At 42.7% G+C, this 51,575-nt stretch overlaps 1 protein-coding gene across 2 annotated transcripts; it reads right to left on the bottom strand.

The window, feature by feature from the left end:
* Window positions 1-10,100: 10,100 nt before the first annotated feature.
* Window positions 10,101-35,018, bottom strand: PRDM4 (PR/SET domain 4; the record flags this gene model as incomplete). 2 transcript variants are annotated; one of them, XM_080705489.1, is made up of 10 exons in its annotated part: window positions 10,101-10,413; window positions 11,986-12,154; window positions 13,422-13,736; window positions 15,148-15,275; window positions 17,188-17,273; window positions 18,809-18,927; window positions 19,846-19,995; window positions 26,709-27,503; window positions 29,207-29,392; window positions 34,868-35,018. In XM_080705489.1, the coding sequence occupies 10 exons, from the start codon at window positions 34,998-35,000 to the stop codon at window positions 10,101-10,103; spliced, it is 2,394 nt and encodes a 797-aa protein (XP_080561615.1). The 2 variants fall into 2 exon arrangements, with proteins under 2 accessions (XP_080561615.1, XP_080561614.1); XM_080705488.1 differs by having other exon boundaries at window positions 18,809-18,948; window positions 34,868-35,000.
* Between the last annotated feature and the right edge of the window lie 16,557 nt (window positions 35,019-51,575).

Below are 51,575 nucleotides of genomic sequence, written 5' to 3'. Positions count from 1 at the left end.
GAAATAACAAAGGGGAAAAAAGTTGAGACGGGGTCCTGCTAAGTTTTCCAGGCTGTCTTCAAACATCTGAGCTGAAGCAGTCCTCCCACCTCAGCATCCTCAGTAGCTGGGATTCCAGGTGCATACCACTGTGCCAGGCTCTAGAAGGAAAATCCTGTGGTTATTTATTTTGTGGTACTGGGGGTGGAACCCAGGGGGCTTTCTACCTCCGGGCTATACTCCCAGACCTATTTTATACTTTATTTGGAAACAGGGTCTCACTAAGTTGCTGAGAGCCTCACTAAGTAGCCGAGGCTGGCTTCGAACCCGTGCGATCCTCCTGTCTCAGCCTCCCAAGCGCAGGGATTACAGGCATGCACCACCACGCCCGGCTAAATCCTGTGATTTTTTGTTAAACATGTATAAACCTAGGCATGGGATGTGCTGATCAGGCCAAGATCTCACGAGAGGTTACCTTGGCCAACAGGCAGATGCCCCAGAGACTCCACTGCTATTTTCATATTAATGCTTATAATTTTAAGATGCTTTTAAACCAAACCATAGTGCTCTTACGGTTTGGTAATTGTACAGTGACATGCTTTTTCTCCTAGCAGAGTCAAAGAGAAGGCAGACTGCTCCTTCCCAGCTGTTTGCCAATAATTCTGTAGCACGGCACACACACGGGAGGGTTCCATGCCAAGTCTTTGCTCTCCACCTGACGGGACAATTCTGATTACAGGCTATTAAGTGTGAATAGTTACAGACAGCAAAGTTAGTCTGATCCATGAGATCCAACCTGGACTTGGGAGAGAGAAGAGCTTTTAGTTAAAGAACCATTATCTTTTCCTGTATAATTCATGATGTGCCTCTACTCGTTTTCATGTGAATATTGTAGGATGTCACTCTAGGTTTAAGGTATTGCTACTTTCAATCACTGAAACCACCTCTGGATAGGACAGCAAATTAAAAAATGGAAAACTTCTTTGTTTTGATTTGGCTTTGAATCATATCAAAAGCCTTACTAAAAATTAATGATAAGTGGGCATGGTGGTGCAAACTTGTAATTTCAGTACTTGGGAGGCTGATACAGGAGGATCACAGGTTCACAACCAGCCTCAGCCACTTAGACCCTCTGCAACTTAGACCGTTTTCTTGTTTGAAAATAAAAGAATAAAAATAGGTTGGGGGTGTAGCTTGGAAGTAGAATGCCCCTGGGTTCAGTCTCCAGTATCAGGGGGAAAAAAATTGCCAGAGCTGGGCATCACGGCAGATACCTGTAATCCCAGTATTTGACAGGCTGAGACAGGAACGTTGCAGGTTCAAAGACAGACTCACCAACCTAGTGAGACCTTGTTTCAAAACAAAAATAAAACCGGGCATGGTGGTGTACGCATGTAACCCCAACATATGGGAGGCTGAGACAGGAGGATCGCAGTTCATGGACAGCCTCAGCTACTACTTAGTGAGGCCCTTTGCAACTAAGACCTTGTTTAAAAATAAAAAATAGGGCTAGGGTGTAGCTCAAAGATAGAATGCCCCTGGGTCCATCCCCAGTACCCCCCAAAAAAAAATTGGCAGGGGGTATAGCTTGGAGTTTGAATTCAATTCCCAGTATTACTTCCCCAAAATTAATGACAGCAGTAACAAGTAATGAGATTGAATCACTAATAAAGGTTCCCAACAAAGAAAAGCAAACCCAGGACTGGATGGCCATCTTCACTGGAATTTTACCAAACTTTAAAGTGCACTTCTGTAATCCCAGAACCTTGGATGCTGAGACAGGAAGATCTCAGATTTGAGTCCAGCCGTAGTACAACATAGACTGTTTCAAAATAAAAAAGGACAGAGTGTATCTCAGAGAATGCCCCTGGGTTCAATTCCCAGTATTGGAAAATAAATTAAAAATATGACTTAATATTAAAACGTCTCAAAACTACTTCATAGAATTGGAAGGGAGACAATCATCCCAAGTTCATTCTGAGCCAGCATTACCCTGTCAAACACGACACTGACACAACAAAAAAACTACAGACTGAACATAGATGGAAAAATCTTCAACACTTACCAATTCTACAGCTCAAGCCAGGTGTGGTGGCGCACACTTGGAATTCCAGTCTTGAGCGGCTGAGACAGGATGCAGATTCATGGCCAGCCCCAGCGGCTACTTAGGCCCTCCACAACTCAGTGAGACCCTGCTTCAAAGTAAGGGCTGGGGATGTAGCTTGGAGGCAGAATGCCCCTGGGTTCCCTCCCCAGTACCGCAAAAAAAAAAAAAAAAAAAAAAGTTCAGCACATCAAAAAATGATAAAATTGGTTAAATTCTAGGGATGCAAGGATGATTCAACATAGGCAAATCAATAAATAAAAATAGCATTATGAATGAAAATCATACCATCATTTTAGTAGATGTAGATGATACCTTAACACAGTATCAACACTCAGTACAAACTCAGCCATGAGCATACTGAACAGGGAACAAAGCATTTCCTCTAACAAGAGGAAGGTGTCTCCATTCACCACTCTTACCTCAATATATTAAAAAATGTTAGAGCAATTGGGGGAAAAAGGCATATATAAATAGGAAAGAATAAAGTCAAATTATTTCTCTGCAAATATTCTATAAACCTGATAAAACTAAAATAGGATATAAAAATCAACATAGAAATCAGCAGCTTTTCTATAAATCAATAATAAAAGCAATCCCAATCACAGAAATAGCCACAAACACATGCAAAATTCACTAAGGAAGTGAAAGACCTCTACAATGAAATGACAACACACTAGACCCAGGTGTATCGGTGCACACCTGCAATCCCAATACTTGGGGAACTGAGACGGGATTGTGGGTTTGAGGACAGCCTCAAAATGTAATGAGACTCATTAACCTAGTGAGACAGTTTCAAAAAAAAGATAAAATAGGGCTGGGGGTGTAGCTCGGAGGTAGAATGCCCCTGGGTTCCATACTCAGTACCGGGGAAAAAATTATTTTTTTCTTAATTTTTTTTTTTTTTTCAGTACTGAGTATTGAACCCAGGGCCTCCAAACCACACTCCCAGCCCAATTTTTTTATTCTTTATTTTGAAACAGTCTCACTAAATTGAGGAGGGCCTCAGTAGCTGAGGCCAGCAGAGAATTTGTGATCCTTTCGGCCTCAGAGGCCTCTCAAATACTGAGATTACAAGTATATGCTAACACCCGGCTCAAATGTAAAAAATGCCTGACAAGTAGCTTGGAGGTAGAAAACCCTTGGCAGAGCCGGGCGTGGTGGTGCACGCTTGTAATCCCAGCATTCGGGAGGCTGAGACTAGAGTATTGCAGTTTGTGGACAGCCTCAGCTACTTAATGAGGCCCTTCGCAACTCATTGAGACCCTGTTTCAAAATAAAGAATAAAAAAATAGGGCAGAGGATGTAGCTCAGAGGTCAAGTGCCCCTGGGTTCCATCCCCAGACCCGCAAAAAAAAAAAAAAAAAAAAAAAAAAAGAAAGTGTACACCACCACCCCCGGCTTCTGTAGAATTTCTTAAAAGTTAGTATCAGTTTTTCAATTTGACAGACAGGATTGACTCTATAGCATTTCCAAGTGCTACCTAATGAAAACAATCAAAACAATCAGTGCTAAAAATACCACCGCTCCATCTTGACATGCCCTTTTCACACCAGGAAGGCATTCTCTCGAAGCCACAAATTTTTGTGCTTAGGTCTATCCACACTAAATGCAATACGGTCCCATGGAGCAACAGGAATGCTTTCCTCAGTCCGTGCATTACAGTGGAGCCCCCTTTTAAGCCCCCAGGGCTTGGCTGCTCCTGTTACCTGAACCTCAGACGTCTCATCCGCGGCCCACGCTGGCCGTGAGCACAGCTACAAGCCCAGGCCGGGCTCTGGCCCAGGGCCCGATCTGCTCAAACCAGCACCTGCAGAGCCACATTCTTCTGGCTGTCAGCAGAGAACCTGACTTGGATTTGTCAGGCCTCGGAATTTCAAGTTGGAAAGAAAGTGTCAGTCCTATTTTCCATTTAAGTTTTTTGGTAAGTATTAAATATGAATTCTTATTTATTGTACTATAGTTAGGCCAATCCATATGTCTACATAAAACAATGAATATTCTCCTCATTTTTATTCTTTGGGTACTAGAGATGGAACCCAGGGGCATTCTACCTCCAAGCTACACCCCCAGCCCTATTTTTTATTCTTTATTTTGAAATAGGGTCTCACTGAGTTGCAAAGGGCCTAAGTAGCTGAGGCTGTCCACGATCCTGTCTCAGCCTCCTAGTTCTTCCTTTTTATATATTAACATCCTGAGAATTTGAAGTCAAGGATAGTTTTATTTATTTATTGGTACTGGGGGATTGTCAAGGGCTTTTCTTTTTTTCTTTTTCTTTTTTACTGGGGGTGGAACCCAGGGACTTTTCTACCCCCGGGCTATACTCCCAGATGGATTTTTTTATACTTTATTTGGAAACAGCATCTCACTAAGTTGCTGAGAGCCTCACTCAGTAGCTGAGGCTGGCTTTGAACCTGTGTGATCCTCCTGTCTCAGCCTCCCAAGCGCTGGGATTACAAGCGTGCGCCACCACGCCCGGCTCATCATTGTAATTTAAAAGGAGTCTTTCTTTTTGTTTTTTTGGACTTGGGGATCGAACCCAGGGCAGTGCACTTGCCAGGCAAGCGCTTTGCCCCTGAGCTACATCGGACCCCTTAGCACTGTAATTTAAAACAATTTTTTTTAAATGTTACTGGCTTGGTAAAGCCAGCATTCTAAGATGTTCAGTCCTGTAGCTCAACTTTATGACCTGGCTTTCCAGACACAATCTCGTCACTCTCCTCTAAGCTGGCCTTCTTTCATTTGTCACAGACACAGGCCAACTTGCCCACTTTTCCTGACTCATCTTCTGTTCTCAGGAATGCCTTTCCATCCTGCTCATGGCTTCTGTAAGCACTCTGTGCCAGTCGGGCATGGTGGCACACGCCTGTCACCCCAGTACTTGGGAAGCTGAGACAGGAAGATCACAGGTTTGAGGCTAGTGCACAGTAACTTGGTGAGACCCTGTTTCAAAAAGAAAAAATAAAGCTGGACTGGCGCACACCTGTAATCCATGCATTTGGGAGGATTAAATAGGAGAGTTACAGGTTCAAGCACAGCCTGATTTAAGTAGTGAGACTCATCAACCTAGCAAGGCCCTGTTTCCAAATAAGATAAAAAACTGGCCTGGGGGTATGGGTTGAGGTGGAATGCCTTTGAGTTCAACCCCCAGTTCCACAAAATAAACAAACTAATGAATTAATTAAACAAAATAAAATTTAGCTGGGGGGCATGTTGGTGCATGCTTATAATCTCAGTACTTGGGAGGCTAAGACAGGAGTTCATGGCCAGCCTCAGCAACTTAGTGAGGCCCTCCACAAATTAGACCATTTCAAAAAAAAAAAAAACATAAAATGGGGCTGGGGGTATAGCTGGGAGGTAGAATGCCCTTGGGTTCAACTCCCAGTATCAAAAGAAAAATAAAAAGGGCTGGGAGTGTAGCAGTGATAGAATGCACACACACACACACACACACACACACACACACACACACACACACACTATAGCACACAATAATAGCTACCACTGGCTTTACTTATTGTATTCATTTTTACTACAATATACTCTCCTTAGAAAAGTTTACTGTAAAACTGTATGCCAAACCTTACCAGCAGTAGCATCAGACATCAAGCGTTTATTTTGCCTTGAATGCGTCAAGAGGTCACATAGTGATTGACCTAAGCCATCTAGGTCTGTGTAAGTACCTTGCGATGTTCACACAGGAGTGGAATCTCCCAACCATGAATTTCTTGGAAAATTCCCACCACTAAGCAACATGTTCCTGAGTAAGCTGCCTCGGCCAATGTCCGAATATGTATCTTGCCCGACTCCCACGGAGGACTTCACTGGACTGCTCGAGTTACCTGGGGAGCCCACTGGGCTGACTGGACACCTGATGCTTTTTATTTATTTACATAATCCAGATGTGAAGTCAGATCTTAGACAAAGTGTAAGATTTTGAGCATCCACAGGCTGGAGAAGAATCCTACTCATTTCCATTTCCCCCTACAAGGCTTTAAACTGTGGCAGAATCTAAATGGCTTTTGAAAAGTAAGCTTCCTTATCTAAGCTCTAGAGACGTAAGGGCCTGATGACCTTCGAATGTGTATATGCAAGAAAAACTAAGAAAGAAAAGATGGTTCAGCTATTTCACCCTTTGATGGTAAAGCAATCTGCTGGTAGCAACAGAGACCCCTACAAATTGTTACTGCCTTTCATGGTGCTCATGATCATCTGTAACCATTATTCTGGAAGCTGCTTCAATTTACACAATTACTATAAAGAGTGTGTTTGGTTAGATAGGGTTTGGTTTGCCAGAGCTGCCAAAGCAAAATACTGCAAACTGCAGAGGCCTCAGCAACAGACATTGTCCCCCAGTTCGAGAGGCTGGAAGTCCAAGACAAGGCGTTGGCAGGATTGTTGTGAAGGCTGTGAAGGGGAGAGCTGCTCTAGGCCTCTCTCCTTGGCTTGCAGGTATCATACCATCTGGGTTTTCAGTCTTTTCTGTTAAGGATACACGTGCAAACTTCTTGCAAGGACACTAGTCATCCTGGAGTAGGGACCAACTTAAGGACTTCATTCTAACTTAATGACTTTTTTGATCATATGTCTAAATACAGTCACATTTTGAGTGCCTTGAGGTTATGATTTCAACGTATGCATGGGGCACAGTAAACATTTGCACACATGAAGTTTTCTTCTAGGTTGCTTCCAGATTGCAGCTTGGTGACCAGACAATGTAAATTCACAGACCTGATGAGGGGTGACGGGTTCTGGCATGTTTTACGCTTCTCAGGACACAGATAAAGGAGTATTTACTGAACAGGTCAACAGGCTGAAAAGGATGACAGAGACTCCAAGTTCCTGACACTCTGTTGCCTGATATAGCTGAGAACCCCAGCTCAATACATATGGCAAGGATTATGAGCAAGTAATTGTTGTAAGAAAGGAAGCACCTGTAATCCCAGCATTTTTGAGGATGAAACAGGAGGATTATGGTTTGCAGACAGCCTCAACTACTTCGTGAGGCCTTTGCAACTCGGCAAGACCCTGTTTCTAAATAAATACATACATACTTACATACATACATACATACATACATACATACATACATACATACATAACAAAATAGGGCTGAGGTGTAGCTTGAGGTAGAATGACCTTAGGTCCCATCCCCAATACAAAAAGAAGGAAACACCAAAGACAGACAGCTTGGTGGCATGTATCTGCAAGCCCAGTACTCAGGAGTCTAAGAAAGACTGCAGGTTTGGGGTCAGTCTCAGCAACTTAGCAAGACAGTGTTTCAAAATAAGGTTGGGGGTCTGGTTCAGAGGTTTAAATCCCCATTATGAAAAAAAAAAAAACAAAAAAAAAAACCAGCATACACTGATCTAGAAGAATACCAGCAACTAGTTTTTAGGCTTCAGCATTGAAATCAAATTATTCTAGTTTTACTTACATTTCTTTTTCTCCTTTTTTTGGGGGGTGGGGGCAGTACTGGGGTTGGAACCCAGGGGTATTGCACCTCCAAGCTATGCCCCAGCCCTGTTTTTTATTCTTTATTTTGAAACAGGTCTCACTGAGTTGCAAAGGGCCTAAGTAGCTGAGCTGTCTGCGAACCCAGATCCTCCTATCTCAGTCTCCCAAGTACTGGGATTACAAGCGTGCACCATCATGTCCAGCTAGTTTTACATTTCCAAAGTCAGAAATTCTTGGGTCATCTATAGTCCATTTTTCTTAGGAAGAAATCTATACGAATATAAAAAAATCTAGTCTAAAATATGAAATTGAGTAATATCTATGCTTATTGTATGTCAAATACCATAGCTGTTGACATGTATTAACATCTAAATAGTGTTATAAAATGGAAACCCCTTTAGTCCCTATTTACAGGCTAATAGGCACAAGTTTCCCATCCACCACCGCACTGTACAGTCGAGATCATTCAGCAAGACCCGAGCTCACACTCATCACGTCCTGCCCCTTAGTGACCACGTATCCAGCAGCAGTAGCAGATGAGGCCACCTGCAATGGGGAAGAGATGGCTCAGGGTAAATTCCTGTTGAAAGGGAGGTTTACCTTGAGAATGACTGGGAGTGTGCCATTTAAAACTAAGGGGTAGCATATGCTTGTAATCCCAGTTCTTGAGAGGCTGAGACAGGAGGATTGCAGGTCTGAGGTCAGCCGCCGTTAACACTTTTATCATCCTACTGAGATCCTATTTCCAAATAAAAAATAAAATATGGCTGGGGCTGTAGCTCAAAGGTAGAATGCTCCTGGGTTTAATCCTGAGTACCACAAAAGTAAATAAAACCAAGGGGTTAAAAAATGGACAAAATGGTTGTAAATAAGCAGTAACAGCTATATTCTCACCTGTTTTCTAAACTTCCTCTTGCTTTTGGGTTTTTTTACATTAGGCTTAATGATCTTGGGCAGCATTTCTGTGCTGGGAAGTAATGGAACTGAACCTGGCGCGTGCTACTGAAATAAAGGAGGCAGTTCCAGCAGTGTTCTCCTGGGAATAGGGAGACTTGCCACCAGGACACCTTGGCAGAAGGCTGACCCCAGAGCTGCCCTGCTGCAGGTTTCATGGCCCAGTGTCAGCAGCCAACGCTAATACCAGAGCAGTTCGTCCAAGCACTATTACAGAGAAACAACTAGACTATGCTCTCAAAGCTGCAATACCCTTCTAGTTTTAGAAAAACTCAATTTGTACCTCATTTTCCACTAAAAGACTTTCATCTCCTTTCTCCACAAGTCAAGATTACAAGAAATTCCTGTATTAAAAAGTTTAATTTTAATCCTTCCTAGAGGAATACACATTTGAATGAAATACATTCATTCCATAAATACATTAGCAGCAAAACCTTCCCACCAGAGTCCTCTTCTCTAGCCCAGAAGTTGTGCCTTTGAGCAGGGCATGTTCCAACTGTCAACTGAAGATGTGTCTGCCTCTTGCAAAAAGCTGGGTATGCATACTCAGGGGATCTGAAAATAGGCCCGCGTGTTGATCAGAAAGCCTTCTCTGTCTTCCGAATCCTTCGGCATCCTCTATGCCTGTCTGGTGAGGTGCTTCAGCACAGAGACCACTGGAAGGCCTAATTGTTGCTTTGAGTTGGCAGCATCCTGATGTTGTCTTAACAGTTTTCACAGGGCAATGCAGACATTAAAGATTGCTCTCACTTTTTCTCCCATGGGTTGAGGTACCACTTTATCACTTGTACTTGCAGAGACAATCCAACAAGCATTCTTTGGGCACTCAATATTTCCAGGTCCCCTTTGTCTAAAGGCTAAAGGCTTTACTGGAGACAGAGAGCCAAGGTTAAACCTACAAAGATCACTATGTAGCAATAACCAGGTGAATGACCTGGCTTTTTTGATCAGTGGCCAGGTGTCTTTCCTCTTCTCTCCATCACGGCCCACTGACTGACCGCTCCTTTTTATTTTCCCTCTAGGAATTCGCTCAACTAGGGAAGTATGGTTTACCCTAACCTCCCAAGTACCCAAGAGGCGAAGGGGTGGTGATGCTTTAACCAACAACTGCAGCCTCCATAACTCTCCCACTGCTAGGTTCCAGTCCACTCTGTGAGGCAGGTAAGTCACAACAGTGTAGAAAACAAGGTCAGCAGCAACTGGAGTGGCTAGGGGGAAGGGATTGAGTTCAGAGGGCTGCCAAGATGCAGGGCTGGGAGGAAAATGCAGTTATATTAATAAATCCGGTTTGTTTGGGCAGAAGGCCATTCACACTCAGGTATAAATGCGTCTCCCAAATTCTTATGTAAATAAAGAACAGACCTCAAAGGCTGACCCTTTCCTCCCCATCCATCACATAACAACAGGACACATGCTCTCTGCTCTCAGTCTGTTTAAAGTACTTCCATTCAGATTCTCTCCTGTAAGTGCTTTATCCATCCTCACTCGGCTTGTTTTGACTACTGGCTGGAAGGAAATCCGAAACCATTTCATACAAAAACCACTGTAGTGGGCAACTGTTATATGTGTTTCTCCCTTCAAAGCAGTTTTGCTTGTTTTTATATATTTATTTATGTGCAGAGAGGGTCTCATCCGCTGAATACATGGCACTGCTAATCCTACAGTCGTCTGTCCCCACAGAGTCTGTTAGCTCTTCCTCCTCAGAGTCGTCGTCCTCTTCCTCCTCTTGTGCTGAGGAACTGGAGGTGGGCCCTTTGCAGGTCTTCAGGTGGCGAGTGAGATGATATTTGGTTAGATATGCCTTTGTACATTTTTCACAGACATAATCCCGTTTTCCTTCATGAGAATTGAGATGCTTCTTCAAGTGATTTGTTCTCAGGAACAGCTTGTCACACTTAGGACACTTGATCTGGCGTTCTCTAAGAGGAGCACAAGAAAAACACTCGGTTTGGGTTGCAAATGACAACTGTTATTTTTCATAACTGTGTCAGAGAAGCTCCAATCTTTCAGAATCAGGTTGTTTTTTTAAATAGGAGATATACATAAGAGTCATAAAGCATGCGTATATAGTGTGAGTGACATAGATAGGTTGATTTTGCTCATTTTAGATACTATATAAATGAAGCCATCCTGTGTGTATTTCTTCTGAGCCTTGCCTCTCACACTGAATATAAAGCTTGTGAAATTTCCTCAAGTGGTTATCACTGGTTTGTTCCCTTCCTTCACTGTATATTATTTACAAATAGACTACAAGGTATCTTGCGGTGCTGGTCTGTCTACTGCTAATGATGCTCTGGTGATTTTCAGTGTTTTATTATCACAGACAAGATTGTTAAAAACATTTCTATTACCAGAATGCTGCTCTGTAGTATGTATGAGTTTCCAAAGGGACACACATGAGAATAATATGTAGTTGGGTAAAAGGATATGCACATCTTCAAGGTCAAGGAAGTAATAACGCCACTATTTTCTGAACAGGTCATATCTTAAATATGGTACCCACTTCTAGGGACCAAGTGTGAAACTAAGTGATAGGAGAACAAGCTGCAGAAACTAGGGCACCTGGCCTCACAGAAAGAGGGCTTAGTGGCAACATGGTTTCTGTCATGGCCATGGCATATATGGTCATAGCAGTCACCAGAAACTAACACTAGTGAAATGAACACCTTAAAATGGTTAAGATGCTGTCTTTTCCTTTTACTACAATCAGGTACACACAGTTCTGGTACCTGGCGGGTGGGGAAAACAGCCCCTTCCATGGCCCCACTATTTTCAGAATGAAACTTAATTTTCTTGGTATAATGAGCTGGTCTTCAGTGTGGCAACTGCCTCTCTCCCCTTTGTTCTTTCATGGGCACTCTATATTCTAACCACAAAGAACCACATGTGAGATTCCTTTCTGTATCTAAATGTCTGCCTATGTCATTCTTTCCCACCCCTGCCTAGAAGAACATTCTCATTCCTTACCTTTCTCTGCCTCCCCGAGTAATTCTAGTTTATCTTCCTTAACACTAAACTTAAACTCTTAGAACGTTTAGCCAGATTCCCCCAGGCTGGCTCGTCTCTAGCCTTTCAGCATTCAGTGCAACATAGCACCGTAAACGTTTACCTGCCTGTTTATCTTCGGGAGGCCTGAACTCCAGTTTAAAGACAGGAACAGGGTTTCATCTTGGTATTTCTACTATCTAGCATAACACTAGGCATCAAGAAGGTAGTTTTTTTAAGTTTGTTAAATAAATGGGATTATTAATAAAAGTAAATACAGAAATCAGGCATAAAAATAAAAGCAGACAAGTAAAACATTCCAAGATAGAACCAAAAATTCTGCCTGGTTATGTGGAACAAAGGTAAATGTATAGGAGACATCTACCAGGTACTAGAGCAGGCCACAGACACTGAATCAGCACCCACAACTGCTGGAGTGGCAGGTGCGGCGGTGGCCACCCAATGCCACCAAGTCAGGGCGATAACACGGCTGCAGGGCCACTTACTGTGTGTGGATCAGCACATGCTGTTTGAGGTCCTGCCTCCGCATAAATAGCTTGTCACAGTAATCACACTTGAGATTCTTCTCACCCGTGTGGATAACCATGTGGGACTCCAGGTGAGCCTTCTGGGTAAAAGACTTGTCACACAAAGTACACCTATAGTTCTTCTGACCTGAAAATTAACCCAAAGTATCACACTGTGAGTAAGGTAACTGCTGCCATTTTCAAGGCACACAGGCACCTGTACATGTTATGCAGTGGGGAAGTACAAGGCAAAACTGACTGGTACCTGAAACTGCACTTTCTAGAGTTGTCTACCTACAAACACTCAGAGTCATTTAATTTATATTCTGCAACTAAAGCCGACCTTCTAGGACTCTCATCTAAGTATATGTGTATTAATGCGTATAGCCAATACAGATAAAATCAGGGGAGGAAAAGCACTTATAATCTCAGTGCCCCACCTAACAAAAGAGAACAATCCATGAATTCTCATACTTATCTATGTGCAAACATAACTTTATAAGATACATTTTGTACTGTACTCTTTTTTGAACATAGAGTGTGACTTCATAAACCAGGGATGAAGAAAAATCCTTCCAAGAATGCATATATGATTCCTCTAAGCCAGGATGAGCAAGGCTTTTCTTAAAGGCTAGAGAGTCAGGATTTCAGGCTCTGTGCGCCACAGGGTTTCAGCTACAACTACTCAGTCTTAATATAAAAGGAAGAGGAAAGCCAAGTGTAGCGCACACACCTGTAATTGCACACTTGGGAGGCTGAGGCAGGTGTCACAAGTATGAGGTCAGCCTGGGCAACTTACAAGATCCTGTCTCAAGTTAAAAGTGGGGCTGTAGCTCAGCGGCAGAGTGACTGCCTCACATCTGTGCAAGTCTCTGGGTTCAATCCCCAGTACCGCAAGGAAAAATAAAAAAAGAACAAAGAAGAAATTTCCTTTTGAAAACTTGGAGAATGAATGACACAACCAATAGAGCCCAAACCCCTTCAGTTATAAAGATTAAATGCTGAAAGAAAGGGACTGGTTTACATGGCACTTAGAACATGGAAGCTCAAAACCCAAATCTGGGCAGTTTTATGGTACAATATTCCAAACCCGCTCTGCCTGGTGAGCTCTAGTGGGAAGCTCGGGCGGTATCTAGAGAATTCCTTTTGCTTCAAGTCCAAACATACTGATTACTAACTACATTTTTTTCAAGGCATCTCCAAATTATGATGAGGGCACCTAGAAAGTAGAGCACCTTAATAAGTAAAAACAGCATGCTCTGAGGAGCCTCGGTTATCCACCCCATTGAGATTCACCATCCGACTAAGTCCCATCAGCAGTCATCGGAAATCTTTCGATGGTATCAGATCTCAACTCTTACCTGCAATTTCTAATTGTTGCAAAAATCCCACTGTAATGGTCCAATGCAGCTTACCTGTATGTATCTTGAGGTGGGTTCGCAGGTTGCTCGGATCACTAAAAGCCTTGCTACAGAAATCACACTTGTGAGGCTTCATACCCATGTGACCCATAAAGTGGACGTGCAGTTTGGAAGGAGAGATAAAAGCTTGGGGGCACATCGAACACTTCCACTTTCTTTCTTTGCTGTGGCTTGGCCCATTGCTGCCGCTGTGACCCTGGCTGGGGAGATGGTTATGGATGTGGCTGGTCAGATGAGCTTTGAATTCTGTATAGGAATTGCACTCCTTGCCACAGTTACAGAGGTGCACATCTGGGTGTTCAGGAACACCTGAAAAGAAAATTACTCAATGTCTCCTGATACTTAAAGTTCACAACTTGTCCTTGACATTCATAACTGCTGCTTGCAAATCTCACTTCTATAAAAACTTCCAAATTTCTCACTGCCTATAAATTGTCTTGTTCAATGCTCTATCCACAGCATGTAAAATACACCAAGAACATAGAAAGCATTTGGTAAATGCCAGGTTATAAGGCCTCTTTCCTAAGGAAAACATTTAGATTCTGTAGCACACATGAACTTTTTTTTTTTTTTTTTTTCCTGGTACTGGGAATGGAACCCAGGGACTTTTCTACCTCCGAGTTATACTCCCAGACATATTTTATACTTTATTTGGAAACAGGGTCTCACTAAGTTGCTGAGAGCATCACTCAGCAGCTGAGGCTGGCTTTGAATCTATGCAATCCTCCCGTCTCAGCCTCCCCAGTGCTGGGATTAAAAGTGTGTGCTACCACACCTGACTCTATTCTTTATTTTTTTATTCATTTATTTTTTGGTGGTACTGGGGTTCCTGGAAACCCTTCTACCTCCGGGCTACACTCCCAGACACCTATTTTTTTATATTTTTGTTTGGAAACAGGGTCTCTTAAGCCAGCGAGGCTGGCTTCAAACCTGCACAATCCTCCTGTCTCAGCCTTCCAAGCACGGGGATTACAAGTGTGCGCCACCACATCCAGCTATTCTTTATTTTGAAACAGGGTTTCACTGAGTTGCAAAGGGCCTAAATAGCTGAGGTTGGCCTAGAACCGGATCCTCCTGTCTCAGCCTCTCAAATGCTGGGATTACACACATGCGCCACCACACCCGGCTACACATACTCTTAAACATCATTTAACAATACAATATAGTAGAAAGACAAAGCTTATAAACATTCAATCAAATCAAGGAACTTCGCTAACCTTCATGAACTTAAATCTCAATACCGTGGGCTCAAAAAGTAGCCTTAGAAGCTTAGAGCCCAAATTAAAGTTATACCATAAAAGTTCATGTCACATGAATACTGCTTGGTCAGTAACATGCAGCTTGTGAAGACTCTCACGTACTTTAAGAGCTCAAATGCAAAGAGTAACAGCTTGTTTTTTTTTTTTGGTGGTACTGGGGTTCCTGGAAGCCCTTCTACCTCCAGGCTACATTCCCAGACCTATTTTATACTTTTTATTTTTGGAAACAGGGTCTCTTAGCCAGCGGAGCTGACTTTGAACCTGCGCAATCCTCCTGTCTCCGCCTCCCAAGCATGGGGATTACAAGCGTGCACCACCACGCCCGGCAACAGCTTGCTTTTATATATATAAAAGTTTGTGATTTACTTTAGCTGCCATGCAAGTCGTTACCAAAACTTTATTTCTGATCCTGGGTGTTCTTACTATGCTAGATTCATTGCAAATAAGTCTTATACACTTACCAATCTGCTGAGCATAATCCCGGCTATAATAGAAAAGCAGTTCATTTTCAGGAGGAATGTCTTGTGAGGTGCAGAAATAGATTTTTCCATCATGGGGATAAGCCACCAAATTCTGCTCTTCTCGATTCCTAAGTTATCATAAATCAAACATAGGAGTTTTTCTTTTTTGTGTGTGGTTTTGGGGATGGAATCCAGGGGCATCCTACCTCTGACCTGCACCCCCAATCCTATTTTTCATTCTTTATTTTGAAACAGGATCTCACTAAGTAGTTGAGGCTGTCTGCGAACCACGATCCTCCTGTCTCAGCCTCCCAAATGCTGGGATTACAAGTGCACACCTCCACGCCCAGTCAAGTTTTTCGTTTTTAAGACAAGCTCTCACTATATTGTCCAGGCTGGCCCCAAACTCTGGGGCTCAAGACTCTTCTTGCCTCAGTCTCTCAAGTAGCTAGGACTACAGGTGCATGCCATCACACCTGGTTAAGCATAAATTTTGTCTTTCAATTCTGAGGAGTGAATCCAGGGCCTTATGCATACTGGGCAAACGAGCACTCTATCACTGAGCTACATTCCCAGCCCTTTAAGCATATTAATTTTGAAACATATACTAAAGATATCATACCCTCTGTATCAAAATTCTGTATGAAAAGGATCTGAAAACTTAGAACGATCTTTTTTAGATAATTTTTTTTTGGCAGTACTGGGGATTGAACCCACAACATTCTACCTCCAAACTACACCCCAGCCCTATTTTTTTATTCTTTATTTTGAAACAGGGTCTGAGTTGCAAATGGCCTCACTAAGTAGCTGAGGTTTTCCGCGAACTGCGATCCTCCTGTCTTAGCCTCCCAAATGCTGGGATTACAAGCGTGTGCCACCACACCCAACTTTCTAGATCAGCAACTTTGTGAGACCCTGTTTCCAAATAAAGTATAAAATAGGTTTGCGAGTATAGCCTGGAGGTAGAAAAGCCCTTGGGTTACACCCCCAGTATGACAAAAAAAAAAAAAAAAAAAAAGAACAGTTTTGCCTGGTGTGGTGGTGCAATCTTATTATTCTAATTCTTGGGAGTCTGAGACAGGAGGACCGCAGGCCAGCCTCAGCAACTTAGTGAGGCTCTTAGAAACTTAGCGAGGCTCTCAGAAGCTTAGCAGCTCAGAGATAAAATGCCCCTGGGTTCAGTCTCCAGAACCACAAAATAAATAAATGTTAAAAATGACAGTTTTAATGTATTTTCATGTACTGGGAAGGCTGAGACAGGAAGATTACAGATGCGAGGCCAGCTTCAGCAACTTAGGAAGACCCTGTTTAAGAAAAAAAGTGCCGAGGGTGGATCTGAGGTAGAATGTACCTAGTTTCTATCCTCAGTACCAAAAAAAAAAAAAAAAAAAAAAAGACAGTGTCATGTGTCAACCACAAATCATGGCTAATTTACAATAACCATCAGACAACCACTAGTAGAGTGAAGATGTTGAAAATGCCTTAGGCTTCAAGCATATCCAAGTATTGGTGTAATTTGGATTGTTTAGCTCTTCCTAATTTTTTTTTTTTTTTTTTTTTTTTTTTTTTTTGGTGGTACTGGGGTTCCTGGAAGCCCTTCTACCTCCGGGCTACGCTCCCAGACCTATTTTATATTTTTGAAACAGGGTCTCTTACGCCAGCGCGGCTGGCTTCGAACCTGCGTGATCCTCCTGTCTCCGCCTCCCAAGCGCGGGGATTACAAGCGTGCGCCACCACGCCTGGCTAGCTCTTCCTAATTTTATGCAAAGCTTCCTACTGAAAATCATGTGACTGGGCATGTGTGAAAAACACATGTGTAATCCCTGTACTTGGGAGGCTGAGACAAGAGAATTGTAGGCTTGAGCATGTAGTGAGACTCAATTCAACCTAGGGAGATCCTGTTTCCAAATAAGTAATAGAGAATCAGGCTGGGGGTGTAGCTTGAAGGTAGAATGCCTCTGGGTTCAATCCCCAACACCACACACACACAAAGAAAAACATCCGATGGGAGCAATTTCTCCCATCCACAACTACTCTTACCTGGCTTTGCGCACAAACATCATCCAATTACATTCATTTTCGTCAGTTGTAATGATGCAGAATTCTAGGACACCATTGTGGTATATCTACCAAGAGAGAGCAAACGTGTGTGCGTGTCAAATGAACTGACTACACTCAATTTTGGCCAGCAATCCTTTCATATACTCATTTGCAAGATACCAGCTTTCCTAGTCAACGTAAAAATAAATGATGACCTTCTTCACATCCTTATTTCACCAGTTATCCTACCTTCTGCAACACAGTAAAGGCCACCAGAGACCGCTAGTTAGTGCTCAGTGCAACTGCTCCGATTATTCATTTTTTGGCTAGACAAAGACTCATCTGCATCGCCACCACAAAGTAGGCTCCAAATGACTGACTGTCCACTAAGGCCAGATGGACCTAGCATTCTTCTGTGATCAATTTCAGACACCAAAATTAAAGTCCCCCAATGAGAGTGCTACAGCCACCTTTTTGGGGGATGGCGGAGCATTAATTGAGGATTGAACTCAAGAGTGCTCTACCACTGAGCTACATCTCCGGACCTTTTTAATTATGGGACAGGGTCTTGCTAAATTGCCCAGGCTGAAGCCGGGTGTGATGGTGCACGCTTATAATCCAGCATTCAGGAAGCAGAGCCCAGAGGATCACGGTTTGCAGACAGCCTCAGCTACTTAGTGAGGCCTTCGCAACTCAGTGAGACTTGTTTCAAAAAAATAAAAACTAAAAAATAAGGATGGGATGTAACTCAGAGGTACAATGTCCCTAGGTTCCATCCCCAGTACCACAAAAAAAAATTTTTTTTTTAATTGCCTGGGCTGCCTAGAAGTTGTGATTCTCCTGCCTCTGCTTCCTGAGTCCCTGGTATATAGGTGTGCACCTGTGCCTAGTGGTGTCTCATCTTTCTGATTATCTTAAGATCGACCCCCCCACTTCAACTCTACAAGCATCATTTCCAATTCAGTGCCTGAGATTCCACACAAACATGTTATAGAAATACCTATCTGCATCAAAACTTTGCATGCTCTTTGAAAAGCTAAAGAAGTAATCTTAGTTTTAATTCTAAAATTGTTTCCAAAGCTAAATATTTTAGGAATGTTTTCCAGATATTAATAATATAAACAAAGTCAAAAGTCTCATCTTCTACAACTAATTAAAATGCATAAAAATAATTAAAAATACTGGATTATCTCACAAAATGGAGACTAAAAGTTTATCCTCTATTTGTTCAAAACCTGGTGTTATGCTGTGTAATTTGACTGCCAAGAATAACACACAGGATGCAATATTAAAGAAATGAAAGCCTGGCTTGGTGGAACACATCTGTAATCCCAGTACTTGGGAGGCTGAAACAGGATTGCAGCCTCAGCTACTTAGTGAGGCTCTGTTTCAAAATAAAGAATAAAAATTGGGCTGGGGGTATATCTCAGAGGTTAGATGCCCCTGAGTTCAATCTTCAATACTGCAAAAAAAAAAAAAAAAAAAGGAAAGAAATGTGACAACTGAATGCTGAATGGCACTGTATCTGTTCTAAGTTTTATCAGTTGTTAGTAAGTTTTATTTCTTATTATAATTGTCACATCATAATAAAAACAGAGGTCAGAAAAGTTTCAACACTGACCTTCCAGATATGGTTAACAGCCTTGTCTGTCCACTCTGCTACTTCCATGGAGTGACTCTGCTGACCAATTAGAGGCCCAAAGCAAGTCCGCACAGGAATGGTTTCTCCAGTCCACACACCTATCAGTGGAGGGACACCAACTACACAATCAATGATTTAAACAACTAATAGGATATTGACACAGTTATTTAGGCTGTGCAATGACTCATTTTCAGTGATCCTGAGTACTACTGATATGTCAGCACTCCTGAGGTGGCTAAGGATGAATCCTGGGCTGTAAACACAGAAAGTGTAATGAACAGTTAAACGGGGCTCAGAAGAAATGCAGAGTAAGCAGCAATATCAGAAACTCCTGAACCTAGTTGTATACACAAGGAACCTGACCAGGCCCCACTAAATACATTATTTTGGAGTTAATATATAAAAACAGAAAACATTCTATTATAAAAATATAAAGCATTTACTACAAAACAAGTCAAACGTCTAAACCCTTTCATGTTTAAAGCACTGCTCTATATCTTCTGATTACTAGCACTTTCAAAAGACTCATGCAAAGCTGTAGCTGAAAAAATAATGACACTAATATTTTCAAAGAAATGGCATAGTAATTTGGAAGCCAAGCTAAATTCAAATATGGATAATTTTACTGTTATATTCTTTATTCTTTTTTCTAACAACGTATAAATATTTGATCTAAATATCTTTTGTACCTTCAAGTTAATCGTTAATTTTCCCTCTTTCAATAAAAGAAATGAAAGGTCAAAAAGTGTGTCCACTAAATTCGAGTCTTCAAAGACTCAAGCCAGGATTCTTTTCTCTATTCAATTCTGATGTTAAGAAAGGAGAAGTTTCTCAATAAAGTTTCCAGCTTGATTTATTAGTATTCCCACTGGACAGGACAAAGATTTCCTAAAAGCATAAATCTTAAGACATAAATTGACTTTTGGCTCAACCAAATAATACACATCCACTTTTACAATTCCACCCTACAAAGGAAGAAGAGACTTGATGGGATTTTATGGTCCCAAGACTCTTACCAACTTCTGCTCCCACGATTGACTGGCGGAGAACAAGCTGTTTTGGGAGAGAAAGTCTCGCTCTGCTCTCTATTGGAGTATCCGGAACAAAAGTCACTGGCCCGTGATCAGGGCAGTCTGAGGGATAGGCTCGGTCACAGAGAGTGCACCCTTTAGACAGCAAATTTGAGAGACACAAATGGGTACAGGTCACCCCGACTAAATTACTCTTTTTTATTTTTGGTGGTACTGGGGGTGGAACCCAGGGGCTTTTCTACCTCCAGACCTATTTTTTATACTTTTATTTGGAAACAGGGTCTTGCTAAGTTGCAGAGGGCCTCACTAAGTAGTTGAGGCTGTCCGCGAACCGTGATCCTCCGGTCTCAGCCTTCCGAATGCTGGGATAACAAGCATGCGCCACCATGCCTGGCTCAAATGCTAATTATTAAAATGTAATCAGTAAGAAGCAAGGTTCTAGTAGGAATTTTCTGATCAAAGAGCTACTCTTGAACTCAAACACATGTCCACTCATACCTCTCTTCAGACTTCTTTTCTTTTGATTCCACAAGATAAATTTCATAATCAGAGCATAAAAACCTAGTCAAAAGTACCAAAAGGGACTGGTGATATGGCTCAGTGGTAGCGCACTTGCCTAGCACACACAAGGCTGGGGTTTGAACCCAAGCACTACAAAATAAAATTTAAAAGTGAACTAGATAAGCCGGGCATGGTGGCGCATGCTTGTAATCCCTGTGCTTGGGAGGCTGAGACAGGAGTATTGTGCAGGTTCAAAGCCAGCCTCAGCTACTTAGTGAGGCTCTCGCAATTTAGTGAGACCATGTTTACAAATAAAATAAAATAAAATCGTGTGTGTGTGTGTGTGTGTGTGTGTATGGCTGGGAGTACAGCCCGGAGGTAGAAAGCCTCTGGGTTCCACCCCAGTATCACCAAAAAAAAAAAAAAAAAGTGAACTTGATAGCAGTTTTCGTTTTTTGTTGTTTTTGCAGAGCTGGTACTCGACCTCTGAGCTACACTCCCAGCCCTGTTTTTAATTCTTTATTTTGAAACAGGGTCTCAATGAGTTGCAAAGGGCTTCACTAAGTAGCTGAGGCTGGCTGCAAACCCAGATCCTCCTGACTTAGCCTCCCAAATGCTAGGACTACAAGCCTGAGCCATACCTTGGCTGATAGTGCTTTAACAATCAAGTACATTATCCCTTACATTAAGTCGATAAGCAATACTTCTGGGTATGGTACCTTAAAGTAAAAAATACTCCAATTCTTCTCAACTGTAACAGGAAACTGAGTCAAAACATTTTTAATCGTGCAGAGTAGAAATACAGGAACAATGGAGTCAGAGATGGCTATACCAGGCTGACCTAGTTTTGATGACACTTTTTTTGTGTGTGTGGTACTGGGGATGGAACTCAGGGGCATTCTACCTCTGAGCTACATCCCCAGCCGAATTTTTTTTTTTTTTTTTTTTTTTGAAACAGGATCTCACTGAGTTGCAAAGGGCCTCACTAAGTAGCTGAAGCTGTCTGGGAACCGAGATCTTCCTGTCTCAGTCTCTGAATGCTGGGATTACAAGGGTGAGTCACCACACTCAGCTTGATGACACATTCTTGAGACATAAAAAAAAAAAAAAAAAAAAAAAAAAAACTTGAGCGCTGCTCATGGGGAAAGCAGGTGGTATCCTAGTCTGCAGATACTGTCCTGGGGCTCACTCGTTTTCACACAGCAGCGCTCCTTGCATTGTCACAGTGGGTGCTGCCCCACATGCTGGTCTTTACTGCAACTTTACTTTCACTAGCTTAATGAGTTCCCTCCACAAATTTTCTTTTGCTCTATTCTTTTTATTTCCCTTTCTCTCTTTTAAGGAATAGTGTAATACTGTTATGCGATGATTAAATTCAAACTTTCCAAATTGATCAAAAAATAGCTGAAGTACATAATCCTTAAAACCAAAGACATCTAAATATCTTATTTTAAAAGTCGGGCATGGTGGCACACACTTGTAATCCCAGCATTTGGGAGGCTAAGACAGGAGGATCGCAATTTGTGGACAGCCTACCTAGCTAGTGAGGCAGTTTGCAACTCAGTGAGACCCTATTTAAAAATAAAAAATAGATGGGTGTGGTGGCGCACGCTTGTAATCCCCGCGCTTGGGAGATGGAGACCAGAGGATCGCACAGTTTCGAAGCCACCCTTGCTGGTTTAGGAGACCCTGTTTCCAAATAAAAATAATAATAATAAATAGGCCTGGGAGTGTAGCCTGGAGGTAGAAGGGTTTCCGGGAACCCCAGTACCACAAATAAATAAATAAATAATAAATAATAGGGCTGGGTATATAGCTCAGAAGTAGAAAGCCCCTAGGTTCCACCCTCAGTACTGCAATAAATAAGTAATAGACAAATATCTTATTATTCTGAACAATCCATTTGAAATCTGTACTTAAGTGAAATAAAATGTAAGTTTTCAGTTAGGCAAAACAGTAGCCAGATATGATGGGCACATGTATAATCCCAGTACTTGGGAGGCTGAGGCAGGTTTGAGGCCAGCCTCAGCAACATAGCCAGACCCTGTTTCATAATAAAAAATAAAATAGGACTGGGAGCATAGCTCAGAGATAGAATAGCACTGGGTTCAATTCCCAGCATTACACATGAAAAACAAATAAAAACCAGAAGTATAACACTTTCAACTACTACCCAATAAAAAGTATTTTGAAGAGATTCCCTCACTTGAGAACTGACCCTTCAATGCTCTTGAGAGGATCACCTCCACACAAAGGAGACTGCCATTTCATACTGCAAAAATTCTTCAGACATTTTTGGATACACAAGTGGCCAGAAAGTACAGGAGAGATGTTTAACATAATTATCATTTGAGAAATGCAAATAAAAACCACAGTGAGATGCCACTTCACACATACTAGGATGGCTATAAGAAAAACAGAGCACTTCAGAGGCTGAGACGGGAGGATGGAGACAGGAGGACTGTGGGTTCAAGCCCAGCTTCAGTAATTTAACAAGAGCCTGTTTCAAAAAGATAAAGGTGGTGGGGAGCTAGGGGTATAGCTCAGAGGTAGAATCCCCAGTACCAAACAAAATAAAACAAAACAAAACAACAGAAAATTATGTGCTGGCAAGGATGTAGAGAAGCTGCAACCACCATATACTATAGTTAAGAATATAAAATGGCACAGCCATTCCAGAGGATCTGGCAGTTCCTCCCAAAATTAAACATAAACACTATACCCCATTAAAATGTACAATTATTGTGTCAATTAAAAAACATATTTTTTGTTGTGGTACTGGAGCTCAAACCTAGAGCCTCATGCATGCTAGGCAAGTACTCTACCAGGCTATATCTCCAGCCCAAATTTTTTAAAACTAAAAATAGAAGCCAGGCGTGGTGGTACACACTTGTCATCAAAGCATTTGGGAGTCTGAGACAGGAGGATCCTGGTTCACAGCCAGCCTCAGCTACTTAGTGAGACCCTGTTTCAAAAAATAAAAAATTGGGCTGGAGCCAGGCGTGGTGGCGCACACTTGTAATCCCCACCCTGGGGAGGCAGAGACAGGAGGATCGCGCAGGTCAGAAGCCAGCTGCACTGGCTTTAGAGACTCTGTTTCCAAATAAAAAAGAAGTATAAAATAGGTCTGGGAGTGTAGCCCAAGGCAGAAGGGCTTCCACGAATCCCAGTACCACCAAAAAAAAAAAAAAAAAATTGGGCTGGAGGTGTAGTTCAGAGGTAGAATGCCCTGGGTTCCACCCCCAGTACCGCCAATAAATAAATAAATAAATAAATAAATAAATAAATAAATAAATAAATGTAGAATAATTCCATATATATATATATATATATATATATATATATATATGTATGCAAGAGAATTAAAACATGCTCATACAAAAACTTGTACATGAAGTCAGGTCTGGTGGCACACCCTCGTAATCCCAGCGCTTGGGAGGCTGAAACAGGAGGATGGCACAGGTTCAAAGCCAGTCTCAGCTACTTAGCGAAGCTCTCAGCAACTTAGTGAGACCCTGTTTCCAAATAAAGTATAAAATAGGTCTGGGAGTATAGCCCGGAGATAGAAAAGCTCCTGGGTTCCACCCCCAGTACCGCAAAAAAAATTGTACAAGAATATTCATAGCAGTTTTATACATAATACATTCATATTATGAAATATCATTCAGCTGTAAAGAGGAATAAAGTCCTGAAACATGCTACAACATGGATGAGTCATAACATTATGCTAAAGGGAAGAAGCCAGACAGAAGGTCAATACCATGATTCCATTTGTACAAAATGTACAAAACAAAGAAAGCCAGGGAGACATAAAGTAGACTAGTGGTTGCCTGAGAAAGGAGTAGAAGGGAATGAGTGACTAATAAGTGGTTAGAATTTTTTTAATAGGCTAAAGTGTTTTGAAATTAGTGGGAATGGTGGCACTTTTGAATACACTGAAAACCCACCAAAATATTGTTTTAAAATGTATATATATAGCTGGGCGTGGTGGCACACGCTTGTAATCCCAGCATTCGGGAGGCCGAGACCAGAGGATCATGGTTCGTGGACAGCCTCAGCTACTTAGTGAGGCCCTCCGCAACTCAGTGAGATGAGGTTTCAAAATAAAGAATAAAAAATAGGGCAGGGGGTGGAGCTCGGAGTTCGAATGCAGCTGGGTTCCATCCCCAGACCCACAAAAAATAAAATAAAAAATAAAAAATAAAAATATAAAATGTATATATAAGCCAGGCATGGTGGCACATGCTTGTAATCCCAGTACTTGGGAGGCTGAGATAGGACTACAGGTTCAAGGACAGCCTCAGGTAAGTAGAGACTTTATCAAACTAGTGACACCCTGTTTCAAAACAAAAAATAAAATAGGGCTGGGGGTGTAGCTTGGAAGTAGAATGCCCCTGAGTCCCATTCCCAGTACCACAAAGTAATAATAATAATAATAATAATAATAATAATAATAATAATATGTATATGTATATGTAAATTCTATTTCATCTAATGAGACTTCTATTAAATCCTCCTCTGGTAAAGTCTTCCCTGACCCTCCCCTGACCTGGCTACCCGCTTCCCCTTCAGATTATTTTAGCACTATGAGCTTAACCCAGGCCTCACGGTTACCATGCTGTGTTGCAAGAGGCTGTTTATTGCCTTTGCTTCCCATCAGACCGTGGGTTCCTTAGAGGTATGCAGTGTCTCTCTACAGACTGTTCTGCCCCCAGCATCTAGCACAGTTCTTGGTATATATTAGGCACATGTTTCTGGTATGAATGAAGTACCTAATAACACCAACAAATCAACCTTTTTTTTTTTTTGGTGCTGGAGATTGAACCTAGGGGCAGCCTACCTCTGAACTACACCCTCAGCCCTTTTATTTTCATTTTGAACAGAATCTCACTAGGTTGATGAGTCTCATCATTTGCAGAGGCAGTCTCTCAACCTGCAATTCTCCTGTCTCAGCCCTCCATGTATTAAGATTACAGGCAGGTGCCACCTGGCCTAGCTCAAATCAATTAATTTTATATTTTGTTGTTGCCCAATAAAAAGAACTTAGCCAGGCGTGGTGGCACATGCTTGTAATCTCAGCATTCAGGAGGCTGAGACCAGAGGATCACAGTTCAAGGACAACCTCAGCTATGTAGTGAGGCCCTTTGCAACTAGGTGAGACCAAGTTTCAAAATAAAGAATAAAAAAATAGGCCCAGGGATGCAGCTCGAAGGTAGAATGCCCCTGGGTTCCAGCCCCAGTACCGAAAAAGAAAAAAGAAAAAAAAATTTACGTGCCTCACTTTTATTAATTCATATACATTCTAAAAAAATTGCATTTATATCCACCTACATTTTCCCATAAGGTTATAAAAGTAATTTCATTTTATTTTTTGGTCTTATGTTAAAAGAGCACAAGATCCGTGGACAGAGTAATTTTACCAAAGTTTACTCTTGGAACACTCTACTTGTGAAACCTGGGAAATACCATAAATACTACTGGGCTAAATTTATCTCTAAAATACAGAAATGAGCTGGGCATGGTGGCACACACCATGCCCACACCTGTAATCCTGGTACTTGGGAAGCTGAGACAGGACGATAGCAGGTTTGCCACCAGCCTAAGCAACCTAGCAAGGCCCTCTACAACTTGGAGACCTTGTTCCAAAATAAAAAATAAAACAGGGCTGGGGGATTGGGCATGGTGGTGCACACTTGTAACCCCATGTATTTGGAAGGCTGAGACAGGAGGATCACAGGTTCATGGTCAGCCTCAGCTACTTAATGAGGTTCTCAGCAACTTAGTAAGATCCTGTTTCAAAAATAAAGAATAAAAACAGGGCTGGGAGTATAGCTCAAAGGTAAAATGGCCTGAGTTCAATCCCCAATACTACAAAAAGAAAAAAGAAAGGAAAAAAAAAACACAAAAACACAAAAACAGGGTTCGGGTATAGTTCAGAGGCAGAATGCTCCTGTGTTTAAGCCCTAATTCCCCCTCCCTCCCTCCCTCCCTCCCTCTCCCTCTCTCTCTCTCTCTCTCTCTCTCTCTCTCTCTCTCTCTCACACACACACACACACACACACACACACACACAACCACACACACAAAAATTAAAATACAGAAATAACTACTTTCTTTTTTTAAAAAGATATTATAAGAACCACTGAAATGAGTGTATATTATTTGGCTTACTTAAGGAAAAAGGCAACCATATTTATAAAAGCACAATACAAAGGCAAACAAAAATTCCAAAGCCCAATTACTTTCTATACTCCCCTAATCAATGCCAGACTCTGTGACTAAACCTTTTAGAGGGTATGGTCTTTTTAACCAATTATTCCCAAAAGAGAAAGACTAAGCACACTCACAAATTGTAAACAAAGTTGCCATGTTTTCCTTGTTTGAATTGGAGTCTTCCATTTGCAGTGAAGGTGGTACAAAAGAAAGACCATCTGAAGACACATCTACATGACCTGTCCCCATAGCAACCTCCTGGGTGATAGAGGAGACAGCCACAGGTTCTAGACTGAGGCCAACTTCATGGAGAGAAACAGACTCTAGGGAGGCGAGGTTGTGTGAGGTAGAAAGTGCCACGCTTACAGAGTTGGTGCTCATGGCCACAGTGTGGATGGAGTCACTGAGAGCACTGTCAGACATTCCATTGACCCGACTTGTAATGTGGTCCGTCTCCATGACCACAGGGAGCTCCAGGCCATTCCCATGAATGGGTATCACACCACCATGTCCTACGGTGTCTGCTGTAAGGTTATTGCTCACAGAATCCACAGAAAGAGGTTCATGACTTCTGGAGCCATTTGGGATCTGAGAATGCTCGCCGGCAACACCGTCCATTGTAAGCTCCTCTGCCATTCCATCTGTAGAGATTGGGCTGGTAACCCTAGAAACACTCTCCATAGTGATCGTTGTATCCAAGGCCACCTCATGGGCATCGCTAGGATGAAGACTTTGGGCACCATGTGTGTTCACAGAACGAGAGTCAATTGAAACAATGCCTGGTTCTAATCCAACATTTCCATTGGACTGATAAGGATCTAGCCCTGAAGGGTTATTGGCAATGGATAATGCTGTATTCCCATCAACATTTATAGAGTTGGGGTGGATGTACTGAGGAGGTGGTCTGTCAGCTAAATAAGATAAAATGCCTGAAAGAAAGAAAAGATGAAATATCAAAACTCTATTTAGTACACTGTTAAAAAATTTCAAGTGCTAGAAGCTATTTTCCTTGCAATATAAATTAAAATAAACTCTAATTTCATTGATACACATACTTTATAAATGGTAACATACTATACATGACTTTCTTTGAAATTCAAATCCTAAAAGAATTAATCACCAGTACTTAGGAGGCTAAGACAGAAGGATCACCGTTTGATCACAGTTCACAGCCAGCCTCAGCTACTTAGTGAGGCCCTTTGCAACTTAATGAGATCTTGTTTCAAAATAAAGAATAAAAAATAGGACTGGGGGTGTAGCTCAGAGGTAGAATGCCCCAGGTTCAATCCCCAGTACCACACACACACACAAAAAGATAGGGCATGAAAGTAGTTCAGAGGTAGAATGCCCCTAAGGTTTAACCCAGAACTACCAAAAAATAAAAATATAATAATAAAATAGAATTGTTCAAAACATCTCACACAATAAATTCCATGTATAGCAATATTCCATAAATGTACTTTTGTAAATATTATTCACTAAGACATTGATAAAAACATCAGTCACAGGGTAACAAAATCTGGAAAAATCAAGCTGTCCAGCCGGGTGTGATGGCAGTAATCCTAGCATTTAGGAAGCTGAGACAAGAGGATCGTGGTTTGAGGCCAGCCTCAGCTACTTAGTGAGGCCCTTTGCAACTCAGTGAGACCCTATTTCAAAATAAAGAATAAAAAATAGGGCTGGGGGTGTTGCTCAAAGGTAGAATGGTAGAATGCCCCTAGGTTTCATCCCCTGTACTGCAAAAAAAAAACAACAAAAAAAAAACAAGCTCTTCAACAATAAGGACTAACATAATGGCCATCGATATCTATTCAGTAGAATTTAACAGATCATAAAAAAGGAAAATAATGAAAACCATGTGGCCACAGGCAGAAAAACTTATGTAAAAGTAGATAAAATATTAAATGAAAAATAAACAATTATATAAAAAGTATGATTTCAACTATGAAAAATGGTAAAAATTTATGCCCTCAAAATAAAAAACAGGAAGGAAGTACACCAAAAAGATGGTTGAGGGGACTTTGAGTGTTCCCCTTTACTATCTGCTAAATTTTCCAAAATGAATGTTTATTACTTTTCTAACATAATGAAAATTCAATAAACTTTTAAAAAATGACGCTGCAGTAAGATATATGGTTGGTAGAAATTATAATTGCAGAATTAGAAACACTGAACCAAGGAGATGCTGGAGAAAGAATAAAAAGTGTTTATATTCAATTGGTAAATTTAGCTTAAACTGCTATATTAAAAACATACTGCTGGGCATAGTGGACCACACCTGTAATCTCAGTACTTGGGAGGCTAGGACAGAAAGGAGGATGGCAGGTCTGACAGTCTCAGCAAGTAGGGAGACTCGTAGCAACCTAGTGAAACCCTGTCTCAAAAACAAAAAATAAAAAGAACTAGGGGTATAGCTCAGAGGTAGAATGCCCCAGAGTTCAATTCCTAGTACCACTCTCACAAATATATACACATCCTAAGAGGAACACACAATAATATAAACAAAGATTTTCCCACTTAGAGAGTAATATCCAATAATGACAGAAAACAAGTATTATTCAAATCTTGAAAACCTGAGCTTAAACAACTCTATTCTTTGTTTTAATCATCCCTAATAAAATTATAAACTTACCAGGTAGAATGGTTCTAAAGTAGCTGCTCTCCAGGTGAGGGTACGGTGGTGGAGGTAGGGTGTAGTTTCTTTCAGGCAACCCACACATCACCCCTCGGTCCCCAATACCCATTGGGAGCATCAGAGACAAAGCAGAAGGCAGAGAGCTCAGGGATGGGCCCAGGTTTGGAATCGCCACAGGGAGGCCTACAAAACAGAATTGTTTCCCTCAATTAAAAAAGAGTAAGTACTTAAAAATCCTATCAACTGCTACTGGCTAAACTCTTAACAGAACTAAACAAAGGTCCTAGCTTCAGTTTTCAAATTAAGTTTTAAAATGCCAAACTGAGCCTCCAGTTGTCTATGTTGCTCTTAAGTACCAAAACATTTCATTTACAATTAAAAACCTAGTTTAAATAACATTTTAGAAAACAAATTATATATTGAAAAAAGTGGAAGGAAAAAACTTGTTCACAGAAGTGGTCCCTGGTAGTGAAAATATGCATTTTTTTAAACTTTACTATATTTTCCATTCTATATGGTAAGAATGCTTCATTTGATAAAAACTAGGATATGCTTTTACTTGAAAAATATTGTACTGAGTGCTAGATGTAAAACTGTACATATGTACTTTCACGCAAACATTTTGTATATATGCTGTACTTTAACAATCAATTAAAAAATATTAAGGGACTTCCGGGAAGATGGCGACCGAGAAAAGCGGGGCTTAAGAGCCCCGCTAACAACAAATCTCCATTACCACAAAATCAGCGCCTTTCATAGCCAGAAAACACCATCACCAGTGAAACAAAAAATCACCAGGCTCCAGAGAGAAAGCGGACTGAGAACAGAGCCACAGAGGAGATAACCGGCCTCGCGCCCGAGGACGCGGCAGACGCGGCACCAGCGCCATACTGCCGGCGGCACTGGCGAATTCACGGGATGGCTACAGCAAGCCGAGGTGAGCCACTGCGGAACAGCCAGGCGGGATTTCTCCAAGCAGAGAGCGTCTAAAGCTCCCAGTGGCTGAACTCAGCACACGCTGCAGGGATTCAGAGTCGAAATCAAAACCAAGAAGAAAACGCCAGCCTCAGAGCCGAAGGTGTAGCAGCGGCGCCATATTGCCACTGGCGGGAGCAGCAGCAAATTCAGCGAGGCCAGTACAGCTACATCTGCGCACTCAAGAACAGTAAGTCAAATTGCGGGCCACAGAGGAGAAATCCCAGTACTGTACTCCCTGGGACTTGACCCAGTGGGGGAGGGGCGGTGGCAGAGATATCACACCATAGGAGAACGTGCAACCTGGCACCCCCCTCAGTCTAAAGCAGCCTCTATCGACTCTCTGGGTCGGAGACTCTGTGATAAAACACAGTAAAGGAGTAGTGGGGTCTGAGATACTACTGACTCGAGATCCAGAACACCTTAAGTGAAGTCATAGTGACCCAAGGGAAGAACCCAGAGAAGGCACAAACTTCCGAAATCATGGGAAAGAGGAATAATACTGGAGCAATGAATGCACACAACCCCACAACATCAGAACCCAATAAAACTGAAAATCAGAGATTTCTAGAAGATCAAATCAGGAAAATAACTGTAGAAATAATAGAGGTGCTTCGAAAAGAACTCAGAGAGAGCCAAAAAGAGATGAAGGATGCAATTAATGAAGTAAAGGCCTCAATTCAAAGCACAAACAACCGATTAGAACACATGGAGAACAGAATCTCACTCTTAGAAGATGAGCAATCCAAAAATGAACGCATAGTTTCTAATCTAGAAAAAAATATCCGACAGGAGGAATCTGATATTGAAGAAATATGGGCCCATCTTAAGAGAGCTAACCTAAGAATAATTGGAATAGAGGAGGGAAAAGAAAGTGAAACCAAAGGGATCAACAATCTCTTCAAGGAAGTAATAGCAGAAAATTTTCCAGACATCAAGCAAGAGGCCGATACACAGGTCCAGGAAACTTATAGAACTCCCTTTAGACAGGATCGGAGAAGAGGATCCCCACGCCACATAATTGTCAAAATGACCAATGTGGAAGCCAAGCAGAGAATCTTAAAGGCAACAAAAGCAAAGGGCCAAGTGACATTCAGAGGCAAACCAATTAGAATCACTCCAGACTTCCCAAACCAAGTTATGAGAGCCAGAAGGGCTTGGAGTAACATATTCCCAATTCTGAAAGAAAACAACTTCCAGCCAAAAATTTCCTACCCAGCAAAACTTTCTATCAAATTAGATGGAGAAATAAGAAGCTTCCATGACAAACAGAAACTGAAGGAATTTATGTCTTCAAAACCAGCGCTAGAGAAAATACTCAAAGAGATTAACTACAAAGAAGAAATAGGTAACACACACCAGAACTAGAGAAACAAGATTTTCCATCCAACAGACAACTAAGATTGGTTATCTGTGGAGATTCATTATTTATGTTAGTCTTTTACCTATCTCTAAAGGGTATTGTTTGCCTTTATTGTTGTTAATTTTTAGGATTTCTAGTTGGAATATTAATATACCTTCAGATATAGCAATTGGAAATATTTTATCCCATTCTATTAGTAACTGTTAACTCTGTTTACATTGTCTTTGGATATACAATATTTTTTTTATTTTTTAGGGAGTTTGTATACGCTTCTGTTACCTGTGCCATTGAAATCATAACCAAGAAATCACTGCCAATTTCAATGTTGTGAGGTTTAATGACCCAGATTTTCTTCTAAAAGTTTATAGTCTTAAGATTTATATTTAGGTCTTTTATCTATTTTGAGTTAATATTTGTATATGGGATTAGGTAAGGGTCTAATTTTATTCTTTTCCATGTAATTATTATTTTTTAACAATATTTAGTTAAAAGATTAATATTTCCACCACCAAATGTTCGTGGAAACCTTGTCAAAAATAACTTGACAATATAGGGAAGAATTTAGCTCTAGGCTTTTATTTAACTCCAATGGTTTATATATCTGCCTTTAGAATAGTACTACACTGTTTGAATTATTGTAGCTTTATATGGTTTGAAATCAGAAAATATATATCTTCTAGCTTTGTTCTTTTTCAAGATCGTTTTGGGTACCTAGAGTCCATATTCCATATTAGGATAGATTTTTTTTCTGAAAAATAAATAGAAAAAAAAATATTCTCTGGTAAGAAAGAAAGCAAAAAGAAATATTGAAATGTCATCTTTAAGTCATCAAAAGCTTGGTATCAGACAAATGAAACTGTTATGTGAGATTACTATTTTTAATTTTAGATAAATTGCCATAATACTAGATGTCAACTACTAAGCCAAGCATGGGAGGGAGGGATAGGGAGAGAATGGGGTGGGGATTGGGTGAGGGCTGACTGGGAAAAGTGTGCAAGTATGTCTACAAAAGTATGTATCCTACTATGATGTATGAATACAGTGCACCAATAAAAATAAAAAATAAAAAAAATATTAAGGCTTAAGCCAGGCATGGTGGTGTGCATTTGTAATCCCCATACCTGGAAAGCTGAGACAGGAGGATCACAGGTTCACGGCCAGCCTCAGCTACTTAGTGAGGCCCTCCGCAATTAATGAGACCCTGTTTCAAAATAAAGAATAAAAATAGGACTGGGGATGTAGCCCAGAGGTATAATGCCCCTGGGGTTCCATTCCCAGTACTGCAAAAGAGAAAAAATTAAATCTTAACTTATATCTTCCTTAGATACTATGTAAGTAAAGTGCTGAAGGGACTCTTACTGTGCCTAACCATCATAATGAATACTTGCCAACTTGGGCAATGCACATTTGTGTATATTTGCCAGAGGCGATTTTTAAAAATTTTAATATCTTTAATAGACTTTTCTTCTTTAACAGGAGTATCCACCAAAAGGAATGTGTAAGACAATCAAATGGGTTAACAACTAAGAATTTTAAAAAATTTCTTTTTCAGACACTTAAAGGTAAAGATATTCTAGTTTGGATGAATCTTATTAAACAGCTATATTTTTACTAATAAAACAGGTTGCCTGTAGAGAACTATTTAAACAACTTTTAAGTTTATTTAAAATACTCCTAGCAGGGCACAGTGGCAAACACTTATAATCCCAGCGCTTGGGAGACTGAGACAGGAGGACTGAACAAGTTCGAAGCCAGCCTCAGCTACTGAGTGAGGCTCTCAGCAACTCAGTGAGACCCTGTTTCCAAATAAAGTATAAAATAGGTCTGGGAGTATAGTCCAGAGGTAGAAAAGCCCCTGGGCTCCATCCCCAGTACCACAAAAAAAAAAAAAACAGAACTAAACTGGGCATGGTGGTACATGCCTGTAATCCCAGAAAAATCAGAGGTTCAAGGATAGTCTCAGCAAGTAGTGAAATTCTTATCAACCTAGCAAGACCCTATTTTCAAATAAAAATAAGGCTGAGTGTAAAGTTCAGAGGTAGAGAATGCCCCCTGGGTTCAGTACCACCAAAAATAAATAAACACTAGCATCAACACAATTTTTTTTTTTTTTTTTTGGTGGTGGTAATGGGGTTCCTGGAAACCCTTCTACCTCCAGGCTACACTCCTAGACCTATTTTTTTAATATTTTTTTATTTGGAAACAGGGTCTCCTAAGCCAGCGAGGCTGGCTCCGAACCAGCGTGATCCTCCTGTCTCTGCCTCCCAAGCGCAGGGATTACAAGCATGCACTGCCACGCCCGACTCTATTTTTGTATTTTTATTTGGAAACAGGGTCTCTTAAGCCAGCAAGGCTGGCTCTGAACCTGTGCGATCCTCCTGTCTCCGCCCCCACCAAGTGTGGGGATTACAAGCGTGTGCCACCATGCCCATCAACACATTTTTGTAAAGTTCAATACGTTACAAAGTCATAAATACTTAAGAATCTATAGCTGAGCTGGGTGTGGTGGCATACACTTGTAATCCCAGTACTTGGGAGGCTAAAACAGGAGGATCACAGGTTCAAAGCCAGCCTCAACAACTTAGCAAGGTCCTCTGCAACCTAGTGAGACCCTGTTTCCAAATAAGAAACAAAACTGGGCCAGGGATTTAGCTCAGATGTAGAATGCCTCTGGGTTCAATCCCCAGTGTCACACACACACACACACACACACACACACACACACACACACAGATCTATAGCCTATTTCTTTTCCATTTCAATAGAAAAAGAAACCAAAACTAGAAAGCAAAGCAAAAAAGCTTTACAAGTACAATAAGGGACAATGTGTTCTTCTTGTGCTATTCTTCTCTTAGTGACAAGGCTCAGGGGACTTGCACAGAGAAGCTCCTTGTTTGATACCACCTCTTTTCCCTAACTCTAGGCCTGAAACATCTGCAGTTGTTCCATTTCAAATCTAGTCGAATATTAAGCCTAATTCTGCCATGCTTTCAGGGAAATAAAGAGTAAATTTAACTGATAATCTTCTATTAACCCAAGGAAATGATGCCAAGGTATGAACCAGATAAATGAGTAACTCCAGATAAAATGTCAAGTCAATTAACAGCTCTAGACAAAAGGCTGTCAACACAAGAGACTGTAAGAAAAAGAAAACTGCTACTCCTAGATCCTAGACCTCTGGAACTCCACAAACACGATTTCTTCTCTGCTACCAAGTGTGGCACTCCTACTTGGCTTCTCTCCTCTACCATTAAGAGCACTCCGACCTCCTCTAGGCTCCATTCAGAGGTGATAATGCAGTGGCTCCCCTTACCACTCACCTGGGGCAGGGATGGCACTGTGAGTGGGTGAGGCAGCCAACCCCAGGTGACTTCCGGAGACCGGCAAAGCACTGCTCACAGAGGATGAGGTCAGCTGCTCCATCCCCACAGAGCTCAGGTTCATTTCATTCATCCTAGGAAAGATCAAACACAGGCAATTATGCAAAAGGTCACCTCACTAACTTCATGTTAAGCTCTCCAATAATCTGAATCTATGGAGATGAAAAACTGGAACCTGCCTGGGTTATTTATTTATTTATTTATTTATTTATTTATTTATTGTGGTACTGGGGTTCCTGGAAGCCCGTCTACCTCCAGGCTACACTCCCAGACCTATTTTATATTTTTCTAAATTTGGAAACAGGGTCTCTTAAACCAGCGAGGCTGGCTCCAAACCAGCGTGATCCTCCTGTCTCCGCCTTCTAAGTGCGGGGATTACAAGCGTGCGCCACCACGCCCGGCAACCTGCCTGTTTATATGCTTACAATTCTTTGAGATAGTGTCATATTATTTCTACTGATAAGAAAACTGGCATTCAGAGAGGATGTGATTTAGCAGAAATGGGATTTGAATTCAGGGCTGCCTTGTTCCAAACCCTACATGTGCCATCTGTCAAAGTCTACAAACTGTAGAGCATGGTGGCAATGACAGTTCACTATTTATTCATTTACTTTTAATGTGTGTGTGTGACGGGGTGCTGGGGATGAGCCAGTGACATTCTATCTCCGAACTACACTCCAGCCCTTTTTAATTTGGAAACAGGGTCTCACTAGTTTGCTGAGAGTCTTGCTAAATTACTGAGGTTGGCTTTGAACCTGCAATCCTGTCTCAGCCTCCCAAATACTGGTATTACTGTGCCACTATGTCCAGTTTCTTTTTAAAATCACCCAAGAGCCTAGATTGAACCGAGGAGTATTCTGTCTCTGAGCTACACTACCAGCACTATTTTATATTTTATTAATTAATTAATTTTTCTTTTTTGGTGTTACTGGGAATGGAACCCAGTGGCATTCTACCTCCGGGCTATGCTCCCAGACCTATTTTATATTTTATTTGGAAACAGGGTTTCACTTCGTTGCTGAGAGCCTCACTATTTAGTGAGGCTGAGGCTGGCTTTGAACCTGCACAATCCTCCTGTCTCAGCCTCCCAAGCACTGGGATTACAAGTATGCACCAATACACCTGGCTATATTTTATTTTTTATTTTGAAATAGGGTCTTGGTAAATTGCTGAGGCTAGCCGTGAACCCGCAATCCTTCTGTCTCAGCCTCCCAAGTACTGGGATTACAGGTATCCATCACCACACCCAGCTCAAGAAATCTTTACTAATCCTTTTTACCAAGAGTTAAAAGCAATACTGGGTCTGAAGATTAAGAACGGTGTGAAGAAGTACATTTCCCCCATAGGCCAATATTTTATTAAAATCTATATATACCAAAGTCTTAATAATTAAGTCAATAATCTTAATATCTTCCACATATTAAGATTCACTAAGTAAGCTTTGCAGAACATTATTAAATATTACTTCAATTTTTCATAACAATTCTGCAAAGTAAGCTACACGTGAAAACTAAGGCTCAAAGGGGTATATGTCATATACCCCAAATTATATAACAATTAAATAAAAGCACTCAGCTGGGAACAGTGGCACATTTCTGTAATCCTAGTACTTGGAAAGCTGAACAGGAGGAAAGCAGGTTCGAGGTCAGTACGTAGTAACTTACTGAGACCCTATTTCAAAACAAAATATAAAACAGGACTTAGGGTGTAGCTCAGAGGTAGAATGCCCCTAGGTTCCACCCCAAGTACAAAAAGAAAAGAAAGAGCATACATAAATCCTGCAAAGTAATTCCAAAAAGTTCTTGGGTGTTTTTTGTTTTTGTTTTGTTTTTTGCAACACAGGGAATTGAACTCAGGGACACTCTATCTCTGAGCTACATCTCCAGCCTTGTTTTATTTTTTATTTTGAAACAGGGTCTCACTAAGTTGAAGAGGACCCAAGTTGCTAAGGCTGGCCACAAACCTGCAATCCTCCTGTTACAGTGTCCCAAATACTGAGATTACAAGCATGTGCCACTACACCTGGATCAAAAAATGTTTTAATATACCCAATTTTATTATACTACACAAACCATTTTTGGCAGGCCAAAAAACTGTGGAACCACTTTTTTCATGCAATCAACTTTGCGGTGCCAATAAAAACATCTTAAAAATGAGAATAATACTGATTTGAATAAGGCATCATTAGAGGTTACCACAAAATATTAGTTTCTAACCAGAAGTTAGAGACTGTTTTATTATAATCACTACCATTTAAAGAGGCTGCCCTTAAAAGCCGGGCATGGTGGCACACACTTGTAATCCCAGCATTTGGGAAGCTGAGACAGGAAGATCCCGGCTTGCAGACAGCCTCAGCTACTTAGTGAGGCCCTTTGGAACTAAGACCCTGTTTTAAATAAAGAGGAAAAAAAAATAGGGCTGGGGGGTGTCACTTGGAGGCAGAATGTCCCAGGGTTCCATCCCCAGCACTACAAAAATAAATAAATAAATAGGCTGCCCAAGAGGCTAAGGCGCCCTCTAATGACCTCAACTGTGTACTGGGTAGCAAAGTAATGCATTCTTCTTTGTGTGCCTACCTATATTCTGGTGGGGTAGTGGGGGTAGGGGAAGGGAATCAAACAGCTACAAATTCCTTGCAGTGAGAGCAAATATAGATTTTTTTGTTTTGTTTTGTGTTTTTTGCAGTACCAGGAATTGTATCCATTGGTACTCTACCTCTAAGCTACACCCCCAGCCCTATTTTATTTTTTTATTTTGAAATAGGGTCTAAGTTGCTAAAGGCCTTGCTAAATTGCTGAAGCTGTCTCTGAACCTGCAATCCTCCTGTCTAATCCTCTCAAGTACTGGGATTACAGGGGTGTACTACCATGTCCAGCTGTAAATAGATTTGTTATCCAGAAAACAGCAATGACAATTGATAATCAACCTGGAACTAATAATGGCTAACATTTATTACACACCAGGTGTCAGGCAATGGGCAAAGTAATTTACATTTAACTGTCTCCTAATGCTCAAAAATCTGTGAGGTAAGTATTTTTCTTTATTTCTTTTTACTTTCTTTTTTGAGGGGGGACTGGGATTTGAACCAGGGGCATTCTATCTCTGAGCTACACCCCCAGACCTATTTTTTATTCTTTATTTTGAAACAGGGTGTAAGTTTCAGAGGGCCTAAGTTGCTGAGGCTGGCTGTGAACTTGTGATCCTCCTGTCTCAGCCTCCCAAGTACTCAAATTGCAAGTGTGTGCCACCATATCCTGCTAATAGGTATTTTTCTAAATCCCATTGTAAAGGTGAGGAAACCTAGACTCAGAGAGAGGTTAAGAAATTTAATCCAAGATCCCATAACTAGTCAGTGTAAGAGTTAAGATTTAAACTTAGATCTAAGAAATCCAACCACTTAACTGTAATAAAAAATTACAATGAAATAACTGTTTTGCCTTTTATACAGTTGTAATACATCACAATGTGCCTATCCCACACAGACCTCTTTCTTGAATTAGTCTATATTCCCAGGCTTCATAATTTTCCTTGGCCAGGTATCTTTTTTTTTTTTTTTTTTTTTTTGGTGGTACTGGGGGTGGAACCCAGGAGCTTTTCTATGTCCGGGCTATACTCCCAGACCTATTTTCTATTTTATTTGGAAACTGGGTCTCACTAAGCTGCTGAGAGCCTCATTCAGTAGCTGAGGCTGGCTTTGAACCTGTGCAATCCTCCTGTCTCAACCTCCCAAGCGCAGGGATTACAAGCATGCGCCACCACGCCCAGAGTTGGCCAGGTATAACACTAATCTTTCAGACATCAACCAAGTGTACAAAAGTGTACAAGGCCAACCCAGTACAGCACCTTGTATAAAACAGACACTTTGAAAATTTTTTTGATTGGATGGAGCAATGCAAAAATCATCCTTACTAGAATGGCAGCTAAGCCGGGTGTGGTGACGCACGCTTATAATCCCCGTGCTTGGGAGGCTGAGACAGGAGGATCACACAGGTTCAAAGCCACTTCAGCTACTTAGTGAGGCTCTCAGCAACTTAGTGAGACCCTATTTCCAAATAAAATATAAAATAGATCTGGGAGTATAGCTCAGAGGTTGAAAGCCTCTGGGTTCCACCCCTAGTACCCCCTCCACACACACATACACAGGCAGCTAGAACCACATGGCAAATGTGAAGAACAGTATATTAATAACAGTATTTTAAAAATAACAGTATTTTATTAATCTATTAAAAAATTGCAAAACTTCTGGTAGCCTAAAAAAAACATAGCAATCAACTGGATGTGGTGGTGCACACCTGTAATCTCAGTACTTGGATGGCTGAGACAGGAGGATCACAAATTTGAGATCAGCCTAGAAATTAACAAGACTGTTTCAAACTAATAAAAAGGGCTGAGATTAGAATGCCCCCAAATTCAACTGCCAGTACCACACACACAAAAAAAAAAAAGAAAGAAAAAGAAAAAAAGAAACCATAGCATAGCTACCTTATTTTTGAAAGATTCTGGGCTTAAATTAGCTTAAACTAGACTTTTTCTATACTTTGTATAGCTACAACCATAACTAAAATACAACCACTGTAAGAGACATAACAGCCTACAATAAATCGGTTACAATTTTTAAAATAGAAAAAGTTGGTAGTTTCAAGATCCATTCTGAGACTTCTGAAGATTAGGCTATGTACTTAATCTCAACATAAAAATCAAAATGGTGTTTCCAAGTTGACTTCGGAGTGTTCTCAAACCAGTTCAAACCAGAGTTTAATGTGAGAGGCTCAGCAGATTTCTGCTTTGTTGTGAGTCACTAAAATGTGATGACCTCAGCGGCCATAAACCAAAGGTAACTAGTATCCCACAGGGAGAAGGCTGAGAAAGGAGTGCACAACAGGATTCTCACAAGACTTTCTCCTTGTACAGTGCAATTGTGTTCAACCTTCCCTCATACGGGATTCCAGGAAGCAATCTCAGAAGAAAAGCCTAAGTCAAAATATTAAGCTCTCTTCTTTCCTACTCATTTTCTACACATTCTACAGTTTGTATTTTTTTATGAGCTATGCAACCATCTGCAGGTTGCTCTCACACCTTTTTCTTGGAATGATAACTGAAATTATTTCAGTTAACTTCAGAAGTTAACTGAAATGCAGTCACTCAGTAAAATACAGTTTCAATACTTTCAATGAATTCATGTTTTATTTTTCTCATTCTAAATAGTCTTTGAAAGGATCCTGAAAAAAAAAAAGCTAAATACATCTTTGATCTGTATCTGTACTGAACGCACTACCTTTTAATACTTTAAGTAAAGGCATAAAGTTTGCAAAGAACTTACTCTCCCCACTCCCCCCACAAAACACATGAGATTAAAATTTTTTACACCCAAAAATATTAAGCCGCGCTTGGTGGCGCACGCTTGTAATCCCAGTATTTGGGAGGCTAATACAGGACGACGGCAGCTTCGTGGCCAGCCTCAGCTACTTAGTGAGACTCTCTGCAACTCAGTGAGACCCTGTTTCAAAATAGAAAATAAAAAATAGGGCAGGGGAGTGTAGCTCGGAGGTCGAATACCCCTGGATTCCACCCCGAGACTCACACAAAAAATAAGTAAAATTGGGCTGGGGGGGGGGGTATCTCGGAGGTAGAACGAATGCCCCTGGGTTCCATCCCCAGTAACCGCAACACTCAACCCAAAGTCATAGAAAAAAAGGTACCAACTAGCCAACAATAAATATGTGGTTATTTGGGGGGGGCAACTATTCATTTACACCTGGAATAAATTACGATTAATGAGGGCACCTTCAACCCAACACGTTGCCGGGTTTTTCGGTTCCCTCGGGGACACACACCCATCTGCAAATCACACCTGTAAACTTCCCAAAGGCACCAAAACCAAAGGCGGCGAGCTGCGGACGCGGAGCCCGGCCCACCCCCTGCCCACTCACCTGCGGCGCGGCGGGGCCGGCGCGGGGGCGGCGCTCAGGGCCCGGGGGGCGGCCGCGGGGCGGGCATGCCGCGTCACGTGCTCCGCGCGCGCTCAGGCCCGCGGGCCGCCTCGGGGCCGCCCAACTTCTCCCGCGGGCCGGTGGCCGCGCCTCCCACCGCGGGACGGGGCATGGCGGGGACGCCCGGGACCTTCCCTCCAGGAGCTCCGGGAGGGCGGCTGTCCAACCTGGGGGGGACGAGAGTGGTCACCGGAGCCGGGAGCCGGCGGCTCGCGCCCCGCAAGGGCGGACACCGGCCCGCCGGCCGCCCTCGGCCCACCTGCCGGCCGCGCGGGGTCGCGCACCTGCCCCACCGCTTTGTCCCTCATCCGGGCTGAGCACGACTCGGCGCCCTGCTCGCCCGGACCCCGCGCCCCGGGGCCGCTCCCCTAACGTTTCCCGCCCGGCCCCGCCCGGCCCGCCGCCTCCTCGGGGCCGCACCCTCGGCGCGCGTTTCCGGCTCCTCAGCCACTCTCGCCCGCCGCCGCCCCGCCCCCCGAGCGCCCCTCCCCCAGGCCGGGCCCTCTGCGCGTGCGCACCGCGGCGACCCCGGCTGGAGGGGGCGGGCCGCGAGAGGCTCCGCCCAGAGCGCCGCACCTCAAGCCTGACAGATCTGGTCGAGCGCCGAGCGATCGATCCGCAGTTGCTAGGCGACCGGTGCTGCTGTGTACGCTGCGGGAGCCGGGTTAGGGGATTCTTTTTTTGAGCTATTTTTTATTCTTTATTTTGAAACAAGGTCTCACTGAGTTGTTGCAAAGGGCCTCACTAAGTAGCTGAGGCCGTCTGGAACCGCGATCCTCCTGTCAGCCTCCCTAACACTGGGATTACAAGCGTGTGCCACTACGCCCAGTTCAGGGTTGGGGGATTCTGAATCCTCTAAATCACGGGGTTTACAGTCTCCACGGCATACCTCTACTAGGGAAGAAGCATGAGTCCACACAGCCTAAAATTCTATCCCGAATATTTTTCGCCGTATATTACACCTCAAGTTGGCCCAGTTTCTCTGCTTTAAGTCATAAATGGCAACGTTGGGATTTTGTATAGATCTTCTTCCCCTTCCCGTTTTGCCATTCTTCCCTGCTGTATGCTAGGCACTGTGATAAATGCGTGACACATAAAAATGGTCCCCAGCTCGTGAGGAGTGAGCATCAAAACTACTGCCACGCCTCTGGTGACTTCCACACACCAGCAGAACAGCAGACCCAGGGATTCTTCCCGTCATCCAGAAGGCGTGTATTGAAATCTAAACACAGGAGTGCGGAACAGTCACAGGTTCTGCCCTGCGACAACGTGCACTATAGTGGAGACTGGTGAAAGAAAGAAAGAAAGAAAGAAAGAAAGAAAGAAAGAAAGAAAGAAAGAAAGAAAGATTGCTTTTAGGGCATACACTTGTAACCCCAGTACTTGGGAGGGGGGGTTTGTTTTGAGCCCCCAAGATGAAGGGGGGTGGTGTTGAGAAGAAACCGGGAATTTCATCAAAGATGAAACGGAGTTTCTTGAGAAGTAACTTGAGAAGTAACTCCGCGTTTCCTTACCGGGTTCTTGTCTACAGTGAGCAAATAATGACCTCCACAGACTGCAGGAAGGGGAGTAAATGGGGTATTAGAAGCAGCAGGGAATGGGGAAAGGTGGCTGAACACCCCAAAGGGGCTGTCGGAACTCTGGGGTCCAGCAGCTGCCTTCAGGACAATACTTGAGAGTAACCCAAGCCAAATGCCTTCAATTACAAGCTGCTTTCTCCCAGAGCCCACGCGATCTGCCAGAAAGGAATAGGAAAGTGGCAGAACACCTCTACGGCTGTCGGGACTCTGGTGTCCAGTAGCTGCCTTCAGGTCACTATCCGAGTGTCACCCCTAGGGGCCCTGGTCGGCCTTGATGTCCAGCAGAGGCCTTCGGGTCACTACCCGAGAGTAGCCCGGGCCGCTCCGGGCTCCGGGCCACGTGCCGTCTGTTACAGTCCACTTTCTCTCAAGGCTAACACGACCTGTGAGAGAAAGAGAGAAAAGCTCCCCAAAGGAGAGGGAGTCCCCGAGAGGGAAAAACCCAATTTGGTGGCTACGCTAGGGGTTTTGCCATATGTCTGCATGTCCTCTGTTTGGTTGTGGTGAGTTTGGGATCCTGGGAATTCTGGGAAGCAGCTCTCAGAATTTGCATAGGGTATTTGCAAGTCCTTTGAAGGGTCTCCTTTCAGAAGTGTCAGACTTGCTTCAGTGATGTCTCCTGGGTTTGTTGATTAATAACCAGATGGTTTGTGAAACTTTGGTCATTCTTATCTCTGAACCGTGGCCCTTTGCCCCTCAGGAAATTGACTTTTTTCTACCGAGGCCTCTTTCCTATCTTCCTACTTCCTTTCTATCTCCTCACTACAATTTAGTGAGACTGTTTCATATTAAAGAATAAAAAATAGGTTGGGGATATAGTTAGAAGGTAGAATGCCCCTGGATTCTATCCTTGGTACCAAAAAAGAAAAAAGAAAAACTTAGGAATGATAGAAATGGTCTCAGTTTTTTTTTGTTTTGTTTTTGGTTTTGGTTTTTTGGGTTTTTTTGTTTTGTTTTGTTTTTTGTTTTTTTGTTTTGGTTTTTTTTTTGTTTGTTTGTTTGTTTTTTGTACTGGAGTTCCAGGAAACCCTTCTACCTCCGGGCTACACTCCTATATTATATTTTTATTTGGAAACAGTCTCTTAAGCCAGCGTGGCTGGCTTTGAACCTGGGAGATCCTCCTGTCTCTGCTTCCCAAGTGAGGGGATTGCAAGTGTGCGCCACCACGCCCGGCATGGTCTCAGTTTTAATGGTGGTTACATGATTACATACATTTATAAATTTAAGGGTAAGTTTTTTTCTGGTTTTTTTTTTTTTTCAGTACTGAGGATGGAACCCAGGGGCATTCTACCTCCGAGCTACACCCCCAGCCCTATTTTTTATTCTTTATTTTGAAACAGAGTCTCACTGAGTTGCAAAGAGCCTCATTAAGTAGGGCTATCCGCAAACTGCAATCTTCCTGTCTCAGCCTCCCAAATGCTGGGATTACAAGCTTGTGCTACCACGCCCGGCTCTCAGGGGTAAATTTTATTGTATGTAAAGATACATCAAAGTCTATTTTTAAAAACTATTTTAAAAGCTGGATGTGGTGGTGCACGCTTGTAATCCCCGCGCTTGGGAGGCTGAGACAGGTTCGCACAGGTTCGAAGCCAGCCTCAGCTACTGAGTGAGGCTCTCAGCAACGTAGTGAGACCCTGTTTCCAAATAAAATATAAAAAAATAAGTCTGGGAGTAGAGCCGAAGGTAGAAAGCCTCTGGGTTCCACCCCCAGTACCACCAAAAACAAAAAAAATTTAAGATAACTAAAAATTGAAGCATCATAGTTCCATTCCTCATACTAAATTAGGTCTGCGGTTTGTTCTCTCGTTCTTACTGTTATTACAATTACTTGCTTCATTTTGTACCTCGTCGAGACGATCTGAAGCTTGGGGGATAAGACCCCTATTGGTCTTAATGCTGTACCACATAGCACAGTGCCTGGCATGTATTAGGTACTCAATTAACATCCAATGAGTGAATGAGGGTCAAACTGGCACAATTGGAAGCTGTGCCCACTGACTCACATACCTGTTTACTGGAGATGTTTACAGCAAACAGGTGACCAAAGATGGCCTTGCCTGGTGATTTGGGGTGACCCCATGGTGCCATTAAAACAATAAACAACAGGAACACTACTGGCCAATGAGACCAGTAGAAATAAGGAGTGTGTGCCACCCTTCTTTTAGAGCCCAATTATTAGAAAAACTGAAATAAAGATGTAGGTAAAGCCAAGGGTAGACCCCATGGCAAAGACAGGTGCACAGAACAAATTACCTTTAAACATTATCTTCTGGCACAAAACACCAAGAAACTAATGGGTAAAGTTGGGTCTAATTTGGGCCTATCAAAATATCTTTCAGTGTACCCTAATTAAGGGATCAAATCCTGCTTTTGATCTCTCATGTTAAGGAGGATCTTGGAATTTGGTGTTTGATGTGGGTAAACCTGTTCTCCAGCATTCTTGGGATTCTCCCACAAAAGCCTGATACAATTGTGATTTATTGTATCAGATTCTAACTGATCCAGTTCTTGATTTAATGCTTGCAGAAATCAAGGGAAGAGCCAGGTGTGGTGGCGCATGCCTGTAATTCCAGTACTTGGGAGGCTGAGACAGGAGGATCGCAGGTTCAAGACCAACCTCAGCAATTTAGCAAGACTCTCAGAAACCTAGAGAGACCCTGTTTCCAAATATTTAAAATAGGGCTGGGAGTTGGGCGTGATGGTGCATGCTTATAATCCCAGCATTTAAGAGGCTGAGACAGGAGGATCGTGGTTCACAGACAGCCACAGCTACTTAGTGAGGCCCTTTGCAGTTCAGTGAGATCCTGTTTCAAAATAAAGAAAAAAAAAATAGGACAGGGGGTGTAGCTTGGAGGTTGAATGCCTCTGGGTTCCATCCCCAGGCCCACAAAAAAAAAAAAAAAAAAAAAAAAAAAAGGGCTGGGAGTGTAGCTTAGAATTAGAACAACCCTGAGTTCAATCCCCAGGACACACACACACACACACGACAACTTTAAATAATACAATAACTACTATCCACAATAGCAACAATACCCATGGAACATTTTGAAAAGGAATCATAAGAAATATACAAGATAAGCTGGGTTTGGTGGCGCATATATGTAATCAATCCCAGTGCTTGGGAGCCTCAGACAGATGAGAATCACATGCCTAAGGTCTGTCTCAGCAACTTGGGCCCGTAGCAACCTAGTGAGACCCTGTTTCAAAATAAAAACTAAAATAGGGCTGGGGATGTAACTCAGAAGTAGAATGCCCCTGGGTTCAATCCCTAGTACCAAACCAAACCAAAGTTGTAGTAGAAGAAGGTCACTTTAAACAACAAAGACAAAAGCCATAGGAAAGGACTAATAGATTTTTTTTTTTTTTTTTGCGGGTCTGGAGAGGGAACCCAGGGGCATTCTACCTCTGAGCTACACCCCCCTGCCCTATTTTTTATTCTTTATTTTGAAACCGGGTCTCACTGAGTTGCAGAGGGCCTCACTAAGTAGCTGAGGCTGTCCGTGAGCCGCGATCCTCCAGTCTCGGCCTCCCAAATGCTGGGATTACAAGCGTGTGCCACCATGCCCAGCTGGACTAATAGCTTTGACCACATCAAAATTTTAAATTTCCAGATCACAAAAGACTGCATATATCCAGGCACGATGATGTTTGCTTATAATCCCAGAGACAAGAGGATCGCAGGTTCAGGGCAGCCTTAGCAATTTAGCAAGACCCTATTTCCAAATCAAATATAAAAATAGGACTGGGGCTACAGCTCAGATGTAGAATGCCCCTGGGTTCAATCCCTAGAATCACAACACACACATACACACACATACGCACACACACACACACACACACACACACCCCAAAACTGCATATATAAAGTTAAAATTCAAATAGTGCTTGAGGAGCGTGTAAAAAAAAAAAGTAATAAACTAGGCTTGGTGGTGCACGATTGTAATCCCAGTAAGTGGGAAGCTGAGACAGGAGGATCGAAGGTACAGGTTTGCATACAGCCTCAGCTACTTAGTGAGGGCCTCTGCAACATAGACCTATATAGAATATAGGTAATATAGAAAAAAGAATAGAAAACAGGGCATATAGCTTAGAGGTAGAATGTCCCTGGCATCCCTAGTAGTGCAAGAAAAAAAAAAAAAAGACAGTTTGGAGCAGGGTGCAATTAGGTGCCCCACCTCTCTGAGAATCTCTGTGCTAATCTATGTAGCAGCCCACAGAGCTGTTCCCCATCTCCCCATGGCAACCAAGAAGCAGCTCAGGTGCAAGGATGCAAGACATCAGTCAGGTGTGGCAGCGGCCCTTAGAAGTCCCCTATCCGTGAGGAGCCGGTGTTTCTTGCATACTCTGCAAGCAGTTTCCAGGGGCCCAGAGTGGTCACACTCAGGGAAGCCCAAGACTATGCTTCCCCAGCAGCGATTTATTTTTGTGTCAGTCTAGTTACGATTTACCAATCAATCAACTGCTTTAACGTGGGTGAGGTTGATGAATGAGATAATGGGCCTTCTTTCTATCTTTATGAGCTTTCCTGAGGAGCAGATAGTTAACTAAAGTCAATTGTTAGGCAGCAGGGGTAAAGCAATGTTAATTCTTTGCTCATACTATTGCATTCTAGTTTAAAGATCAGATCATTTACAGCAGAATTTAAAGAACTATGCATATGTAAGTATAATTTATTTTTTTGTTAGGTACTGGGAGTGGAAGTTAGGGGCATTCGACCTCCGAGCTATGCTCCCTAAACTCTCTTTTATTCTTTATTTTGAGACAGGGTCTCACTAAGTTGCAGAGGGCCTAAGTAGCTGAGGCTGTCCTCGAACCGCGATCCTCCAGTCTCAGTTTCCTGAATACTGGGATTACAAGCGTGCCCCACCACACCCAGCTTCTATTCTTTATTTTGAAACAGAGTCTCACTAAGTTGCAGAGGGCCTCACTAAGTAGGTAAGGCTCTCTGAGAACTGCGATCCTGCTGTGTCAGCCTCCCAAATGCTGAGATTACAAGTGTGCGCCACCACACCCAGGAACATGTACTATTTCTTCACTACTGAGGCTGTCTTCTAACCTGAGATCTTCCTTCTTCCTGTCTTAACCTCCCAAATTCTTCATGTGCTATTTTCTCTTTCTTTTTCTTCTTTCTTTCTTTCTTTCTTTCTTTCTTTCTTTCTCTTTTTTTCTTTTTCTTTTTTTTTTTTTGGACTAGGGGTTGAACCCAGAGGCATTCTACCTCCAAGTTATACTCCCAACCCAATTTTATTTCTTAGTTGGAAACAGGGTCTCACCTGCGGAGGGCTTTGCCAATTTGCAGAGGCTGGCTTTGAACCTGTGATTTTCCTGTCTCAGCCTCCCAAGTACTGGGATTACAAGCATGCATGCCACCATGCCCAGCTTTCCACGTCCTATTTGTAACCATTTAAATCGCACAGAGATCTGTTTTTAAAAAATGAACACCCCTCCATCCCTAAAACCATACTTTTTTTTGGGGGGGCCGTACTAGGGATGGAACCCAGGGACATTCTACCTCCAAGCTACACCCTCAGCCCTATTTTTTATTCTTTATTTTGAAACAGGGTCTCAGTGAGTTGCAAAGGGCCTCACTAAGTAGCTAAGGCTGTCCAAGAACTACGATCCTCCTGTCTCAGCCTCCCGAATGCTGAGATTACTAGCGTGCGTTACCATGCCCCGATTAAAGCTGTACTTTTTAGAGAGCCAGAGACATAAAAATTTGGCATATGTCTTTCCACTTCCCTCTCTGTACTCACAGTCTCATAAAGTCATATGTTATATAGATGTGTTTTCTGTTCTTGCTGCAAATGTTACCCTACAATTTGCTTTTTATTTGTGTGTGTGTGTGTGTGTGTGTGACTGGAGATTGAAGGCATTCTACCTCTGAGCTAAACCCTGGGCCCAATTTTGTATTTCTTATTTGGAAACAGGATCTCACTAAGTTGTGGAGGGCCTCGCTAAGTTGTCGAGGCTGGCTTCGAAACTGCGATCCTCCCGTCTCAGCCTCCCAAGTGCTGGGATTGCAAGAGTGAGTACCACCACGCCCAGCTTTGCTTTTTATTCTTAATGTATTATGGATAGCTCTGCAAATTCTTACATGTAATTTTCCTCATTAATTAATTAGTTAATTTATTCATTTATTTATTGTGGTAGTACTGAGAGTGGAACCCAGGGGCTTTTCTTCCTCTGTGCTACACTCCCAGACCTACTTTATACTTTATTTGGAAACAGCGTCTCACTAAGTTGCTAAGAGCCTCACTAAGTAGCTGAGGCTGGCTTCGAACCTATGCAATACTCCTGTCTCAGCCTCCCAAGTGCTGGGATTACAGGCGTGCGCCACCACGCCTGGCTTCCTCATTATTTTAATAGTGGCATTGTAGTCTAAAAGTGTGTGTGTGTGTGTGTGTGTGTTCTTTTTTTTTATTGGTGCATTGTAATCATACATCACATTGTAATACAAGACTTGAGAGGATATACAAGCACACAATTAGCCCTTATCCAATCCCCATCCCATTCCCTCCCTCTCTCTCGATCCCATGCTTGATTGGTGATTATCTTTGATATTTATTTACATACCTCCTGAGTTTTAAAGAGGTTCTATCCTCCCCCATCCCATACCCTCTGATTGGTCACCTTAATTGCTTTGCTATAGGGCCCTTTCTATAACTCAATCTCCTCCTGTTACCCCTTTCTTCCCAGTTATTGCTAATTAGGGGAAGCATCTGGTTTTTATTTTCTGTGATATTTCTCTGTGCATGCCGCATTGCAAGTTCCCATCCCACTCTTAACGGCCCCAGTAGTGGCCTGGCCACCCGGAGGATTCTGATCCCGACCTCGCTGGCTCCAGCACTTGCCTTGCCTCATGGGAGGCCCTGATCCTGGCCTCGCTGGCTCCCAAACTGGCCTAACCCCTCAGCTGGCTCTGATCCCGGCCTCGGAGGCCCCAGCACTGGCCTTGCCTCAAGGCAGGCTCCAATCCCAGCCTCACTGACCCTGGCACCGGCCTAGCCCCTCAGCAGGCTCCTATCCTGGCCTCAGAGGCTCCAGCACTGGCCTTGCCTCATGGCAGGCTCTGATCCCGGCCTCGCTGGCCCCGGCACAGCCTTACCCCTCGGCAGGCTCCAATCCAGGCCTCAGAGGTCCCAGCACCGGCCTTGCCTCACAGCAGGCTCCGATCCCGGCCTCACTGGCCCCGGCACCAGCCTAACCCATTGGCAGGCTCTGATCCTGGCCTCGCTGGCCCCAGCACCAGCCTAACTCCTCAGCAGGCTCCGATCCCGGCCTCCGAGGTCCCAGCACCAGCCTTGCCTCACGACAGGCTCCAATTCCGGCCTTGGAGGCCCCGGCACTGGCCTTGCCTCACGACAGGCTCCAATCCCGGCCTCGCTGGCCCCAGCACCAGCCTAACCCCTCAGCAGGCTCCAATTCCGGCCTCGCTGGCCCTGGCACCGACCTAACCCCTCAGCAGGCTCCAATCCCAGCCTCGGAGGCCCCAGCACCGGCCTTGCCTCATGGCAGGCTGCAATCCCAGCTTTGCTGTCCCCGTCACCGGCCTCACCCCTCAGCAGGCTCCAATCCGAGCCTCTTCTCCCAGCAGGTTGTCCCACGTTCCTGAGGGTGTGTGGTGGTAGTATTCTGCCTCGGGTTATTTCTTCAAAAGTTCCAGGTTTAATGCATCAGATCTCTGCCTCCCCTGAGTACTGGCCACTGCCATTGCCACTGCCTCCACCATTTCAAATCTTTCCCAAGCTCTTTTTCCACTCTGCATGTTGTCCAGTGTTCCTAAGCATGCGCGACGTTCGACGTTTGGGGTAATTTCTCCAGAAGATAAGGTTGGTAGGATCAGATTTCTGCCTCTCCCAAATACAAGTCTCCACCGCCATCGTGGCAAACAGTTCCAACACCGCCTTCCTCCTAGGTCTCCGCTAAACTCTCTCCTTACAGGTGATGTCCAGGATTCTTAAGGATGTAGAGAAGAAGCAGTCCTCCTTCGCGGGGAATTTTTCCAAAAGTTCCAGTTCAGTTGGATAAGTTTTGTCTGTATCTCCAGTATCCTGGCAGCCACCATGGTCATCTTGACCCCTCTCTCATATTTTTCTTTTCTTTTCTTTTTTCTTTTTCTTTTCCTTTTTTTTTTTTTTAATAAGAGAAGGGAGTATATGTGGTTTGAAGAGGTTGTGGGATCAGGCACTCGGTAGCACTGCGACCCGGGCCCCGGTTCCTAGTCTAAAAGTTTTAATCCCTTACTTTTGAATGGACATTCAGGCTGTTCCCTCTCTCCTTTTTTATTTATTTTTTAAAATCACTACAAATGCTGCAATAAACATTACTATACATGTAAAACCAATACTACTATGTTCTGCTTGTTTATTTATTTTGGTGCTGGGGTTAAAAACAGAGTCTCCCAACACGCTAGGCAAGCGCTCTACCAATGAGCTATGCCCACAGCCCTTTATTTTGAGAGCATAGGTCTTGTTAAATTGCCCAGAAATGCGCAGCATGGTGGCGCACGCTTGTAATGCCAGCACTTGGGAGGCTGAGACAGGAGGATCACACAAGTTTGAAGCCAGCCTCAGCTATGTAGTGAGGCTCTCAGCAACTTACTGAGGCCCTATTTCCAAATAAATGATAAAATATAGGGCTGGAGGTATATCCTGGAGGTAGAATGTCTCTGGGTTCCATCCCAGGTTCCACACACACACACAAAAAAAAAACCTAAAAAATAGGGCTGGGGGTATAGCTCGGGGTACAAAGCCCCTGGGTTCCATCCCCAGTAACCCCCCCAAAAAAATTGCCCAGGCTGGCCTCAAACTTATGATCCATTTGCCTCAACCTCCCAAGTAGCTGGGATTACAGGTGGCACCACCACACCCAGCGTGCTGCATTTATTTTTGGAGGACAAAGTTGTAAAGCTATCAGGATCAAAGTGTATGTGATGTGTCCTATTAATTTTAAGGGTTAGGGACGCAGCTCAGGGTTGCGTACTTGCCTTGCCGGCACAGGCATTGGGTTTGATCCTCAGCAGTCTGCCCTCCCCACATGTTAAATTTAATTGCTTTCTTCCCAAAAGCTTAAAGCAGT

This window comes from Muscardinus avellanarius (assembly GCF_963383645.1).
Source record: "Muscardinus avellanarius genome assembly, chromosome: 11".
NCBI lineage: Eukaryota > Metazoa > Chordata > Mammalia > Rodentia > Gliridae > Muscardinus > Muscardinus avellanarius.
This window is presented reverse-complemented; position numbering and strand designations above follow the sequence as displayed.